Source organism: Choloepus didactylus, chromosome 18 (assembly GCF_015220235.1).
Source record: "Choloepus didactylus isolate mChoDid1 chromosome 18, mChoDid1.pri, whole genome shotgun sequence".
NCBI lineage: Eukaryota > Metazoa > Chordata > Mammalia > Pilosa > Megalonychidae > Choloepus > Choloepus didactylus.
This window is the reverse complement of record NC_051324.1, coordinates 68,541,201-68,595,216: the sequence shown is the minus strand read 5'-3', so window position 1 is coordinate 68,595,216 and position 54,016 is coordinate 68,541,201. Positions and strand designations below refer to the sequence as shown.

Here is a 54,016-nt window from a genome sequence, read left to right as displayed (position 1 = left end):
CAGGGGGAGGGACCCAAGAATGTGACCTTAAGTACTGCAGAGGTTTCCAGTTCTTGGAGAATAGGATGTTCAGCTTCTACTGCAGGAAATTTCAGGGATCAGAGTACGTGTGTGCATGTATGTGTGTGTGTGTGTGTGTGTATTGGGGGGGTTGTTGTAAAAGAAATAGCACAGTACCAAAAGGGGCTCTGTGGGGCAAAGCAGAAAGAGGCATCACCCTGACATGCTGTTCCAGCCCTGCTGGCCACAGCTATTTATGCCAAAGCTGGCAGCAGATGTCAACCCTGGACACACATTAGAATCACCCGGGAAACTTTTTAAACCCTCTGCCTGAGCCACCTCCTGCACCTCCCTCCCTCTTTTTCCTCCTCCTCCCCATCCCCCACCCCCCCACCCCCACTGCAAGACTCTGACACCACTGAGCTGGATGGAGCCCTGCACAGGCACCCACCCCAGAGGGAGAGGGAAGGTGGGGGGATGCTGCAAGGGAGAAAGAGGTTTCAAACCAACAGAGAAGAGAAAGCATAAGAAGGGGTCTATTTCAGGAAATTACTCTTGAACCCCTGATTCACCAAAACTCTCCTCAGAGAGGGAGGGAGTTCCTACAAGGAGGAACAGACGCAGCAACAAAGCCTGTTACCAGGGACCCGGAGGTCCTGGGCTCGACTCTTCTAGTGGATCAGGCCCACAAAGTTGGTTCTGAAATGAATGAATGAACAAATGAATGAATAAATGCTGAGAGTGATTAAGAGCTGGGACTCTGGGTCTCATGACCTGGATTTGGATCCCAGTCCTGCTGCTGAAGTGCTGTGTGGCCTTGGCTAGGTTATTAACCTCACTGAGCCTCAGCTCCTCCAACTGTGAATGGGGCAAAGAATTACACTACCAGATAGTGTCATCGTGAGCATTGAAAGAGTGTTAATGCAGGGCCTGGGACCCGGCAGGCTCTCCATCAGGGTTTGGTGCTGTCATTATCTCCCCACCACCCCACCGTGTTCAGGGGAAACCCACAGTGGGCCACGACTTGGGTCTCATCTTACACATCCAAGGCCAAACTGAACAGCTCAGCCTCCTACTTTTCAACTCTTTTCCCTCCTCTTCTTTCTACGTGCCCTGGGTGCCCCTGCATTATTCCAGAATAGCCACATCTTTCAAAAGGCCAGCCCACCCCTCCCTAACAGGCCATCCCACCCCCCATCCTCTGGGACATGTCCAGAACTGGAGTGTGGGGCCCCAGGTGAGCTGTTCCCAGCAAAAGCGAAACACTGTCGTGCTCTCTGACGCCACCAGGGGACAGTCTACGCCCAGGCACCGTTTGTTAGTTTAACTTGAATGGCCGCCCACCACGTGCCCGCCTGTGGACACGAAGATAAAAATACGACCTCTGGCACTTCCTCAAAAAGTTAAACATAGAATCACCGTATGACCTGGCAACCCCACTTCTAGGTATATAGCCAAAAGAATTGAAAGCAGGGACTCAAATGTATTTGTACACCAACACACATAGCCACATTATTCACAAGAGCCAAAAGGTTATTTCTACAACCCAAATGTCTATCAACAGATAAATGGAGAAACTAAATGTGGCAGATACAGACAATGGAATGCCATTCAGCCACAAAAAGGAATGACATTCTGATACATGCAACAACACGGGTGTCTCTTGAAGACATCATGTTAAGTGAAAAAGTCAGATGCAAAATGACAGAAATTGTATGACTTCACTTGTATGAAATAGCTGGAACATGCAAATTCTCAGAGACAAAAAGTAAATTACAGGTTGGCAGGGCAGTGGGGACTGTAGAAGCAATGCTCAATGGGTGTAGGGTTTCTGTTTGGGGAGATGGAAAAGTTTTGGTCGTGGATGGTAGTGAGGGTAGCATGACATTGTGAATATAACACCACTGAATTTAATACTTGAAGGGAGTTAATATGAGAATTGCTATGTTGTATATATGTTACAACAGAAATAAAGAAACAAACAACAAAAAGACCTCTTCTTCCCAGGTGTTTGGTTTCATAGGAAACAGGTAAACATGTAAGAACTGCTTAAAATGTAAGAACTGCCACTAAAGTCAAGGCAAAAAAACACCCAGTGGCCTGGATGAGGAAAGGACCGGGCCCCTCCCTTCTATCAGACCTGAGAATGTAGCCAAGGCCAGTGGTTCCTGGACCCCAGCCCTGTGCTCTCCTCAGACATACTTGATTTCTGTCCTCCTTGAGGAGTTTTGGAAGAAGGGTGATTAGGGACCTTGAAAATTCCAGAAGGTATCTGGCTTCTTCCCAAATGGGTCCCCAGTCATGGGGAGTGTCAGGGGACCACAGCCTTAGGTCTTTTGACTCTTCTCTCTTTTACTCCACAGACCCCTCCTCCATTGCGGTCTCAGAAAGGGTGAGAAGGTGACCATTTGAAATTTCCCCATTCACCAACCACCCAGCTCCTTCTCCAGGTCCCCTGGGCTGCTCTTATAGGACTGTGAGGTCAGGGTGGGGACAGTATATGACCAGGTCTTGCCTTAGCTGGGTGTCCCAAGCTCACCTGATTGTAGCAAACATGCAGGGTACTGCCAGGGAATGCAGATTCTGGGGCCCCCAAAGCTACTGAATCAGGATTCTCTGGGGCTGGGGGCCGTAATTATAACAAGCGTCCCTGCCCCATCCGATGATGCCTGCAATCAAACGCATTGAGGAAGCATCACCTTAGAGGATTATGGGAATGTCTGGCCCTTTACAGATGGCAGAAAAGATAGGATAGCACAGAACCTGGTAGAATAGGGCAGAGTTGTTGGCTCATGGTAGGAACTCAGAAGATAACTGTTGAATCAAACAAATTGGTGGGAGGAGGCTTCAATAGCTCTCTATTTCTGGAGTCTTCTCAGAGGAATGGAGATCACAGCTCTGCAAATTCCCTCCTGTCTCTGGGTGCCCCTCTGGTTCCCCAGGTCTGGGGCGTCTGGCGGGTGTCCCATCTAGAAGGAGGGGCCTTGGAGTCCCAGCTAAGAATTTAAATGCTGCATCTTCAAGGATGGGAAATGTTTGTTGGAGCATTGCATGAACAATGGTAAGATAGCTAATGGTTGTGAAGATCTAGATTCTTCCAAAGCAGCGTTAAGGGTAGACTAAAGGGGGGAGAGTGAGGAAGGCAGCAGGGAAGGCTGCTGCAGTCATTCCAGCCAGAGATGGCTCGGCCCACCTTTGGGACACTGGAGGCCAGCACATGCCCCATTTACAGACGGCAGAGCCCAGGAAACTGGGTCACCCAGGGGACTCACAGGATAGGGGCCAGCCCGTGTTCTGGTTGGGGGGGGGCGGTATGCTGGTTTGGATATATTATGTTCCCCAGAAAAGCCATATTCTTTAGTGCGATCTTGTGGGGGCACACTGATTAGTCTGTTGATTAGGGTGGAAATGTTTGATTAAATTATTTCCACGGAGATGTGGACCCCACTCACTCAGGAGTCCTATGAGAAAGCGCTCAGACCGAAGGAAAGCAGAGCAGCTGAGAGAGATTTTGGGGAGCTGATGCTTTGAGATGCTTGGAAACGTTTGGAGATGCAAGCCCAGAGTTTTCTCCAGAGAAGCTAAGAGATGACCATTGATACTTAGATGCACAGGAGCTGAAGAAGCTAAGAGAGACAAGCCCAGAGACATTTTGGAGAAAGCCATTTTGAAATGCAACCCAGGAGCAAAGACCAGGAGATGCCAGCCACGTGCCTTCCCAGCTGACAGAGGTGTTCCGGACACCATCAGCCACTCTTTAGTAAAGGTATCTTGTTGATGCCTTAGTTTGGATACTTTTATGGCCTTAGAACTATAAATTTGTAACCTAATAAATCCCCTTTATAAAAGCGAATCCGGGAGTGCAGCTGTGAGTGATGTTTTGAAGAAGAGCAAGCTTGCTAGAGAGGAATGTCCTGGGAGAAAGCCATTTTGAAACCAGAACTTTGGAGCAGACGCCAGCCACATGCCTCCCCAGCTAACAGAGGTTTTCCGGACGCAATCGGCCATCCTCCAGTGAAGTTACTCCTCCAGGAAAGTAGGTAGAAAGCCAGGAACTGCATGGACTGGACACCACAGAGCAATCTGACTTTGGGCATACTTCATACAACACTCATGAAAACGTGGAACTGCTGAGATCAGCGAAATCTGTAAGTTTTTGCGGCCAGGGGACCCGCGCCCCTCCCTGCCAGGCTCAGTCCCGTGGGAGGAGGGGCTGTCAGCTCTGGGAAGGAGAAGGGAGAACTGCAGTGGCAGCCCTTATCGGAAACTCATTCTACTGATCCAAACTCCAACCATAGATAGACTGAGACCAGACACCAGAGAATCTGAGAGCAGCCAGCCCAGCAGAGAGGAGACAGGCATAGAGAAAAAAAACAACACGAAAAACTCCAAAATAAAAACGGAGGATTTTTGGAGTTCCGGTGAACATAGAAAGGGGAAGGGCAGAGCTCAGGCCTGAGCTCAGGCCCTGAGGCGCATATGCAAATCCCGAAGAAAAGCTGATCTCTCTGCCCTGTGGACCTTTCTTCCTTAATGGCCCTGGTTGCTTTGTCTATTAGCATTTCAATAACCCATTAGATCTCTGAGGAGGGCCCTTTTTTTCTTTTCTTTTTTTTTTTTTAATCCTTTTTTCTTTTTCTAAAACAATTACTCTAAGAAGCCCAATACAGAAAGCTTCAAAGACTTGCAATTTGGGCAGGTCAAGTCAAGAGCAGAACTAAGAGAGCTCTGAGACAAAAGGCAATAATCCACTGGCTGAAAAAATTCACTAAACACCACAACTTCCCAAGAAAAGGGGGGTGTCCGCTCACAGCCATCATCCTGGTGGACAGGAAACACTCCTGCCCATCGCCAGCCCCATAGCCCAGAGCTGCCCCAGTCAACCCAGTGTGATGGAAGTGCTTCAAATAACAGGCACACACCACAAAACTGGGCGTGGACATTAGCCTTCCCTGCAACCTCAGCTGATTGTCCCAGAGTTGGGAAGGTGGAGCAGTGTGAATTAACAAAGCCCCATTCAGCCAGCATTTCAGCAGACTGGGAGCCTCCCTACACAGCCCAGCAGCCCAGAACCGCCCTGGGGGGATGGCACTCACCTGTGACATAGCACAGTCATTCCTCAACAGAGGACCCAGGGTGCACAGCCTGGAAGAGGGTCCCACTTGCAAGTCTCAGGAGCCATACGCCAATACCAAGGACTTGTGGGTCAGTGGCAGAGACAAACTGTGGCAGGACTGAACTGAAGGATAAGACTATTGCAGCAGCTTTAAAACTCTAGGATCACCAGGGAGATTTGATTGTTAGGGCCACCCCCCCTCCCTGACTGCCCAGAAACACGCCCCACATACAGGGCGGGCAACACCAACTACACACGCAAGCTTGGTACACCAATTGGACCCCACAAGACTCACTCCCTCACTCACCAAAAAGGCTAAGCAGGGGAGAACTGGCTTGTGGAGAACAGGTGGCTCGTGGACGCCACCTGCTGGTTAGTTAGAGAAAGTGTACTCCACGAAGCTGTAGATCTGATAAATTAGAGATAAGGACTTCAATTGGTCTACAAATCCTAAAAGAACCCTATCAAGTTCAGCAAATGCCACGAGGCCAAAACAACAGAAAATTATAAAGCATATGAAAAAAAACAGACGATATGGATAACCCAAGCCCAAGCACCCAAATCAAAAGACCAGAAGAGACACAGCACCTAGAGCAGCTACTCAAAGAACTAAAGATGAACAATGAGACCCTAGTACGGGATACAAAGGAAATCAAGAAGACCCTAGAAGAGCATAAAGAAGACATTGCAAGACTAAATAAAAAAATGGATGATCTTATGGAAATTAAAGAAACTGTTGACCAAATTAAAAAGATTCTGGACACTCATAGTACAAGACTAGAGGAAGTTGAACAACGAATCAGTGACCTGGAAGATGACAGAATGGAAAATGAAAGCATAAAAGAAAGAATGGGAAAAAAAATTGAAAAAATCGAAATGGACCTCAGGGATATGATAGATAATATGAAACATCCGAATATAAGACTCATTGGTGTCCCAGAAGGGGAAGAAAAGGGTAAAGGTCTAGGAAGAGTATTCAAAGAAATTGTTGGGGAAAACTTCCCAAATCTTCTAAACAACATAAATACACAAATCATAAATGCTCAGCGAACTCCAAATAGAATAAATCCAAATAAACCCACTCCGAGACATATACTGATCACACTGTCAAACACAGAAGAGAAGGAGCAAGTTCTGAAAGCAGCAAGAGAAAAGCAATTCACCACATAAAAAGGAAACAGCATAAGATTAAGTAGTGACTACTCAGCAGCCACCATGGAGGCAAGAAGGCAGTGGCATGATATATTTAAAATTCTGAGTGAGAAAAATTTCCAGCCAAGAATACTTTATCCAGCAAAGCTCTCCTTCAAATTTGAGGGAGAGCTTAAATTTTTCACAGACAAACAAATGCTGAGAGAATTTGCTAACAAGAGACCTGCCCTACTGGAGATACTAAAGGGAGCCCTACAGACAGAGAAACAAAGACAGGACAGAGAGACTTGGAGAAAGGTTCAGTACTAAAGAGATTCGGTATGGGTACAATAAAGGATATTAATAGACAGAGGGGAAAAATATGACAAACATAAACCAAAGGATAAGATGGCTGATTCAAGAAATGCCTTCACGGTTATAACGTTGAATGTAAACGGATTAAACTCCCCAATTAAAAGATACAGATTCGCAGAATGGATCAAAAAAAATGAACCATCAATATGTTGCATACAAGAGACTCATCTTAGACACAGGGACACAAAGAAACTGAAAGTGAAAGGATGGAAAAAAATATTTCATGTAAGCTACAGCCAAAAGAAAGCAGGTGTAGCAATATTAATCTCAGATAAAATAGACTTCAAATGCAGGGATGTTTTGAGAGACAAAGAAGGCCACTACATACTAATAAAAGGGGCAATTCAACAAGAAGAAATAACAATCGTAAATGTCTATGCACCCAATCAAGGTGCCACAAAATACATGAGAGAAACACTGGCAAAACTAAAGGAAGCAATTGATGTTTCCACAATAATTGTGGGAGAATTCAACACATCACTCTCTCCTATAGATAGATCAACCAGACAGAAGACCAATAAGGAAATTGAAAACCTAAACAATCTGATAAATGAATTAGATTTAACAGACATATACAGGACATTACATCCCAAATCACCAGGATACACATACTTTTCTAGTGCTCACGGAACTTTCTCCAGAATAGATCATATGCTGGGACATAAAACAAGCCTCAATAAATTTAAAAAGATTGAAATTATTCAAAGCACATTCTCTGACCACAATGGAATACAATTAGAAGTCAATAACCATCAGAGACTTAGAAAATTCACAAATACCTGGAGGTTAAAAAACACACTCCTAAACAATCAGTGGGTTAAAGAAGAAATAGCAAGAGAAATTGCTAAATATATAGAGACGAATGAAAATGAGAACACAACATACCAAAACCTATGGGATGCAGCAAAAGCAGTGCTAAGGGGGAAATTTATAGCACTAAACGCATATATTAAAAAGGAAGAAAGAGCCAAAATCAAAGAACTAATGGATCAACTGAAGAAGCTAGAAAATGAACAGCAAACCAATCCTAAACCAAGTAGAAGAAAAGAAATAACAAGGATTAAAGCAGAAATAAATGACATAGAGAACAAAAAAACAATAGAGAGGATAAATATCACCAAAAGTTGGTTCTTTGAGAAGATCAACAAGATTGACAAGCCCCTAGCTAGACTGACAAAATCAAAAAGAGAGAAGACCCTTATAAACAAAATAATGAATGAAAAAGGTGACATAACTGCAGATCCTGAAGAAATTAAAAAAATTATAAGAGGATACTATGAACAACTGTATGGCAACAAACTGGATAATGTAGAAGAAATGGACAATTTCCTGGAAACATATGAACAACCTAGACTGACCAGAGAAGAAATACAAGACCTCAACCAATCCATCACAAGCAAAGAGATCCAATCAGTCATCAAAAATCTTCCCACAAATAAATGCCCAGGGCCAGATGGCTTCACAGGGGAATTCTTCCAAACTTTCCAGAAAGAACTGACACCAATCTTACTCAAACTCTTTCAAAACATTGAAGAAAATGGAACACTACCTAACTCATTTTATGAAGCTAACATCAATCTAATACCAAAACCAGGCAAAGATGCTACAAAAAAGGAAAACTACCGGCCAATCTCCCTAATGAATATAGATGCAAAAATCCTCAACAAAATACTTGCAAATCGAATCCAAAGACACATTAAAAAAATCATACACCATGACCAAGTGGGGTTCATTCCAGGCATGCAAGGATGGTTCAACATAAGAAAATCAATCAATGTATTACAACACATTAACAAGTCAAAAGGGAAAAATCAATTGATCATCTCAATAGATGCTGAAAAAGCATTTGACAAAATCCAACATCCCTTTTTGATAAAAACACTTCAAAATGTAGGAATTGAAGGAAACTTCCTCAACATGATAAAGAGCATATATGAGAAACCCACAGCCAGCATAGTACTCAATGGTGAGAGACTGAAAGCCTTCCCTCTAAGATCAGGAACAAGACAAGGATGCCCGCTCTCACCACTGTTATTCAACATTGTGCTGGAAGTGCTAGCCAGGGCAATCCGGCAAGACAAAGAAATAAAAGGCATCCAAATTGGAAAAGAAGAAGTAAAACTGTCATTGTTTGCAGATGATATGATCTTATATCTAGAAAACCCTGAGAAATCGACGATACAGCTACTAGAGCTAATAAACAAATTTAGCAAAGTAGCGGGATACAAGATTAATGCACATAAGTCAGTAATGTTTCTATATGCTAGAAATGAACAAACTGAAGAGACACTCAAGAAAAAGATACCATTTTCAATAGCAACTAAAAAAATCAAGTACCTAGGAATAAACTTAACCAAAGATGTAAAAGACCTATACAAAGAAAACTACATAACTCTACTAAAAGAAATAGAAGGGGACCTTAAAAGATGGAAAAATATTCCATGTTCATGGATAGGAAGGCTAAATGTCATTAAGATGTCAATTCTACCCAAACTCATCTACAGATTCAATGCAATCCCAATCAAAATTCCAACAACCTACTTTGCAGACTTGGAAAAGCTAGTTATCAAATTTATTTGGAAAGGGAAGATGCCTCGAATTGCTAAAGACACTCTAAAAAAGAAAAACGAAGTGGGAGGACTTACACTCCCTGACTTTGAAGCTTATTATAAAGCCACAGTTGCCAAAACAGCATGGTACTGGCACAAAGATAGACATATAGATCAATGGAATCGAATTGAGAATTCAGAGATAGACCCTCAGATCTATGGCCGACTGATCTTTGATAAGGCCCCCAAAGTCACTGAACTGAGTCATAATGGTCTTTTCAACAAATGGGGCTGGGAGAGTTGGATATCCATATCCAAAAGAATGAAAGAGGACCCCTACCTCACCCCCTACACAAAAATTAACTCAAAATGGACCAAAGATCTCAATATAAAAGAGAAAGTACCATAAAACTCCTAGAAGATAATGTAGGAAAACATCTTCAAGACCTTGTATTAGGCGGCCACTTCCTAGACTTTACACCCAAAGCACAAGCAACAAAAGAGAAAATAGATAAATGGGAACTCCTCAAGCTTTAGAAGTTTCTGCACCTCAAAGGAATTTCTCAAAAAGGTAAAGAGGCAGCCAACTCAATGGGAAAAAATTTTTGGAAACCATGTATCTGACAAAAGACTGATATCTTGCATATATAAAGAAATCCTACAACTCAATGACAATAGTACAGACAGCCAAATTATAAAATGGGCAAAAGATATGAAAAGACAGTTCTCTGAAGAGGGAATACAAATGGCCAAGAAACACATGAAAAAATGTTCAGCTTCACTAGCTATTAGAGAGATGCAAATTAAGACCACAATGAGATACCATCTAACACCGGTTAGAATGGCTGCCATTAAACAAACAGGAAACTACAAATGCTGGAGGGGATGTGGAGAAATTGGAACTCTTATTCATTGTTGGTGGGACTGTATAATGGTTCAGCCACTCTGGAAGTCAGTCTGGCAGTTTCTTAGAAAACTAGATATAGAGTTACCATTCGATCCAGCGATTGCACTTCTCGGTATATACCCGGAAGGTCGGAAAGCAGTGACACGAACAGATATCTGCATGCCAATGTTCATAGCAGCATTATTCACAATTGCCAAGAGATGGAAACAACCCAAATGTCCTTCAACAGATGAGTGGATAAATAAAATGTGGTATATACACACGATGGAATACTACGCGGCAGTAAGAAGGAACGATCTCGTGAAACATATGACAACATGGATGAACCTTGAAGACATAATGCTGAGCGAAATAAGCCAGGCACAAAAAGAGAAATATTATATGCTACCACTAATGTGAACTTTGAAAAATGTAAAACAAATGGTTTATAATGTAGAATGTAGGGGAACTAGCAATAGAGAGCAATTAAGGAAGGGGGAACAATAATCCAAGAAGAACAGATAAGCTATTTAACGTTCTGGGCATGCCCAGGAATGACTATGGTCTGTTAATTTCTGATGGATATAGTAGGAACAAGTTCACAGAAATGTTGCTATATTATGTAACTTTCTTGGGGTAAAGTAGGAACATGTTGGAAGTTAAGCAGTTATCTTAGGTTAGTTGTCTTTTTCTTACTCCCTTGTTATGGTCTCTTTGAAATGTTCTTTTATTGTATGTTTGTTTTCTTTTTAACTATTTTTTCATACAGTTGATTTAAAAAAGAAGGGAAAGTTAAAAAAAAAAAAGAAAAAAAGGAAAAAAAAAAGATGTAGTGCCCCCTTGAGGAGCCTGTGGAGAATGCAGGGGTATTCGCCTACCCCACCTCCATGGTTGCTAACATGACCACAGACATAGGGGAATGGTGGTTTGATGGGTTGAGCCCTCTACCATAAGTTTTACCCTTGGGAAGACGGTTGCTGCAAAGGAGAGGCTAGGCCTCCCTATGGTTGTGCCTAAGAGCCTCCTCCCGAATGCCTCTTTGTTGCTCAGATGTGGCCCTCTCTCTCTGGCTAAGCCAACTTGAAAGGTGAAATCACTGCCCTCCCCTCTACGTGGGATCAGACACCCAGGGGAGTGAATCTCCCTGGCAATGTGGAATATGACTCCCGGGGAGGAATGTAGACTCGGCATCGTGGGACGGAGAACATCTTCTTGACCAAAAGGGGGATGTGAAAGGAAATGAAATAAGCTTCAGTGGCAGAGAGATTCCAAAAGGAGCCGAGAGGTCACTCTGGTGGGCACTCTTACGCACACTTTAGACAACCCTTTTTAGGTTCCAAAGAACTGGGGTAGCTGGTGGTGGATACCTGAAACTATCAAACTACAACCCAGAACCCATGAATCTCGAAGACAATTGTATAAAAATGTAGCTTATGAGGGGTGACACTGGGATTGGGAAAGCCATAAGGACCACACTCCACTTTGTCTAGTTTATGGATGGATGAGTAGAAAAATAGGGGAAGGAAACAAACAGACAAAGGTACCCAGTGTTCTTTTTTACTTCAATTGCTCTTCTTCACTCTAATTATTATTCTTGTTATTTTTGTGTGTGTGCTAATGAAGGTGTCAGGGATTGATTTAGGTGATGAATGTACAACTATGTAATGGTACTGTGAACAATCGAATGTACGATTTGTTTTGTACGACTGCGTGGTATGTGAATATATCTCAATAAAATGAAGATAAAAAAAAAGAAAAAAAAAAGCGAATCCATTTCTGGCATTTTGCATAACAGCAGCTCTAGCAAACTGGAACACAGGGGCAGGAAGATCAGTGAGCTTGGAAATCAGAGCTCCCAATGCGGAGGAAAGTAAGTCCAGTGAGAGAGAGAGGGTACGGAAAGAGGATATGTCCAGAGCAAAGGATTTCAGGATTGGAAATTTAGAAGAGGAAGTTGCCCATAAACTCAAAAGCCTTATGAAGAAAAAACCCAGAACTTCTAAGGATTGAACTCAAACGCAATCCCTCAGGCAGGAAGGGCAGTTCTGCAAGAAGACCTGAGTCTGGCTCCAGAGGTCCCCCTTTCCTGCTGGCCCTGGGGACCCCTGCTCCTCCTTCGACTCTTATGTCCAAGATGCCCAGAAAACCTTCCCCTGGTCCCTTGTTAGGACATGGCAGGCAGCACGGCCCTTTCCAAAGGCATTTTCCTCAGTGTCCTGTGCCTGGGGGCTTCCAGAATTGGGGCTCTCTCTCCTGCCCCAGCAAGATCCAGTCAAAGGGGCTCACTCCCCTTTATGCCCTCCAGCAGGAATGCAGAACTGCATTCAGATATTACCTGCAGGCTCCTGGCCCTTGTCAAAGACGGGATGCTCCGAACGGCCGACAGCCTTGGGCTCAGGCCGGCGCTGCTCCTTCCTGGGGAATTTCTGCCACTTCCATGAAGCCTCTACAGTCCGAGGTGGGGAGATGCCCCACGGCTCTTCTAGCTTTTCTAGGCTGCAATCGTGAGCTCACCGTGCCATCCAATCTCGGCTCTGTCACCTCCTTCAGGATGCGGAGGGCACAGTTTCTTTTCTATTCTTTTATTGCTACATGAGAGATAAGGAAGGTTGGTTTCTAAACAGAGGGACTTTACATTGCACGTGCTGTGCCCTCCCTCCCCATGGGTCTGTAGCCCAGATCTGCCCAGATCTGCTGAGGGGCCCACAGATCTCAGTGTCCTTGGCTTATGGACAACAGATAATTGTCTCCATTTATTAGTCCCATCTGCTTCCCTGGAGAAGGAAAAATCTCAACCCAGAGGTACCAGGGAGCCTCCGCCTCCAGAAGGGGGCATTCCCCCTTGCCAGAGAGAACCACAAGGAAAACGCACAGGGGGCAGAGACGTAAGGATGGCCACTTACTAGGGCCTGCCCCTGCCTCAAGCCGGCTTGGTGATGGGTGGCCATCACCCATGGGGCCTGCTCCCGGTCAACCTTATCCACTTCTCCATGCCTGCGATCTGGACTCACTGGTCTCCAAGGAGACCGAAGCTTCCTCTGACTCAGAACCTCCCCCTCTTGACCTGGAAGGTTCCAACCAATGGAGAGGCTCCCCCTTCGCTCCCCAGGCTCTCCCCTCTGCACCACTCTCCACTCTGAGTCACAGCCTCCTCTCCTCCTCATCAGGTGAGCGCTCACCAGCCCACCCAGGAGCGTCCACACAGGCTCACCTATGGGGGGACCACCCTTGCACCCCTGAGAGTCTACCAGCACGTTATTGACACAAAAGTAGTGGCAGAATTCACACGCTCAGTAAGACGGGGGTGGCCCTCCCGGAGCCATCTCCAAGAGCTGGAGCGTCCTGGGGAGATGGAATTCGCAGATTCCAGGAGGTAAAAGAATTGAGTTGGATGTCTAGGGGAGAGCACAGACTGGGAATTGATGTCAATTAGAATGACGGCAAGGAACAGGCTTTAATAAATATTGATGCAGAGCTGATGAATGAATGAATTAATGAGCCACATGTTATTCCCGGGTCTGCCGTTGTCTGCCCGAGGGGAGGCAGCCCGTTTTGTAATGATAAGCCGTCCGCGGAGAAGCAGCGAGCGGCGCCAGGGCACCAGCGGAAGCAAACCGAATTCAGCCTTCTCGGGATTGCAAGTAGTTAGAAAAGTGGGGGTGGGGATGGGGGTGGGGTGAAGTGGGGGTCCCGGGCCACACACATGCAAGGCGCCCGTCCTCGGGTTGCTCAGAAGTGCCCCCAAGGGGAGAAGGGCTTGAAAGACTCCTGGCCCGTCTGTTTTCTTGGAGGGAGAGAGGAGGGGCCCGAGCTGCGGCGGAGGACGACGCGCCACTGCTGCGGGCCGGGTCGGCGCCACCAGCGGCCGCAGCGGGGCGGCACCGCCGTGCGGTTAGCTGGCTCTGGCGCTCCTGTTTCTTTTAGACCAAATTTTTTAATATATATATAGTTTATTTTCATGGGCCCTCGGCTGGCCGGGATGCTCCCTGTCCTTTAGCCCTGACCTTTGGCTGTGACCTTTGGCCCTGACCGCCCCTGGGCTCAGCTGGTGGCCTCGGCCCACCACTCCTCCTCCCCCCCGAGCCCCTCTCTATACCCGCCCCCCGAGGCTGCCCCAGGGAGGCTCCGAGGGACACAGCCAGACCGAACCCGCCAGTGCCAGGAAAGCGGGTCGCCCTCTCTCTCTTCCCGTGTCCCCGGGGTCTCGCTCAGCACCCACATCAGGACGGGAGCCAGGTGTTTGCACAGTGCGAGGAGCCGGCAGGGCACGTGCTCACCTGCTGTCCTCCCGGGATCCCCCCAGCCACCCACCCCCATCCCCACCCAGGGGCCCGCAACACCAGCCCGGAGTCCTGGCCTGTGTGTGCGCTGGCTCGAACCCCAGGGGACACTGTCAACATTTGGAGATATTTTCGGTTGTCAAAACTGGGGGTGAGGGACGGGGTGGGATGGGGTGTGTGCTACTGGCATTTGGTGGGCAGAGGCCAGAGAAGCTGCTAAATACCCTACAATGCACGGGGCAGTCCCCACACAATGATCCCCCCCAAAGTGTCACTGGAGCCACACCAAAGGGATGCGGGGGGATGGGGGTCGCTTCCTTTGCACCCAGCTCTCCGTTACACCCGCCCGTGGGAATTTAGTGAGCCCGGGGCCCGCTGGAGGGCTGCTTCCCTAGAACCCAGCTTTGCGCTGGCAGAGATCCAGGGATGAATGGGGTAGGTAGCCGTCGGGTCTGGGGCCCCGGCCTGGAAGAAGGCGGAAAAGCTCACAAACAATTGCAATTGCAATCCCGGCGGGGGGTGCGGTAAGCGGAAGGAGCGGGGCTAGGCCGGGCCTGGGCCAGCGGGTGGGGCGGGGACACCGCAGCGGGGCGACCTCCCAGGGCCCGGTCAGCAGACCTCGGCGGGGGGCCGGGCAGCGCGGAATCCAGTTCCGTGGGGGGCGGGGAGCGGGAGGCGGCCTCGGGTTGGCTGGTGGCTGGGGTGGGCGGGGCCTCGCTGGAGTGATGTCAGAGCTCCAGATGCTCGCCACGCCCTTCGCCTCCTCCAGCGCCAGCCGCGACGCGAGTGGGTGTCTCAGCGGGTGCAGCCCAAGGGATTCCGGAGCCCGGAGCCCTCTCCTCGCCCGCTCAGGGCAGGGCCACCGGTGAAATCTTGGTTAGGAGCCCAGAATAAAACCCCTGTCCCCGGCCGCCGCTGGCCCTTTTGTGCCGTCGATGGTTAAGCCAGCAGCTGTCGCCTTTGTGCCGGTTAGAAAAGGGCGCCCTTCCAACGTGGCCCAGCGCCTTCCTTCAGGGCCAAGTGCGTGCCCACCCCCCTTTGCCTCCAGTTCTGCTGGACCTGGGCCCTCAACTGAGTGGAAACCTCTCAAAGGGTCAAGCTTCAGCACAGCCCGGAGGCTTGGGATCCCCTCTCACCTGCTGGGGACCCCAATACAGAGTGTAGGCAGAACTTGAAGCTCGGGAAGGGGGTACCTGCAGAAGCATGTGGAGGGAGCCTACCTGCAGGGGTTCAGAGATGCAACCCGCCATCACCACTCCCACCTCAGCCCTTGGATCTGGCCCCACAGAGGGGCTGTGCTCTGAGCCCCTCCAGCAGCAACCAGGTCTTGGGCTTCTCTATATCCACCAGAACAGGTACTCAGTTAATGTTTGTTGACCGACTGTTTGATCCCAGCTCTTCAACTTGCACTTCTTGGGCTTTGTGTGCCCCTCTGAATGCCTTAACCATTGACCCATCTCACCTGCCAATTAGGGGACTGCCAAGGTTCTGCCCCTCTTTCTTAGCATTCCCTCTAATCCCAGGAGTCAACATCCCACCCACTCTGGGGACCAGTGTGAGAGGGATGTTGAAATCTGGCCCAGAGACCAGTTTGTCTGGGCAGGAAACAGGACAGCTGATCCTGGAGGCTCTGCCTTGGCTGTGACCATCATGGGGTGAACTCAAGGGAGCTAGAACCCCAAATAGGGAGAGGGTACTACTTCCATTTACTGATGAGAAAACTGAGGGAGGTCTAGGGGGCTAAGATCTCAGAGCTGGGAAAGGCCAGTATCCGGACCCACGGCTGTCCAAATCCAGTTGGGTCTTTGGCACCCTCCCTGAGGATACTTGTGCCCTCTCAATCACCTGCACCCCGTAGAAGGACCCGCCACCCCAGCCCCGGCCCAGCAGAGCTTTTCAAGGAGAACGAGGTTAGAGCCGCGCCCTGAGCTCGAGGAGGATGAGGTCAGAGTATTACAGGGCTGGTGTAGACGCTAAATAATTCATGCGGCTGCAATGAGCAGGGGCTGCAGCTTCCGGGCAGGCCCAGAATGGAGACAGCAGACAGGAAACAGACACTGGCCACCAGCACCTGTGTCTGACCTTGGCACGTCCTCCCGATGTTAGAGAAAGTGCTAGTCTTGGCGAGAACGGATTGGACAGCTGGCACTGACCCTTACTAGCTGTGCAGCTACAGGCAACCCACGTAACCTCTATCGGTTTGTGACTCTATGAGTGGGGCAGAGAACCACGGGTAAACTGGGGGCTGTGCGGGGCTCTTGGGGGTCTTACTGGGCATCCCTTGGCCCAAGTTCACTTTCTGCAAAAGGGCAGGAGATAGTGACCGGGGTCGTCCCTCTCCCAATCCTTCCCCCACCAGCGTCTCTGGACTTTGTTCCATGTGCTGTACTGGTCTCTGGGCCTTGCTGACTGGACATTAAACATTCTTTGGGGGTCTGGTTGTCCCCCTTAGAATAAACCCCCAACCAAGAAAAAAGTTAGTTGGAATCACAAACAGCCTTTGTCAGCCTGGAAGGCAAGGGATCTGGGTTAAAAATATCTTATCATTAATAAGTGCCCCTCCCCCTAAATTAATTCACATGGATTTAGTAGCAGAAATTCCTCCCAAATAGAGGATAAAGCTGTTTAATTCTGAGCAGTTATGGTGCATTCCAAATTATTCTGCTGTGCGCTACATGGTTTGATAGACGTGGACGTGAATTTTACCAACGTGTTGTCTGCTGCCACCTGTAACAGGTTCTGATCTACTATAAATTCGTCTTCCACTTAAGGCTTATTAGTGATATGACTGGACCATCACACAGAAGGCACCTCTTTGCTCCTAAAAACATCTGTCTTCTCCACTTGGCCAAGGACCTTTGGCAAACAGGGCCACAGGGTCTCCTGAATCCAGGACACGCCTGCGTCTTTTGGGAGCCCGTTCCTCCCCGAGCCTCACACACAGACATCCTCAGAAGGCTCAGGCTAGAAACAAGCCCACGCTCACCGCAGGCTGCATCCCTTCGGCCCTGCCAGGGACTCACGTGAGATTATCACCCAGAAGAGACGGTGCCCTTACTCATTGTAAGTCATCTTGGGGCCACTAAACTAGATCAAGAGAAGTTTGAGTGCCCAGGGCTCTCCCCTTCCCTTCTGTTAGGGGGAAATAATACTTGGGTTTCTCTTCCTGGAATTGAGCAGGAATGAGGGGAGATGTCTGTCCCAGCTCTCCGCAGGACCCGGTTCACCAACCTGAGCTCTGGAAAAATATTCATGACAAAGGCACGGGCTGCCAGGGACAGGAGAGTCGTGGGGCTGGCTACGGGGTGAGCTTGGGCATAGCCTCACCCAATTCACCTCCCTGGGGAGCTGTTCTTGTCCTCACATCCATCTCAGCACCCAAAGGTGATGCTGGGCTGGGGACTGAGCTCCAAGGGCACAGGAGCCAGGACAGAGGAAGAGGATGCTACAGGGACCTCCTTCCCAGAGTCTGGAGCTGTGCATGGCTCTATCCTTGGTGGCCAGTATCACACAGGCTCTCCCTGGGGGGCTGTGGGACTCTAGAGCATGTCCTGAGGCCAAGGACATGAGTCTTCTCCAATGAGAGACAATCAAGGTACCCCGTAATTACCAGCTGCCCTAGGCAAGGAAGAAATGTACACACCTCCCCATCCAGAAACAGCACAATCTTGAGTCCTAGAACGTTCTTGTCTATGGGGCCTCCCCAAGTCCCACAAGCCTAAGTCCCAGAGAGGTCTAGATCTGCCCCCACATCTGGTCCAGGACTCTCAGCTGGCCCGAGACTCCAGCCCCGAGACGTCACTCATTTAGCCACTGCAGGCCCCACTGCCCTTCCTGAAGACGTTAGATCCAGGTAGCACCAGGGCTCTAACATCTGCCCCTGCCCCAGGAGCCACTTTCCCAACTGGCTGGAAAGTCCAAGGAGGAGGAGAGCACAGGGAGAACGTGATGGGCATCTGCAGGTGCCCAGAGCCCCAGATGCCACTGAGGTCTGCAAACGCCACAGATTCCTTTGTGGGGTTCCCCGTAAGGAAATGCTGGACAAAGAGCTTCTCTGGCTGGAAGCAGTGTGGCGGACCCCACCCCAGATGGGGAGGGGCAGGCAGGGTTGGCCCTGGCTGTTGGTGGAGCCTGGTTCATCAGAGGCAGCAGGACCGGGCACAAAGGGGCACATGGGTGAAGCTCCAAAAGGGCTCAGATCTGGGACCCACAGGCCACGAAGAGAAGCTGTCTGTCCAGGTCTCGGCCGAGCTCTGCTCCCAGCTCAGTGTCCTTCCACGGTCCAGGGGAGGAGGGCCAGGGCAACTCTCCACCATGGCTTAGCTCCGAAAACTCACAGAGATCCACCACGGTGCAGTGGGAGAAGCTGATGCCGGAAACACCAAAAGATGGCCAGGCCAGGACGGTCCATCAGGGGTCCTTGGGGTCAAGAAAGGGGCATCTGAGGCACATCGTTTGCAGTAAGGAGGACAGACGGCCATCTGGAGAACCACAGCCTGGGGATGCCCCCGCCATCTCAAGGAGCAGCCAGCAGGAGCTGTGATTTAGGGGCGTGCCCAGTAGGGAGGGGGTGGAAGCAGGAGTCCTGCAGCCTCAGTTGCTTTGGGACCAGGAGATCAGGGGCTGGGCAGGAAGGAGGGTGAGCCCCACGAGCCCCCGTCCCAGGCCTCCAGACTTCCAGCCCCCCACCCTGTCCACTGCTTCTGATCGGTGGCCTCTGTCCCCTCCCAGTTCCAGTGACCAGGGCGGGAAAGGGGCTGGGCCCTGCCCCACCTGGGCACAGAGCCATGAGGACATCGGGACGACGTGCAGTCCAGGGAAGGAGGACGTCTACCATCTTGTTTTATTTTGTGGGGACTGAGCCTAAAGTAACCAGAAAGAACAAGTGTCACAGGGGAACCCTGCCTCAGTTTGGGGCCTGAGGACCGTTTTATTAAAAAAAAATTTTGGTCCCCAGGGAGCTGGTGCAGTATGAACATAGAAGGAAAGGTTTGGGAGAAGTTTTCTTTCTCTTCCGGCAACCTGGCAACCCTTCTCTCCCTTACCAGCAATATTTTTTTTTCCTACAACCAGTGACAGAAAATAGCTTCTGGCTGGTTGAGGAGAAACATTCCCCAGCCTGGGAGGGGCCTCGCCCAGCCTTGGGCCAACGTCCAGGGGTCAGGGTGATGCTGGCGTGTCCATGAAGCTGGACATCTTAGCATGGGCGGAGCCCAGGCCATGGGGACCCACAGGCAGCCCCAGAGTGGACCGGGAAAAGACCACTGGGCTTTGGTGTCTCAAGAAAACCTGGCCAGTCTTGGTCTGAGCACTTCTAGAGGCTGTGACCATAAGGAAGCTGGGGGGGTGGCAGGACACCTACAGCCCCATGTAAGTCGAGAGAGAATACTGGTCCTGCCTACCACCCAGGGCAGCCACGGGGTCAGGCAGCCAGTGAGGAAAGGCTCCATTTACTGTCAAGAACCAAGCAATGGACACTGGCAACGGCTGCCTGGGAATGACACTAACCAGGAACTAGCCCTAACTTCTGCCACCTTTGTAAACCCACCTTTGCAAACAAGCCCTGGTCCCCTCCCAGCCATTCCCGGCAGCAAATGACACATGGTGAACAGCACGGAGCTGAATTCTCCACTGCGTCCCTGAAAGCATCTTAACCATCACTTCCCCAGGCAGAGCGGAAGCAAGTCAATTTTCCTTCCACATTCCCGACCCAGAACCACCTTCTCCTGGGCCCACCTTCCCTGCCCCGTCCCCAGGTACAGCAGTGGAGGGCATCCGGAGGAAAGCTGCACAGACGGCTTCTCAGCCAAGCCCAGAGGCCGGGCTGGATCCCATGCATCAGCTGGGCCCAGATCACACTGACCACACAGAACGCGGGGGTTCTACTACAGAACTCCCCTCTGCTGGAGGGGCCGGCTACATGACTGCCGAGAAGGAACAGGCAGCACCAGATGTAAACTGAGAAAGAGGACACGGGTGGGTTGAGGAATCACTCACAGACCATGGTGGGCGAGTTTCATTGGACACCAAGAGCCCAGGTTGGAAACGACATTCCCAGAGGAAGGGTTAATAAAGCAGAAACACGTTTATTTGGCACCCTCGTTCCTCCCAGAGGAAATCCCTCCAGGTTGCTGGGGTCTCTCCAAGGGCCCCGAGAACTGTGGGCGCTGACCGGCCGCCCCCCAGGAGAACACTGTCTGGCTGGAGCACAGACCCGGAGGTGACCCCAGCCTCAAGCTGGGCTTGGCCGCCAGACTCCACGAACACTGAGGCGGGGGTGCCCAAGGCACCCAGCCAAACGTCGGCACACAGGGGGGGCTGCACAGCTCTGGGCCAGTGAGGGGGTGGAGGGAGCGTGGGGTTCCTGGGGTCCCCCCATCCCCCACGAGGCCTGCTGGCCGCCTCCTGCTGCCAACTGATTCAGTCCCACGCGTAGGGGTTTCTAAAGACCTGTGAGCTCTTGCCGTCTTGGGTTGGGGTGGCCGTGGGGTGGCTCTGGGCAGCATACATGTCCTCGGCCCGCAGGGTGGAGTTGGCACTGCCCATCACCTGGCTGTTGGCGGTGGCCCGCGGGAGGATGACATCGTAAGCGCCTTCAGACTGGAAGAAGAACAGACGGCCTCGCGGTCAGGGGTTGGGAGCCAGGTTCCGCTGAGGCAGAAACACACACGCGCGCCTTCCTGCAGGGCCGTGGCTGCCAGCGCCCCCGCCTCCCCTGGCCTAAGCCGGGCCCCAGCTGCTGAGGGGCCTGAGACGGACGCTGGCTCTGCCTCCCGCAACCAGGGGCTGACTGTGAGCCCCTTAGCTCACCCCGGTCAGGGGGCTTCCCAGAGGGGCTGCTTCTCGGCAGGAGGGTCCTCTCCTCAAGCCCCTCCTGCTCCCAATTCCTTAGGGAAACCAGTAGGGGGCCCACGGAGGGCAGACCAGGTGGAGTTGCAAATGTCAAGGTGGTAACGGGCCCAGCTCCTCTCTCCAAGACCCCTACCCTCATTCGCCCAAATACCACTATCACCCCCAGCAGCCTCCCAGTCGCCGCCCGCCTGGCCAAGGACACCCACACAGGCCTCGTCTTGGGGTCTGGGCTGGCCACTCTGATTTTGAGACTTAATACCTACCTGAATTCTCTTTTTGCTCCCGTGTGGGTCACAGCTGAGGGCTGTGGGGTGCAGAAGGGAGCCCGCCTGCCTTATCCCCTGGAAAAGGGCTGCGGCCACACACTGTAGCTCCAGGGCCCCAGACCCTCCTTCAGCCTTATCAGACCTATGGGGTCCTCCCTCCTGCTTCCAATCTCCAGTCCCTTGCAGTTTCCGGAACATTCAGATGGGGGTGGAGCACACACAAAGCCCTGATTTAGTGTTTGTAGGTTTCCCTGGGGTGATTACTCTCATCACGGCAGATGCCAAGCTACCCCCAGGACATCACTGACAAAATGCCAATAACTGGCTCCAGCACCCCACTGGCCCCACCCCAGAGTTTCAGATTCAGCCAGTCTCAGGCAGGGGCGGTCAGAGCGTTTTTTAGCAAGTTCCCTTCTGATACTGAACGCTGTGGCCTGGGGACCACATTTTGAGAACCCCTGGGCTAGATAAAATATCCCTGTTTATTTGGGCATTCTCCCTTCCCCTTCACTCTGCACCCCCACATGCACCTAAAGCTAGAATCAACACACACAGGGGGTTGAGGGGGCAGCCACAGAAGAGGGAGGACACTAAGGAAAAGGGTACATCCAGGCAAAAGGGGGGCCAGTGGCCTCTGCTCCCCGTCCTCTGCCAGCAGGTTCAGGCTCAGGGAGAGGAAAGAAGCTGGGTCTAGAAGTTACAGATAAACCGGCTTCACCCTTCCCCTGGCTCACCGAGGGGAGGGGGACAGGAACGCCACGCTGCTGACCTCCCTTGCTTCCTGTTCCCAGAGTCCCGCCAAGGCCCCCCTGACCTCTCCCCTCGGCGACTGCCAGCCGGTGGGGAGGAACATATATGGAGAGAACGAGACTCCAACCCGCCGTCTTCCTGTTCCCACCCCCCTCCCTTGGCTAATGGAGCATCTGGTTTCCAGAACCCAGGGGAGATATAAGGTCAAGAGCTGCTGCCTGTTGGCAGGGGGAGGGGAGTCAAGGCTCTCTTGGGACAGCTGAGGTTGAGGAGTAAATATTTATCCCGGTCCTGCTGCATGTGGCCCCCTGCCCCTTGGGGGGGCACCAAGAATGACACCTAGCCTAGCCGAGACCATCCTTCGTTCCTCCCCATGCTCCTCGGGGTGAAGCTGGCAGCTCCCGCCAGCTCAGTGAGAGTTTGTTCCTGCCCCAGTCTGTGTGTGCCCCAAAGACAAAGGGCAGGTTGCTCTGCAGGGTCACCAAAGCAGTGGACACATCGACTCCATGGAAAGGGCATGAAGAATTGGGGCTCCCGGTTCCCCGTGGCAGATGTGCCAGATAGGAGAAGCCCTGCCTTCTCCCCGCCACCACCTCCACACCCCAACCCTGCACTGGCCATGCAGCCCTCCCCCGAGGCTGGGAACCCACTCACCGGGACCTTGTGCATCAGGGCCATCTCGGTGGGCTGGTACACACTCGTCAGCAGCTGCCCATTGTACCCACTGTATGGAGACACCGGTCGCTTCGCTGGGAGGAAAAATGGGAGCGGTTTGAGGGCACCTACACACTCAGCTTCCTTTCCACCTCCTACAGCCCAAGCAAGGCTCCCAGGGGCAGGGAAAGGGGAAGGATGAGCCGGGCCAGCCCTGGTATAGCATCTGACCCAGGGAGGAAGCCGTGGCCAAGGGTGGCCACGGGTGGACAGTGGGGGGAAGGTTATGGGCGTGTGGGCTCCTGTCCCAAAGCCCGACAAGGCTTGGCTCCCCCTTGGCTTCCCCTGCAGCTGGGGAACCCCCCACAACCCCACAGCTCAGGAATGCTCCGTCAGCAGCCTTCCCATCCCCATCCGCCCTCCTGGGGCCAGAGGCCAACCAGGGCACATGGGCCTTTGGCCGCCTTCCAAGATGGCTGGCCTCCAGCTCTGGCCTCCACGGCTGGGGGCGGCTGCCAGGCCCAGGGGTACACATAGCCAAGGCCCCTCAGCCCGAGGTCCCCACCCAGCCTTGCCAAGGGGACCGAATTCACTTCCCGTCCTGAGGCCCCTTGGCAAGTTTCCAGAACTATTTTCAGCTCCAGGAACACTTGCCCTGCCTTCGGGTGTTGATCTCCTGATCTGTTCCACCCTGCTGGACACTCAGGGGGTGTCTGGGGAAGGCTGCTGACCAGCCCCCTGGGCCCAGCAGCAAGCCGGCCGGACGCCCGTCTCCTGCAGGCTGATGAGCCGGCGACTGGGAGGGCACAGCTGAGAGAAGGCTTCCTAAGTGCTGGGCTCGCACTATTGATTTTTCCATTTGAGGAAAAAAAAAAACCTCAGGGCCCCAGGAGTGTTTGCTTTGGGACAAAGGCTGGGAACCATCAGGCCCTGACAAACAGGCACAAGAGTGAGAGTGGAGGTGGGGGTGGGCGGCCGGCCTCCCCATCCCTTCTTCAATTGCCCCCACCCCCACCACTCAACCAGCCCAGAGGATGAGGGGGAGGGAGGGGAGCACACAGCTCAGGTGCACACATCAGAGATCAGGTGCCTGGTGGGACAAGGGCCATTCCATTCCCCAAAGCAGGGCACTCACAGCGTCAAGAGGCAGACTGCACTCTGCTTCTGGAACTTCCATCACCTCTGACCCTGACCTCCCAGCAGAGGCCTGAGGCCAGGGCTTAATAACTGGGCAGTTAAAGAAAGTCTTAAGCCCCTAAACATCTGGATCAGCACAGAGAGTCTGGGGTCTGGGTCAGGCTTTGGGATGGCACCTCCCAGCTTTCTGGGTCATGTCGGATGAAGGGGCTGTAGCCAGCGGGCTGAGAAGGCACGTGAGACCCTTGGCACAGTGGCTGGCACACAGTAGGTGCTCAATTAATGTTAACGGTCGTTACGGTTAACAAATGGCAGATTCATGAGCCAGAGAAATACTCCTTCCTTCAGGGCCGGGCTAGTCTCCAGGGAGATGGCCATCGTCCTCTCCTGCCGCCCGAGCCGCTCCCCAGAGGGGATGCTTGACACTGGCTGGACAAGCTTCGCTGCCCCCCGCCCCCCACCCCACCTCTCCCGGCTCTTGGGCAACCTCAGCTGAGACCACCGAGGCACTGGAGCTTGCTGGCATCCCCAGTGCTGGACTGGGACAGGAAAACCCCATCCCACTGAAACAGAGCTGGGGCAGGAGACCTCAGGACGAGTCAGTTGGACGTGGGCTGCTTAGATCAACTCAGGGCAGCACAAGTGTTTTTGTTAAAACAAAAACAAACAAAAAAAAAATCAGGACTTTTTAAAAGGAAAACTAAAATGACTATGAAAACGTACATAACCAAAAAACAAGTTCTAGAAGAATATAATATCCTTCATGCATAATAGTATTAGAAGCAGCTAATAGTTAACACATTTCTTAACTTAATCCTCAAAGGAACCCTATGAAATAGTTACCATTCTTACCTCCATTTATAAATGAGGAATCTGAGGCACCAGAGGTGAAATACCAACAGTTAACAGAGGTTAGATCTGGGGACGGAATGGGATAAAGTAGAAATGGAGAGGCAGATGGGCAAAATTATGCTTTATCTGTAATGTCTGAATTTTTACATAAATATTGAAAAAAATTTTAGTGGAACTTTAGAGACTGTACAGAGCCTACAGAACCTTCTGTTGTGCTCAAGAAACCAGCTCCCCGACTGGCAGTGAAAGAAATGGGATGGAGAGTGTCCCGTACCCACCTGAGCCTGGCTCGTCCATGGAAAAAGCCTTGTTCTCCACAAACATGCTCTGGCCCTTCTGCTCTTTCAGGATCGTCTCGTAGCCCACGCCCCGGGTGGGGTACATGTCCCCCTGGTAGCTCTGCTCCGGGCTGGGCTTGGTCACGTGGGAGATCTCGGGGATGACGTAGAAGAGGACGAAGGCCCAGGCGTTGGCGGCGAGGGCGATGGCCAGCGTGGGGTCGTCCCAGGTGGGGCTGTGGTGCTGCTGGTTGCCGTAGGTATACATGACAATCCACACCACCCAGATGGCGATGGAGGTGGCCGTGGTGAGCAGCACGAAGACCCCGTGCTTACGCCAGCGCTTGAAGCGGCCGCACAGGGCAGGCCAGGCCCCGGTGAAGGCCGCCAGCAGCAGCAGCATGACGTAGATGAGCGCCATGACAAAGTCCACATTGGTGATGGCACAGGCAGAGGCCGCCACCCAGCTGGCACTGCCATTGCCCCGGGGCCCCGCCTCGCCGCCTCCGCGGACCAGCGTGATGATCAGCCATTCGATGTTGATGATCACCTCCACCAGGCTCAGCAGCAAGGCCACGGTGAAGGTCACCCAGCCCCGGGGCCCTTGGTTCTTCCGGGCCAGGAAGTTGAGGGCAAAGACGTGGGCCACCAGGCAGGAGAAGCAGATGGCAAAGAGGACCCCGAAGAGGAAGCGTCGGGAGGCACAGGTGGAGAAGTCGGGCTTCACCACACAGGCAAACACCAGGCAGAAGAGGCCCAGGGTCCCCAGCAGGAAGAAGACCTGGGTCCCCAGCAGGCTCCGCTTCTTGGTGTCCTGCACAAAGGGGAGGCTGGCCACAAGGATGATGGTGAGGACAAAAGTGGTGACGATGCCTGCCCCAGCCACTGCCTCCATGACGATGCCCCAGGCCCCGTTGCGGTCACACAGGTTGTAGTAGAGGGGGTTGAGGTCTTGACTGCAGCCAGGCGGGGCACTGTCCTGGGCCTGGGCACCGGGGAGTAGGAAGACGGGCAGTCCCAGGCACATCAGCAAGGCTTTGGGGGTGGCCATCCTGGCTCCCAGGCCGGGCTCCCTCTAGGTCCCTGGAGAAAGGAGAAGAGGCCAGATCAGTCCTCCAAGGCCAGATGCTGACACAGGGGTGTTGCTTTCCCCATCCCGAGGCAGGGCTGACAATGCTGATTAATAATGAGACTCTGTCCCTCTGGGCTTCAGAACCCTTCTTAACACAGAACTCCTGGGAGCCACATCAGCCAGCCAGAGAGGCAAACAAGGTGAAGCCCATTTTCATTCCTATTCCTGACCATGAAAAAGGAGGACATATCACGGAATTAAAGATAACCCCCCATCCACCCAACAACAACAATAAGCCAAGTCCAAAGAGTCCCTGAGGATGACTCCCGCAGAGGAGTCTAGACCCGGTATCGTGGGATGGAGAACATCTTCTTGACCAAAAGGAAATGAAATAAGCTTCAGTGGCAGAAAGATTCCAAAAGGAGCTGAGAGGTCACTCTGGTGGGCACTCTTATGCACGATATAGACAACCATATTTAGGTTCTAACGAATTGGAATAGCTAGCAGTAAATACCTGAAACTATCAAACTACAACCCATAACCCTTGAATCTTGAAGACGATTGTATAAAAATGTAGCTTATGAGGGGTGACAATGTGATTGGGAAAGCCATATGGACCACACTCCCCTTTGTCCAGTGTATGGATGGATGGGTAGAAATATGGAGGCAAAAAAAAGGGCACCCAGTGTTCTTTTTTACTTTAATTGTTCTTTTTCACTTTAATTTTTATTCTTATTATTTTTGTGTGTGTGGTAATGAAACTGATCAAAAATTAATTTTGGTGATGAACACACAATTATATAATGGTACTGTAAACAACTAAATGTTATGCTTTGTATGACTGCATGGTATGTGAATATATCTCAATAAAAATGAATTTAAAAAAAAGCTGGGAGGGCAGGGGGCGGATGGGGGGGGAGGGCACTTGTGAACACACCAAAATCAAAATCAAGAAGCCCATACATTCAGCACTTCTCTACCCTGGGCTTCCAGGGTTCAATAGACCTGGATACTATGCCCCTAAACTCTTGTCGCTGTGATGCCCAAGCCCAGTCCGTGCTTAGTCATCCATTCATTCACTCATTCAATCATTCATTCAACAAGCGACAGTTGAAAAGTTTCATCAGCCCTTCCTACCCCATCCCTTCCACCACGACAGCCCCATACGCCCTTCATTTTCCCACTCTGGTGCCTCTCTCCACTTCAGAATCCAAAGCTCTTTGTGGAGCTCAGTTGCTGGAGTCAAAGATAAAATAAACTAATCCTTCCCCCCAAGGAATCAATGACTTAATGCAAAAATTCTCCTGGGGGCATTTACATTTTAAAAGCAAAAACCAGGCAAGGGCAATACAAAACCCAAAGGAATTTCACTTTAATGCAAGACTTTAGGGCACTGTAGCAGAAGGCAAGAAAGATATCTTTAATTCACACCAGAAAAGTAACTTATTACTCCATCTACTCATTTGACCAAGTCCCCACAGGGAACTACAAGTGCTGGAGATAAGCACCCAGGAAGAAAACCAAATCCCCTGCTCTCAACACCAATTATCTGGATTTTTCCCTGTGTGAAGTGGAGGTAAAGGTTGTGACATGTTAAAAAAAAAAAATTAAAGACAAAATCAGTCGGTTTTCCAGCCAAAGGCCTTAAATTTACAGTTTACATCAAAAAATTATTAAGATGCCCTCAAAAGCATGCTATAAATTCCAAAATTCTCTGAAATGCAGATACTCCACGTTACGATCATCCCATACTTTCAGATAATTAGCCGTAACCCTATCTGTTCCTCCTCACCTCTGAGAGACAGCACTCTCCCGGGACAGCAACCAAGCTTTCCTGGGCTGACAGCGACCACTAGAGGCTATCAGGGGAATAGCATTACTTAACTTTTCCCTACCCTCTTTCCTCCTTCTTCAGGGTCAGGGACATTGTGGGCCCTCTTGGTGTCCCACCAGGTTTTCACCATTCCTAGTTATTTAATCCCATTTTGCACAAAATAGGCAAACAAAGGTCCTAAAACTCAGTCCATAGAAATTGGACTCTATTTTCACTATATCTCTATAACTTATCTCTATAACTGGTAAATGCAAGAACACTGCTACTAAAGAAGTAGCAGTGACAAATGAAACTCAAAAAATTAAGTGAAATTGGCATAAAGATGTTCTCCAAAGCCCTACATGACCCTGGAAAGATTTTTAGGTTCCTTAGCCTTCTCAGTTACTTCCTTCATTTTCCAGTTAAGCTTCTTTTCCCTCAAACACCACCTACCATTAACTCTTCCATAATTAACATTCTTATGTAAATTTACTACTGTTTTATTAAATAACTGACTGGCCTTGTAACTGAGCTTGTTTCTCTTCACTTCTAATGCAATAGTTTCCCTCACATTGTGTTTTAAATAAGCTTTTGCAGGACTCCCTGTAATTGTAAATCAATAAAGCACAAACTCTATTTACAAGCTTCTGTAAAGACAAAAGAGGAACCAGGGATGATGGTGAGTAAGAAGTCACACTGAAACACTCAGGAGATAATTTACGGATAACAACATAAACATCCCATCCCATCTTGACTGTCCTGGCCCACAGCAAACCAGCCGGAACTTGGAGCAAAGTTAGAGCTGAGGAACTGACCGCTGGGAATGGACACCCAGACAGCCTCCGGGCATCCACATCCACGTCCCATCCAGGGCCTCCCACCTCCCTTGGCTGGGACCCAGCGTTAAGAACAGGCCGTCATTCCAAATCAGCAAATATTTACTCCAGCTAGGGCGTGGAGAAGGCCCTGGTGTTCTCAGAGCTATGGAAAATACACAGACGAACAAATACAATCCCTTGACTTGATGGTATTTGGAATCTAATAGAGAGAGAAGGTAGGTATACGACAAACTACACAAGGAAGGATGCAATGGGTGCCATATGACAGAACTGACCTCTGGGAGAAAGAATGGTGCTGTGGGACCACGGGAGGAAAAGTCACTTCCTGCTGTGGGGGCCAGAAAAGACAGAATGGGAAGAAACCAGCCAACAGCATTTTATTAGTATTTTAGCAACCACCTACCATGACCCTAAACACAGCCCAAAGACAGGGGCCCAAAGGAGCTAAGCCTCGAAGCACAGGAGATAGGGATTGACCAGGAGAAGGGGACAGGGAGGAGAGGAAGTGGAAAGAATGGGCAGAAAAGATACCATAAATAGCCCTGAGATGACCAAGTTCAGAGCAAGAAAAAAATCACGTTCGCCACATACAGACTGTGTAAAGGGTAGGTTGCAGCTGGATGGTGACAGGTTAGAAACGCTACATGGGAAGAATTTGGGGCATTATTCTAAAGACCACGGGAGCCAGTGGAGGCTGTTCTTAGCACGTGGGAGAATAACCAGGGTTGTGCTTTAAGAGAGGAGTCTGGCAAAAGGCACAATCAATGTAGTGGGGGCAGGTTTATCCCAGTTTAAAGGTAGAGGCCCAAGGTAAGGGCATGATGGCTAGATCTGAGATCCTTTCCAAAACAAAATCTAAGGACTGGCTAGTAGTCCGGGAAAGGATGCTAAAGCCACAAGTTCAATTCTGCTAACAACCAGGTCTCCTGTGAGCTGTCTGTCTCTCATTCTTCCGGATCCATCTGGCCCTAGAAAAGACCCATCCCCAGCCTTCCCCAGGCACTTGAGCCAGGGCCAGAGAAGCTTCTTGGCTCTCACTCCTATTTCCTCCTGCCTTTGCTGCTGGTCCACCACCATCTTCCTGGCCCTGGCCTTCAAGGCTCACCCGTGCCCATCACTTCCAAGGAAGGAATCAGGAACCTGCGCTCGCCCGTCTCCCCCATCCAGGTACCACTGCTGCCAGGCTGCCCTGAAACTTCCTAGCCCCTCAGTGCCCAGGGTGGGCAAGGAGGGGATGGGGGGAGCTCCTGGACCTTCAGCCTGGATCCCCCTGCTGAGGGTGGGCATGGGGGGAAAATGCCCTGAGTCTTCTGAGATTTGGAGGTCCTTAATGCAATGGTCTTCTCTGGAATTCCCACCCTGATATGTCTCATTTCTCTGGAACCCTGAAAATGGAGGGATGGGTGGGGAAGCAGAAGACTGCACTCAGGTGGGGAAACTGAGCCAGGTGGGCCTGGCTGTTTTCCGCAGCCAGGGATAGGGGTCCTCAGAGGCGAGCAGGAGGGTTAAAGAAAGGGACCTCAGCTCCAGCCCTTCGCCATTCAGCCAGTCAGCTCATGCTACCTTCAAGATGGTGTGTAAAGGGATAAGGACTGGCACAAGAGGGACCCCAGAAGCATCCTGTCCCTCCTCCCAATCCCTGACCCTGCACTTCTCAGGCTGGGCCTGCTGAGCCTTGGACAATAGTCATGCATGTACCCTCTCCCCTACCAGGCTGCGAGGTCTGCAAGGGTTGGGAACAAGCCTTGACTACCTTAGTGTCCTCTGCAACACCCAGCACTGTGCCTTGAACACAGCAGACATTTGAAAATTATCTGCTAAACTGATTCAACACCTGTTTCTCCTGGCCTATCCTGCCTCCTTCATTTTGGAGTCACATCCTCTGCTCCAAGGTTCTAAATGGATCCAAGGAAGAAAGTGGGAGGGCAACCTCCTTCTGCCCCGTGAGTCTCCCCCAACCCTAGCCCCAGCCTCAGATTATTTTCTGGACAAAAGGGCCCTTTTGCTTCACCTCCCTGGAATCAGGCGTACAAGTATTTTTAATCACCTCTGAAATCAGCCTTTCCCAGGCTCAGCCACCCAGCCCCCAGCTCTGGTATGAGTCAGTCCAGTCCAGTTCCTGGATCCCCTTCCTCCCTCTTTACCTCTCCAGGGGGAGCAGAGCGGCCTTGGCAGGGCTGGGGGGCTCCAGAGGCCCATCCAGCCCTGACCGGCTTCACCTTGATGGCAGCAAGGACAGTGGCACGAGGCAGCCAGGGCCCCCTCATCCTTCTTGAGCAGCACCCCCTTCCCTACCCCATCATCGAACCCCGAGAACCCCTAGGGTACGGGATGCCATCCTGGAAAGAGCTCCCTAGGGTTCACAGGCACCCTGACCTGTCTCCCAAGCATGGGTTTCAGGGTAAGTCACAGTGGTTTCCTTCAAGGATGCAGGGACCATTTAAAGCCCCTGCTCAGAGGTGCCTAAGCTGGTCCAGGGGTGCCTGGAGCATCCCCTCCTCCCCTGCCTGCCAGCGCTCCGCAGATGAGATAGGTCGACAGTCTGTGGACATACCGGGAGGCCTTCCCCTTCCTCACGTCCTCCCATCCATCTCCTTTCTCTCCCTGTTTTTGTTTAGGTCCCGTCACCTTCCTCCTCCGCCCAGCAAGAATTATTAAGAATGGGCGCTCAAGATGCCTGAGCCTGGAGGGAGGCCTCTCAGTGCCCACGCTGGGTGAGGAGGGGGTGGGGACAGCTCCCAGAACTTCAGCCTGGATCCCCCTGCCGAGGGTAGGCATGGGGGGCAAAATGCCCTGAGCCTTCTCAGATTTGGAAGTCCTCGGATCAACGGTCTGCTCTGGAATGTCACTCTGGAATGCACCCCACCCCCAAAGGCACCCCTCTCCCAGGCACACCTGAAGGCACACGGGGGACACTCCAGAAGCACAGCAGCCTCTTTGAACGTACTCTACTTCCTGTGCTTTAGGATAAAGCTTACCAAGTTTTTAAGTGATTGGGTTTTCCCAGGTGCAAAATGGCAGGGCCTGGCGGTGGAGAGGTGCTACTCGGCCACCGTGGCCTGAAAGGGTGCGGCCAAAGCAAAGGGAGGGGGGCCCGCAGGGGCTTGAGGCTGCGCAGCCAGGAGTACAGGCGCTTTCATAGTCTGAGATTCCAAGCTTCCCCGCGGGAAGATTCCGAGCCGCCCCTCCCCACCCGTCGCCCCCTTCTGGGATCTACACCCTGCGTCCCTGGACATCGGAAGAGAAAGCGCAGGGGAGTGGCCACTCTTTTTCCCCATTTCCTAGGGCCACCGAAACCTGCCCTTCCTACCCTCGGCAGCGGGCAGTGGAGGGACGCCAGCCCACAAGTCACTATTGACCCTGGCACTCGCGCAGAGGCCAGAGGCGCAGCACCCGGCTCCTCCCGCCCCCAGTCGGGTTTGGAAACTTTTTGCGACAGGAGTTGGCGCACGATCCCCCGGCTGCCCGATTTCCACCCCGGGCCTCTGTCCTCGCCCCCTCCCAGCCTGTCCGACCCGACTCTTCCGGGCGGCGGAGGGGAGGGCGGAGCGGGAAGGCAGCAGCCCTTACCTGGGACGCGCCGCCCGATCGGCTCCGGCGCGGCGTTTGGGGCCAACTCCAGCCCCAGGCGGGGCGCGGGCGGGGAGGAAGGGACTCTGTGCAGGGCGCGGGTCCGGGGCCCAGCCGTGGCCTGGCGTGGCGGGGCCCGGGGGTTCGGGCGCAGGGCCTGCCAGCTCCCCAGGACCGGGGCTTGAGCTGGCCGCGCTCCCTCGCTCACTCTGGCGGCCGAGCTCTCCCCCCGCGCTCCGCGGCTGTTTTCTCAGTGCCGAGGGTGGGCGGGCGTCTGCATCACCGTGACATCACCTCCATTCAGGGCGCTTATCGGGCACCCGCAGGGCTCCAGGTATGTGCAATCCGTCTACCCGGTAACAAAGGCCGCCCGGCCCTGCCCCTCGGACTCACCTCCAGGCTCAGCCGAGTCGCACTTTCCGGCGCTTGAGGGAGTTTCTGGCAAAGCTTGTTTGTGGATTGCTGATGTTTACTGCCACGCCCCCGCACGCAGGCGCGCGCACACTCACGCGCACTCACTTTTTGGACTCTGCTTTCTCTCCGGAAAGCAGTTTGGGGTGCAGCCCAGCACACACCGCGGGCGGGCTCCCCCCTTCTTGCATCTCCGCAAAGCACACAGGATTACACCCGGGGGCTATCTTGGCGCCTCTCTCCGTGGCGGACGCCCAGCCTTTGTCACCTTCGTCCTGGCTCTCGGGTGAAAGACACGCACCCGGCACAGTTCGCTGCTCCGGGGGGGAGGGGGGTGCACACTCAGGCACAAAGTCATTCTTTGTCACTCCTTCTGCGTCCCCCTCCCCTCCCCGAGCTTGCATACGTGGACAAACCACATACCCCAAGTGTCAGCCTCCTGCGCGCACGGTCCTTCCCCAACACCAGTCACCACGTGTACGCGAGAACCCCACCGTGCGCGCTCCTAACGCCGTGGACCAAGCCCAGAACTACCCGGGACCGTGGGCAAGCGTCGCCCAGGGCGCTACTACCCCGCGCCCGTGTTTCCTGCGACCGCCCAGAGACTGTCCCACTCGGCGCGCGTGCTCCCCTCCCCGCGTCCCGGTTCTCTGTTCCGACTTGTCCTAATTAGTCTTCACGGTTCTGTTCCCGGAGGTACAGTGTCTAACCCGGCCCCCGCGGTCTCTGCACTACCGGACTCCGAATCCTCCCCCTCCCGCGGCCGGCGGACTTTTCCACGAGTTCAGATTCCTTGCCTCCGCGCTGCGCACCCCACCCCCACCCTTTCCCCTCAGGTCCTAGTAATCAGCAGGAATGGAACCGCAGAAACAGGGAAGCGAATTCAGGCAGGGACCGCTCCCGCACAGTAAACAAACAAGAGGAGATTTTTCCTGCCGCCTTCCCCCAGGGCTGCGGTCTCCGCGGGGGGTGGGCTCGCGCAGCCGGGGGGCCCGGAGGAGCCCTAGTTAGCAGGCGCTGGAGGCCCGGAGGGGCCGAGGCGCACTGAGAAGGGAGAGCTTGTTGGGCCTGGCCGGGGCCCTGGGGACGCGAGGGAGGGCAGCGCGCCGGGTCTCTGGGGTTCCGGGCCTTGTGACGCCGGGTTGCCTGGGGGATCGCCAGCAGCGCGCGGTCAGAGCCAGTTCGTGGCGCGGCGGGCGACGGGCGTGTTTGCTCACCCCTACGCGCCCGCGGGGGTGGGGGGGGGGATGGGCTGGGGGAGAGGAAGCCGCGGGTCACGGACAAGGGGCTAGCCCGGGGGGAAAGGGGAGGAGCACCCCTCGGGCTATTTGTTGGCGTGCCTCGATCTATTGCAATCTGGAGACCAAATTCACTGTTCAGTGAATCACAAGAGTAGCCGGAGCCGCAAATCTCCGGCTGGCTCCTCCCCCTTGTACACTCGGGAGGGAGCGAATGTGCCTAGCGGCCTGAGCTGGCGCTGGGAACCTGGTTTTCTAGGACCCTGTACCCCTCCCTGGCGTCCTGGGAATTGTTTCAGTTCCTTGAAATATTTAAAAGAAGAGTGCATATCTGCTGCAAAGCTGCGCCTCACTCCTTTTCTACCTACCTCCCCTAACCCCACCTTCCACCCCAAGACTTGGGACCCCAGGTGAGGCTCAGGCAGGTGGGTGCCCCGTCTTCCCCTCGGCAAAGGCCAGCGGCCTATCGGACCTACGTGAGACCGGAAGTCACTCCGGCCTCTGTTTTCTAGTTTCCATTAGAACTAATGCTGAAATCAGTTTGCTGGGAAGGCTCTTTCATTAGCATATGGGAAAAGCCAACAGAAACCTGGGAAAGGTGTAAGGGAAATGTCCTGGGAGGATGTGACTTGTGTGACCCCAAGGATACTAGAGTGAACTGTGGGTCCAGCAGAACGTTCTCAATCTGCATTCAAGCTTGGGAAACCTTTCTCCCCAATACACTCCTTTCCAAGGGGGCAACTAATCTCCCCTCACTCTTGGCCCAAGCAGGGGAAGGTTGGGGTGTCTGGTGCCTGGCCACCCACTGGGAATCGTTTGGAAATCGGCCTGGGCACCCAGGTGGCTGAGATGGCAGTGGAAATGTAGGGCAGCTTTCTGAGAACTGTTTCATCTTTCCCTTGTCACCCCATTTCACTTCTGGAACAGGATCCGCCTTCCAAACAAAGCAAGTCCCTCCGGGCGGATGAGCCGGCCACTGCCACTGGGTCTCCAGGAGCCCTGCTGCCCTCTGCCACAGTCCCCAGGCCGGCCGCTGTGCCATCGACTGGGGTGTTGGCGGTTGGGTCAGTGCGGTGGCCGGCAAGGAGGCTCCCTGGGTGGGGTCGATACTGTTCAAGATTCTGACCACAGATTTATCCATGCCCCCGATGTAATAACCCTATAGGCATATAATCACCCTTTATGAACCCTCATTTTCTAACACTTTGAGAAGTGGTCCCTTAAGGCTCCATCCATCCACTGTTCAAAGAGATCCTGGACTTCCTGGACTGCCAGCCTCAGTGGAGAAGGAGCCCTGCCTGCCTTCTTCCCACTGTATGGTACTTGCTGAGTTTACATTGCAACAGCCTTTATTTGTTGGAATACTTTCTCCTTTGAGCTGCAAGAGTGCCCCACATCCCAGAGTCACCTGCATCCCAGAGCCCCAGGATCCCGCCGCAGAGTCTGAGACATTGACGAGGCCCAGGGCTCAAGGGAGCAGCTCTGCCACCTGCTAGCTGTGTGCTGGGACACCTCACTTCATCTCTCTGCACTCCACTTTACTCTACTGAAAAATGGGATGACAGCACCACCTTCACATCTTGCCACAAGGTCCAAATGAAGCCACACCTAGAATGTTCCTCCCCCAGGCTTGGTGCTTATGGATGCTCAATGGTCAGCTTTACCTTTCCCGGTGTGACTGAGCCTTAGTCCTTTAGGTAAAGAGGTCCAACAGTTTTTCACCCAAACACATGTAAACACATGTAGATACTGCTTCTCCGGCCTTCTTTTGATTCTGTTTCCCCTTGATCAGAGTAAACTTGCATGTCATGCTCTGGCCCTTGGCTTGTGCTATTCCTTTTACCTCCAAAATCCTGTCCCTCCCACCCCTTCTTCTCTATCTGACCAAAACTTTTAAAAATCTGCCCTATCTCAAAGCTCAGCTCCAAGGTCACTTCCTCTGCAAAGCTTCCTTCACCTCCCCCCAAGTCTTCTTCCCCTGCCCCAGAAAGAACCATGGTGAGCTGCCCTATTTACCCAAAGCCTATTATGCATTCATTTATTTATCATTTTCCCTGTTGTGTCATAATTAACCTCAATTATTTTCTCCCCAATTAGACTGTGACCTTTGCAAGAGCAGGGATGTGTCTCCCTCATCTTGTCCATGGCATCTGGCACGTGGTAGATGTTTGCAGTAAATGTGTGTGGAATCCGTAGTATTCTATGTCCAAGACAATAGCAGTGAGTGGCTGAGATACAGCCCCTGGCAGGCACCCACTGTTGACCTCTCCCTTCCACCAGGGGCCATGCTCACCTGCCCAGCTGCACCACACCTTCCTGGGGAGCAGGCAAACCCCAAGCATCCCAGAGAAAGCCACCACCCCAGGGCCAGCCAAGCACCACATTTGGAGCCCAGGGTAGGGGACCCTGGCAACCAGGCTTGGGCTATTGGAGGAACCCATCTTGGAAGTGCTTCCAGATGGTTATGCTCCCTCGAGGGACTTCCTGATCATCTGGGTAGATGGAGTCCTGGATTGCAGTTTCGGCTTGCAGAAGCTCTCACAGGTGCCATTTCCTGCTCTGCGGAGGGGGAGGCCTGCCCCCTTCTTTGGGGTTCAAGTGCCTCTAGGCTTGCGTCTGTCTCTGAATCCAGTGGAGCGAGAAGAGTCCCTCACTGAGTGGGGGTGGGGTTCTTGGCTCCCTGACAGGTAGGTGCTGGACTCCTGTGCTAGGTGGCCCGGCTGCCTCCCAAAGGCTGGTAAACAGATTTTGCATTTGACCTTTCTTTGCTCCTGGGCTCTGTTTTAACTGATTTCTGTCCGGGCTGCAGTGTCGGCCTTAATCTCCTTTTCTCTTAGCTCATAGGACTCCCTGCAGGTTCCACTAGGCTTTTCCTGAAGACTCAGGTGCCAGGATAGCCCTTGGCCCCTTAAGAAGCAGGAAGCCAGGAGCCACAGACCAGGCGAGTTAAACGCTCATTCCTCTCAACCGGCTGCTCAGGATGATCCCTTTGGAAACAGACCCGGAAGTGGGCCCTCAAGCAGAGCCTGCTGGAATGTCACCTGATGCTGAGTCCTTCCGCGGCAGCCACAAAATCTCCTCCTTTATCCCTCCTCCCTGCCCGCTGCTCCCTGGCTGCCAACCAACTCCCCATGGAAGGAGAGAACTGGATTTTCTGAGCTGCTGGGGTCTGGATGGCCTCCATCAACTACTGAGTGAATCCTAGGAGTCAGGCCTCAAAGCCAAGGGCCCCACAATTCAGCCACTCAAGAAACCCCCTTCTGCAAACAAAGAAATGTGTCAACAGTGCAGCAGTTCTTTGCCCCCTTACTTTCAGAAGTCTCAACCCAGACCCAGAACATTCCAGAGGTATACCCTCCACCTCACCCAGGGATTACACTGGCTCCCAAACGGAGTTACCCACTGTTTCCCACCCCACCCCACCTCCGCCAGTCCTCTCACCCTCTGCTCTCTTGCCTCCCTCCCTACCTCGTAAGCTCTGCGGGGAATGGACAGCAGAATTCTTTATACATACAGTAAAAATGGCAATAAATATCGGTGGATTGATTGGCCAGGAGCTGAGAGAGGCTCTCAGCCTTTCTAGGGGGAGACGGGGCTGCCAGTTGCTACCGGGTGTCGGGGCTGCCAGTTGCTACCGGGTGTCGTCTAGCGTGAACCCGGCGCTGAGATCCCTGTCTTCCTCTGGCCCCCTCCCTCTAGATTCCCAGGCCGAGAAGTTCAGAGCACGCTGGCTAGTTTGATAACAAGATCCCGTCATGGCCCACCTCTGCACAGCCCAGTACAAGTTACAAAGTGTATTTTATTTACATTTGACCCTCAATAACCCTATGAGTTTGGTGAGGCAGATATTATTCTCTCCATTCTACAGACTTAAAAACTAAGGTTCATAGAGGTTAAATGATTAGCAGTGGGTTAGAACTTTTGCTTTAACTCCTTTGGGCTTCCACATGGCTCTGCTCATCCCGGAAGCACTTTCCGCACCTCTTATACAGCCCTTATGTGTACTTGTGTCGTATCTCAACCAGGTGCGAGCTCTCTGAGGGCAAGCTGGGTGCCTGATTCATCTTTGTGTCCCCCTTGGTGCCTGGCCCATAGTAGGGACTCAGTCTATCATTGTGAGTTGAAGAAACAGATGAAGGATGAATGAATCTGCCCGGGTCTGCAGAGAAAGATCACACCTGTTGTCAACTACCCTCCCTTCCCCCAACAGTCCCTTGACCCTCAGAAGCAGCCTCAAGACAGAGCCGTGCTGGGAGTTGCCAGGTGTTGGCAGGACCTGTGTGCATCTCCATCTCGGCCCCTTCTTCATTCCCCAACCCTGTCCTTCTACTGGTGGTCACTGGCCCCCAAGGGTCACCCACTCTGTACATCGTCCAACCCGCCCTGTCTTCACCAACTTCTTGGTAAGCTCCAGCCACCAACATAGTTCACTTAACAAAGCATTCCAAAGACCCAGCCCCTACCACTAATGTGAACATTGAAAAATGTAAAACAAACGGTTTATAATATACAATGTAGGGGAACTAGTGATAGAGAGCAATTAAGGAAGGGGTAATGACAACTCAATAAGAACAGATAAGCTATCCTGAGTAAATTTAACGTTCTGGGAATGCCCAAGAATGACTATGGTCTGTTAATTTCTGATGGGTATAGTAGGAACAAGTTCACAGAAATGTTGCTATATTAGGTTACTTTCTTGGGGTAAAGTAGGAACATGTTGGAAGTAGTTATCTTAGGTTTTTTGTCTTTTTCTTACTCCCTTGTTATGGTTTGTTTGAAATTTTTTTACTGTATGTTTTTAAATTCTTTTTTTTTATATCGTTGATTTAAAAAAAAAAAAAGACCCAGCCCCCACCCTCATCCCCTCACCTGGGATTTGATGGCCCCCCTCTTCCCGGGCTCTCCACCCCAGCCAGGACACCGAGGTGATGGGGGGAGAGCCGGGGTGCCACAGGGGAGCCAGACCTGCCCACACTTAGCAGGGACAGCACCTCGGGGAAGGGCAGGGCGAGCCAGCTGGCTTCTGGGCGGGGTCCAATCCCAGCTGTTCCCAGCACAGCTCGGGGCTTGCGATGGGGGCTGCGGGGCGGCTCTCTCGCGGGAAGCCTAGCTGCAGTGTGGCCGGAGGCTGCCGGGAACCAGCCGCGCTATTCTGGGAGCGCGCTGGAGCTCCGGGAGGCCTGGCAGCAGCTGAAATTTCAGCCCCTTTGGTTTCCTCGCTGTCCTCCTCCCTTCTGATGATAAGGCAGAGTTCAGTCATTATGCAGAGTTCAGAACCGCTGATGGCATATGTGAGGGTCTTAATAGCAGCTGTGGTTCTGCTAAAGTGGGACCTGGCCACAGCCGGTCTACCCTGCAGCCCTCTGATGCAACAGTCTTCACTCCTGCTGTCTCTCACGCAGCCCACAGCCATTTTCTTTTAGATCTGCAACTTGTCTTCAGGCCCACCCTGTTGCATTAACCCATTCACACATGTTCTGGAACAATCCCTCCCAGGTAAAACAAATGAAGGACTTCCTCTGGGAGCTTTTTTTTTTTTTTTGGATTGACACTGGATGATTCTGCCATGTATACAAAAATGCATGAAGACTGAGTTAGGGTGGCTAAAGGTTAGAGTTGCAACCCACTGCAATTTACAGAGCCAACACTCCCCAGTTAAAGTTGCCAGATAAAGAGAATAAATCACCTGTCTGGAGATGAGCCTTTGCTTTTCTTCCTGAACCCTCACTGAGGACCCCTGCAGTGGGTGGAACAGACTTAATTATTCTCCTGAAACTGGAGGCCAGGACGGAAGGGTGCCTACTGAAGGTCACAAGGAGATGGAGACAAAGCTTAAGCCTGGCAGCATTTGGACGTCCTGCTGTGGAGTCATAAGTTGTTAGAGCTGGAAGGGGTAGCAGAGGAGACCAAGAGTGCAGAACTTGTTTATCTGTAAAATGGGGGAAATCATCCCTGCCTTGCAAAATTGTTGCAGAGATGGGCTGGAAGCACGGACGCCCAGGCCTCTGGCTCCGCCCTCGGTGATTTGAGACCAGCTCGGCCAGGGCTTACCCCCTCCACCAAGTGTTTCCGAGTTGGGGGGAAGCAGCTTGTAAAATGGGCAATGAAGCTGCTTTTAAATGTTCTCAGACTCCAGTGCACAGCTTCAAATCAGTTGCATCGTCTGTTTCAAAAGCAGATTTCTGTACCCCATTCCAGACTATGGAATCTGAATTTCTCGCCATGGAGCCTGTGCCAGTTTGAATGTGTTATATCACCCAAAACGCCTTTATCTTTGATGCAGTCTTGTGTGGGCAGATGTATTAGAGTTGATTAGATTGTAATTCTTTAATTGAGTGTTTCCATGGAGATGTGACCCACCCAACTGTAGGTGATAACTCTGATTGGATGATTTCCATGGAGGTGTGGCCCTGCCCATTCAGCATGGGCCTTCATTAGTTTACTGGAGCACTATATAAGCTCAGACAGAAGGAGCGAGCTTGCTACAGCCAAGAGGGACACTTTGAAGAATGCACAGGAGCTGAGAGAGTAGCTGCAGCTGAGAGACACATTTTGAAGATGGCCATTGGAAGCTGACACTGACATTTTGGAGAATGCCATTTTGAAATGCAACCTGAGAGCGAGCAGAAGCCAGCCACATGACTTCTGAGCTAACAGAGGTTTTCCAGACACCAATGGCCATCTGTCAGTGAAGGTACTCTATTGATGCCTTACTTGGACATTTTATGGCCTTGTAACCAAATAAACCCCCTTTATAAAAGCCAGTTCACCTCTGGTGATTTGCATTCCGGCAGCATTAGCAAACCGGAACAGAGCCTATGAGTCCATTTTACACAGACACCCCCAAATGTCATTAATGATGCACCCTGTCTTGGGAACCACGAGGCACAGTTAAACCAGGAACTGTTGAAGTCAGCCATGGGGACAGGAAGGAGAAATAGAGGCAAGAGAGAGATGGCCCCATGTAGGAGTCTATACTGTCAGGAACAGGGGGGCCAGTCCCCTGCTTCTGGGAGGGGGAGTAGGAGGCGGAGTCAGGGTGGGGAAGCCCAGAGGGCATCCACAGTGGCAGTGTTCCAGGAAACGAGAGCCTGGCCTTTGTCCCTCCTCTCTTCCTCCCCAGTGCCCCCAGTGCCCACCCTCTGTTGCAGGGCTGATTAGGGAACAGGAAATTACTATTGGGCTTCTCCTCCTTTCCCTCACCCTTCTGCCCCCTTCCCAAAATATCTTCCAACCCTGTCTGAAGTCATCCCAACTAGAGTGTGGTTCCTTGGAGTTCAAGGCCACCTCCACCGCCCCTGCCTGGGAGCTTATTAAGACCACAGATTTCTGGCCCCACTGAGACCTACTATATCAGAATCTGTGTTTTAACAAGTGTTTCGGATGATCCAATAAAACTTAAGAACCACTGACATGCGCATCTGAATTTTGAATACAAGAAAATGCTTTCCAGGAGGGTTAAAGTGGTGAGTGGGGGGTGGGACTGAGGGGCTGCAGTGGAGAGTGAATGGCGTGTGGTGGGAGAGCAATCTCCTGGGAACGGGAGGCTTGGTGGATAGAGTAAATTAGAACACGGAATCCTTGGGCGTTGTAGGAAGAAGCTTCGATCAGCCTCACATGATCTGAGGTCCCCGGATTCCTGCCTGTTTGTAGCTCAGAATCCTGGAAGGTAGGAAAGGGGCAGAGCTCAAGAAGAAAATGCGAGGCGGCCCCAAAGGCAGACCAGGTAACTTTTTTCCCTTTGCAGCTTTCTTCTTCCTAGAGGTGAAGGGCAGTTAGCAGTGAATTGTTTTCTACTTATGTCTGGTCTTGCTCCTTCATGCCCAACTTCCTTTTTCTAGAGAAGATAAGGCTCCAGAGAAAAGCAAGTCCACTGAAGTGACCTGGGGGCCACAGGCTGGCCATTTGCAGCCTAATGATGTTGGTAGGGGTCACTTTAGGTCATGTGGCCATTTAGGAAAAATTAGGCCCAACAGCTTCCTACACCAAAGGGCTATCTACACCTGGGGGTACTTTGCATCCAATTTTCATGGGTGACGCTGTTCATGCAAAGGTGATTTTCAAATGCCACTGCCTTTTCTTGTTTCTCCTCTTTTTTCCTTTGCCTCATCACTCTGACTATTCACTGTTTAGGTATGTGGGGTGGGGAGCACAGGCTTAGAGAACAAAGAGGAGAGGGCACTTCTAGGGAGCCAGTGGGCCTCTGCTTGCCCAAGGTCATTTTGTTCTACTTAAACCAAGGCAGCCTGTGCAACAGAGAACTTTCCTGCTGACAATCCTTTTGCTGTAATTCTGTATTGCATGTCAAAACAGTTGTCCTGCTCTCCTAGCCACTTCCTAACCAGGACAGAAAACAGCAGCTTGTCACCTGAAAGGTGACCCAGGAAAGCCCACCTCCAAGGAAGCAGTGCCCCACCTGCCATCTCCTGCTCTCATACACCTTCATAGCACCCCCTCCTCCAGCGTCTGCCAGTGGCACCACTGGGACCCGGTATTGCTGACAGGGCGATGCAGGAATGAGACACAGACACAAAGCTAAGAATTAAGGGAGCAGGAGGCCCACTTGCATCTCATGCTAAGTGGACAACAATGCAGCCTTGCTCCAGCTATTTATTTCAGATCAGGTGTATATGCTAAAGGTGCTCAGGTGGGGGAGAGCCCACCAGATACTTATGTTTACATCAGATGTATTTACTTCAGGTGCATACAATCTAGGTTTAAGACAATGGTAGTCACAAGACACACATCTTTACAGGGTAGGCCTGCATGGCATTCTATGCAGGCCTGCGGCTCAGCGTTCTAAGCCACCACCCTAGATATGCCTCAGGCAACATGGAAGACTCAGTTTCCCACAACCCGGCACCTGCCTGCCCCCACCCCAGCACAGTGCACACTGCCAGCAGTTTACAGAGCACCCGCCACAGGGGAATGGAATCTCAGGTATAGAAGATAGAAGTTACGGCTCACAGTGTCTGGCTCTTCCAGCCATTCTAGTTCTTTCTAGCTCTGTCCTGGGAGTCAGGAGACCTGGGGTCAAGACAGCCTGACTACTGGGTTGCTAGTTATATGGACTTGGAGAAATTTATCATCTCCCTTCAGCTGTTTCCCCTCCATATAGTAACAATAACTAACATTTCCTAAGTGCCGGGGACTGTTGTATGTTATTTATTAACTTATTTAATCTTCCCAACAGCTATATAAGGAAGATACGGTGACAATTCCTGTTCGTAGATAAGGCTACTGTAACTCATTGAGGGTCAATGGTGAGTGAGTGATGTTGACCCCAGCTGACTGGTGCTCTTCGCTGCTATGGGGCTACCCCTGTGGGGACAGGGGCCTAACAAATCACCATGAAGAGCAACACACATTCATTAAGACACAGTTTCTGTGGGTCTGCGTGGTAGATTAAATCACTGGCCCAACAGCAAACCTGCTCTGAATCTTAATCTGCCTTCCCATGGGTGTGAGCCCATTTGTAAATAGGACCCTTTGGGGATGTATTGTCAGCTAAGGTGTGGATTCATTTGTGAATAGGACCCTCTAATACCCTCTAATACCCCAAACTCAATCAGGGTGGGCCTTAGTCATGTGACTGGAGGACTTGCGAGTTGCATTTAATAGGGAGTTCGTGAATTTCCAGTGTGCCAGGCACAGGTATGAGGGAAACTGAGTCACGGTCCCTGTCCTCAAGACCTCATAATCCAATCAGTGAGGCAGAAATGCCAAGCAGCCACTGAGCTACGGGGTGATGAGAGTTTCGGTAAAAACCTCCAAGTGCTGTGGGAGCAAAGCCAAGGGAGGAGGGTCTCCACAGGAAGCCAGGGATAGGATGGGGAATCCAGGAGAGAATCGGAAAGGAGGGGAGGTTTGGGCTGGGCCTGGAACAGTGATTAGGAATTCAGCGGCCGGAGGAGCAGCACCTCTAGGCAGAGGGAATGGCATGAAAGATGATGTGGGGGCTGCAAGGTCTTGGTGGGTTCAGAAAGCAATGAGAACGCCCATGCAGCTTGAGAACGGCACCAGGGAGGGAGAGAGGAGGGTTGGGGGCTGCCAGTGACCTGACCTGACTGACCCTGACCTGGCCCCTGAAGGGGTCGCCTCGCAGGATCCTGGGTTGGTGGCTCCGATGAAGGAGGAGGGTTGAAGTATGACAGGATGAGGGTGGAGGGGGGATGTCAGAGGCAAGACCTCTCAGGAGGCAGAGTCGGAATCTCGGGAATGGTGGCTGAAGCACAGGGAAGGTGTGAGGAAAGATGGGCAAGGTATCTGAGATGGGCTAAATGGTCACAAATAATGGATGCCACAAATGGCTCTCGAACCCAGTCCCGACTGCACACAAGTTTTGTTTTATCCACATGTTTTAAATCTGAATTAAGGGCTGGAAGTTACATACCCACCTGGATATCCAGCTTCTCTTGGAAAACTGGAAGATGTGGCAGCCCTAGACTCACGTTCCTACACAGCAACCATCCGTTACAGCCCTTCAGTTTGCCCCACTCCCCACCACTCCCTATTGCCTCACACCCCCAGCCCTCTGCCTTCACGTGTGCTGCCTACCTGGCCCTGGTCCACCCTGGGTTTTGCATCCCCCATTCCAAGACTTGTTCTAACTGCAGATGTCCCTGCTTCTGTGAAGAATTGTACTTTAGCTGTACCAGTTCCAGCCGATTGTGGATTTAATCCTCAAATCCACACAAGATTCTGGGGGTGAGGGTTTTTGGCCACATGCCACCAAAAGGTTGAATTCAGGGAATTGGAGGGAGGTAATCCCAACTCTAGGACCAAAAAACTGAGACCCCTGGTAGGTCATTCCTACTTTTGTTTATTTTTGCTTTATGTGAAGTTTTCTGTTAGAGACCATAGGAAACAAAGTTTTCCGGACAGCATGCTGCTCCACTCAGCTCCTAGCCTGGAGGCTCCTGTCCTCCCTGGGCCTCGCTCTAGCTGTGGCAAGCAGGCCTCATTCGTCATCCTAGGAGTCCTGTCACAGACCTTCTGTTCTCTCGTTCCCGAAGCAGCACCTCTGTTGGTCAGCCCCATAGCCGATTTAGGAGCTGTCAACTCTGGGCACTGCCGTGATGACAGCAGGCCCTGGGCACCCCATAGCTCCTCAACCATCTCTGTTCCAGATGTCGATTTTACATGCAACAAATAACCCCGAAATATAGTGGCCTCAAACAGCAGCAATCATTTCATTATCTCTTGTGGTCTCTGGGGGCCAGGAACTTGGGAAGGGTGTAGTGGGCAGCTCTGGCTCACAGTCTCTCCTGCTGGACACAGTGGATGTAGCTGGAAGGACACGGGGCTGAGGCAGCTGGGGGCTGTCCGGGCATCCCTCCCTCTTTGTGGAGTCTCGGGGCCCCTCGAGGTGGCCTCCCCTCATGGTCTGGTCCAGGCTTCCTCACAGCAAGGTGCCTCTGGTAATCCAGATGCTTCATGGAGGGCGAGGCTGAAGAGCGTGCATTTTGGAGATCTCCCTTCCAAAGTCCCAGGGGTCATGCCCACTGTGCTCTGTTGGTAAATGCAGTCACAAAAGCTCCCCTATCCCTCACCCTCCAACCTCCAAGGTACACAACAACTCTGCAGTAGTGCCTCTCCATTTACAGATAGAGAAACTGAGGCTCAGCAAGCTTAAGTAACTGCCTGAGTTATTATAAGGACAGAGCCATGCCAGAGCCCAACATGCTACTGTCTGTATTTCATTTCATTTCCCCTCTTCTCTGTTCCTCCAACCTGGGAAAAGTGGGCCTGATGGAGCCCAAAACTGCTGTCCAGGGTTGTCTGGGGATAACAGAGACACCGAGCAAAGGAGCTGAGCAGACAGGAGTGCTGGGAGAGGCAGTGTGATATCAATGGCTAAGAGTATGTGCGCTACAATTATTCCCTCCTGGAGACCTGGAAAGAGTGTGGGGTCTGGAAATCAGTCTCTCAAGTTTAAATCTTAGGCCCCATCACTTAAGAACTGCATGACCAATGGCAAGTTGCTTTATCTCTCAGACCTCAGCTTTCCCCCTGCAAAATGCTTGTGAGATTTCGATGTGTTAATGTGAGCTAGTTCTCCAGCAGGGCCTGGCACGCAGTAAGGAGGGAAGGGGGGCAGATCTCTTCCAGAGCTGAACCCCAGGCTCCCCCAGCTTCCAGGGAGAGACTCCTGAAGGGGCTCAGCCACAATGTGGCAACAGAAGAGTTACCCCCTGTTCCAGTTTGCTAATGCTGCCATTATGCAAAATACCAGAAGCAGATTGACTTTTATAAAAGGGGTTTATTTGGTTACAAATTTACAGCCTGAAGGCCATGAAAATGCCCAAATTAAGGCATCAACATGAGTATACCTGCACTGAAGGAAGGCCAATGGCATCCGGAAAACCTCCGTTAGCTGGGAAGGCACATGGCTGGTGTCTGCTGATCCCAGGTTGTGTTCCAGCTCCTGTCTCAGCTCCGGTGCTTTCTTCAAAATGTTGCTCTTGGGGCATTTTGTCTTCTCTTAGCTTCCCCAGAACAAACTCTGGGCTAGCAGCTCCAAAGTGTCAGCTAAAGTCTGTTTCAGCGGCCGTCTCCAAAATGTCTCTCTCAGCTGCTCTCAAAAATGTCACTCTTGGTTGCTCTGAAGTCCTTCTGTTTCTAAGCTCTTTTATAGGACTCTAGTGATTAACTCAAGACCCAGGCTGAATGGGTTGGTCACGTCTCCACGGAAACATTGAATCAAGAGGTCACACCCTAATCAAAAAGATTAATCAATCTGCCCCCCACAAGATTGCTTCAAAGACTATGGCTTTTTCTGGGGAACATAATATATGCAAACTGGCACACCCCCCCAGAGCCTGCAGAGGACTGGGGATTGGGCTGGGGAAGAAGTGCCAGTTGGCCGTTCTTGGTGGGAACCGTTGAGACTGCAGTTTGAGCGGAGCTTTTCCGAAGCCTTACTGACACATTCTGCCCTCTCTATCCAGAGCAGTTTCCAGTTGTCCGTCATTCACGGCACCTCCTGACTTCTGTTAACCTTCTAAACTGCTATTTTAAATCTTTTTGAATTTCTAAGCTTGGTCTCCACATTCCATCTCACATATTAGCTTTTTGGAAGGAAAGAGAGCCATGTGTTGATGCGAAGGCCCTTTGGACAGGTTGCCAGCTGACCTGGCTTCCAGCCCTGGCTCTGCCGTTCCTACCTGTGCCGCCTGGATGTCATTTCCTGCTCTGGAACAAAAGAGCGGTGCCTGCCCTGCAGGCTTCCATGGCTGTCCTGGGTGAAATGAGGTTCGATTGCTAAGAGTGCTTGGTAAGCCATTGACGGTGCTTCAAATAGAAGGTATTGTGTGTCTTTGAGTGCCTCAGAGTGTCACAAATATCCTACTTGCTTTACAAATGTCTGTTGGTTTAATTTAAAGGCTTCCTACCTGTCCCAGAAGGGGGGGTCTAGTCCAGGCTTCCTCGTAGCAAAGCCTCCTCTGATAATCCAGATGCTTCACGAAGAGCGAGGCCAAAGAGCATGCATTTTGGGGGCCTCCCTTCCAAAGTCCCAGGGGTCACGCCCACTGTACTCCGTCGGTGGAGGCAGTCACAAAAGCTCCCCCATCCCTCACTCTCCAGCCCCTGAGGTTCACAAGAACTCTGCAGTAGTGCATCTCCATTTACAGATAGAGAAACTGAGGCCTAGTCACCAGGGAGAATACTGGGGTCTCCATTTGAATCTTCGGCGAGGGACTCTGGACTTTGGAGCTTGGAGCCCTTATTGCCTCCAGGAGCCAGCAAATAAGGATGGGGAGAGGGGTGGATCCTTCAGAGTGTCCCTTAGGGGCTTAAAACAACAATCTATTTTTCTCTCTATTGTCCTGTGAGCTGGCCGGGCTTACCGGTGGTTCTTTTTTGGGGGTGGGGGGGTGGGGTTCTCATGCAGTTGCAATTAGATAGTGGCTGGGACTGGAATCATCTAAAACCTCCACTGGGCCGGACAACCACAATGGTGGCTCAGGTCCTCCACGTGGCCTCTCTCCTGCAGCAGAGCCCAGGGGAAGCTCAGGACTCCAAGAGCAGAGAGAAACCACAGTCCCCTTGCAGGGTAGGTGCAGAGCTGGCCCAGTATCCCTTCTGCCATATGCTGTTGGTCAAAACAGTTCACAAGTCAGCCCAGATTCAAGGGGGTGGAAGGAAGGACTCTACCTCCATGGGACAGTGGCCCAGAGGTATAGGAGGGAAGGGATGGAGATAATCTGAGCAAGGGACAATCCCACTCCCAGGGCTCCTGAGCTGCCCAGCAAGAGGGGCTGCTGCTGTTACAAGCTGGAGGGCCTGGCTTTGGCTGGAGGCTGTAGGGACAGACAAACCTCTCCACAGAACAGCCACAGGGCAGCCTTGACTCCCCCCACCAGTCATCCACATGCTGCTGGTTGCCCTGGGGCACCAAGGTCAGGGCCGAGATACAGAGGCCTGTCCCTGGCCCCCCTCCAGCCTGGTCTCACCCCCCTGCCCTGACCACAGCTCTGAGGGAGCCCTGAGATGGCTGTGGTGGGGTGGGGGTGGAGGGTCTGGCTCTCCCCTGGACAGCTGTGCAGATACCAGCACAGGGAGAGCGGGAAGCTGACCAAACAATCTCTCTTTAATGCAGAACTTGTCACCAGCATGTTATTTGCCGTTCCCAGGCGCAGGGGAGATGGAGCCCAGCTGGGCCAGCCTCCTTCTCCTGTTTCCTGACCCCCTGACCCCTCACCAACTTGCATTGTACCCCCTGCTTTCCATACCAGCCCTCCCCCCGACTGCCAGCTGATTTCTCCCTTCCTTTGTTCCATTCCCTCATCCTACAAGCATTCCTGGGTACCATGGCATCAGGGAAACCAGGAAGTACCCTAAAAAACTCACACCTGTGCATTAGTCTCCCAGGGCTGCCATAACAAATGACTACACACTGGGGAGCTTAAAACAACAGAATCTGTTCCCTGACAACGCAGGAGGCCAGAAGTTGGAGACTAAGGTGTCAACAGGGTTGGTTCCTTCTGGACATTCAGGGGAGCCTCCCTTTGTGCCTCTCTCCTGGCTTCTGGGGGCTCCCAGCGATCCTCGGCATCCTTGGCTTGTGGACACATCACTCCAATCTCTGCCTGTCTTCACATCACCCTCTCCTCTGCTTCTCTCTCTTTTCTACTTCTGTCCATTATAAGGACACTTGTGTTTGGTTTAGGGCCAACCCTAATCCAGAAGGATCTTGTCTTGATCTTTACCTTCATAGCATCTGCAAAGACCCTGTTAATAAGTGAAGTCACATTCTGAGGTTCCCTGTTGACATGCATTTTGGGGGGATGCTATTCAACCTCCCACATGTGGCCCCTGGAACTTTCATCCCACCAATCCCCAAAGTCTTCCCACCAGGGCAGCCAGCTTCCTGGGAAAGACAGGGAGGTGTCCAAGAGACAAGCCCCCAACCGAACTCACAGTGGCTCAGATGGCAACTGCCTGCCCTCTTTTCCAAATAATGACAACATGCAGGTTGTTCCAAAGCCCTGGCCACCTACCTGCCCCGGTCTACAGAGACTCCCCAAGCTCCTCACCAGCTCCCATCATTTTCTCCTTGTAGATTCGCTGGCACATGTCTGTGTTCGCTTCTCTGAGCTTTAGTTTCCTCACCTGTAAAAGGGGGACCATGAGTTCTACCTGCCAGGGTAGTGGAGAGGATTAAATAAGTTCTGACCTGGTCTGAGACATGGGAGGGACCCAGGGCATCACCTCACAGTCGGAGCCCAGGTTTGGCCCTGCCCTGTGCCAGGGAATGTGTTAAATGCTCCACCAGGATTATCTGATCGGAACCTCAGTGCTCCAGGGGCCAACTACTATTTTTATCTCCATTTTCTAAAACAAGGAAGTGAAAGCTGGGAGAGATTAACCAACTTCCCCAAGGTCATCTGGTTCGTAAATGGCAGCAAATGTGGGACTTGAACCTGGTTCTGGGTTCTTCTATCCATAGCCTGATCCAAAACCCTGGGCTACCTGACTAAGAATAAAACTCTCTGCTTCTGGGCCCTGATTCAGGGATACCATGGCCCTCCCCGGCTTCCAGCCTATTCTCCTTTAGACTCCCATCTGCCTGGGAGTGTGGGGGGAAGGCCATGCTTTGTTCATCCTATAAAGCTCACGCTGCCCACCACAGCACCTGTCGGGGGCCACGGCCTGCGTTCACTCAGGAGGTAACTGTTGGAGCTAAATTAAAGTGGGCAAACACGAGACGGTTTACTAGGGAAGCAAACACGTTCAGCAAACACCCACTTCCCCTCCCCACCGTAAACACCTGCTAGGCTCCGCTGTCCTCTGCAGCAGGGGACACCCAGGCTCTTGGGGAACCTGTAATAGCTACTGCAGGTCCCAAGGGGTTTAGGGAGATGGCTGATCCTAAAGGGTGTTGAGACCTACCAGTCCAGGAGGGTCTGAGGAATTAGAGCAGGGGGTCAGCAAACTACAGCTCATCACCTGTTTTTATAAATACAATTTTATTGGGACACAGCCACGCCCTTTCGTTCATGCAGCCTCTGTGTCCTGAGGCTGCTTTTGTGCTACAGCGGCGGCGTTGGGACCACGTGGTGTGCAAAGCCCCAAACACTTGCTATCTGGACCTTTACAGAAAAAGTTTGCCCACCCCTGAATTGGAGAAGTCGATGGGCTCTGCATGAGACCACTTCTGTGTGGGCTGAGAGAAGAGGGTCGCGATTTGCGGCTGGAATAAGAGTTGGAGGGGGTATTGGTGTCTGTCTGGGGCCTGGGTGGAGGGGCTGGACTTGTTTGGGGCAGAGCGGGCTGGGGTCTGCAGGGCTGACTCTTGAGCCTGCCCTGCAGCCCCTCGAGGCAGCCACCAGCAGACGAGGGGCTCCCTTCCCCTTCAGGCCTGGGGCCGCCTGCCAAGGAGGAACTGGTTTCCAGCACGCTGGGGAACGCCCCTCGCCATGCCCAGAGCCTAGCTGGGGGTGGGGTGAGGCCGAGGGACGGAGGATTCTAGTGAATTCTTGTCCCAGGGCAGAGCCTCTGCCAGTGAGTGCAGCTGTTGACGCGGCCACATTTCTGTGGCCAGCCGGAGGGGCCCTGGAGTTGGGGTCCCTCAGGGCCCGCTGCCATCCCTGCACTGCCCCCCTCCCCCGCTCCAGGAGGAGGTCCCGGGGCCTGCTCCCCTGTCATTGGTCAGACTGACAGTTGGTGGGGTTCATCCCTAGTAGGTACAACAGTTGGTTCCCTACATGTGGTCCCTCTGGCTCCTTAGGGAATCCTGGGTTCTCTGTGGGCTGCGATCGCAGCCCCTTTCCCAGATCTGGGATCAGAGCCCCCAAGCTCAGGTGCAGAGGGGCTTCAAAACAGCAAATAGACGAGTACAAATGCACAGGGTACATTCCCCTCCCACATGCCCAGGAGCCCCAGCGGGCTCACTTCTTGGGAGGATGGCCCCTGCACCCAGCTCTGGGGCCCCTTGCTAATCGCCAAAGGAATTCATGCTTCTGAAATGTTTCAAAACAAGGTGAGAATCGCTTGAAGAAGAAAGTAAAAATCCCCCTTCCCACTTGCTCCCCCATTCCATTCCCCAGAGGCACCTCTCTGAACAGTTGGGTTGATGGTTTGAGTTTCCCACGGGGCCCTGAGCTAGGAGGTCAGCTGTCACCTTCCCAGTTTACAGATGAGCTAATCAGGGTCAAGGAAGCCCAGCTCTTGCCCCAGGTCAAGCAGCAAGCCAGTGGCCGAGTGAGAAAGGACACTTGTGTCACCCTGTTGTCTTGACCAGAGCTCTCTCCCCTGGGGTTGGCTGTCCTGACAGGGGCCCAGGAATTTTTTTCTCCAGGCAGATAACCTGGTTGCACAAGCAGCAGGCTCAGAGGCCCCGTTTCAGGTGGTAAACAAGCGCGAGTAACTGTTAAGTGGCCTTGGCCTTGGGAGGGGCCTGGCTCACCCATCTTCCCCAGGCGACAGGGAGGGCCCAGCATGAGGAGGCCCTGAGGGTGTGGAGCCAAGGGGCTTAAGGACAGCAGGGTCTCCAGTCCCAGGAAGAGAGGGTGCCCCCAACTCCCGGTGCTGGTAGAACCAGCAGAACCCACTCCCACTTCAGCTCTGCTCACCGGTTGTTCCAGAAACCAGAGCAGTGGAGGGCGAGATAGCCCTGACAATCACTGGACCAGACAAGAACTCAGAAAGAGTGTATATGCAGTTTCTGGTGAGTTACTTGACCTGATGAAAAACGTGTTTCAAAAGACAAGTTAATATCTTGCAGGACAAGTAAGAAGTGTTGTTGCCGTTTTGCTGTCAAAAAGTCAGGGTTACTGGTCTTGCAGACTAGTGGAGAGCACTTATTACACTGTGAATCTTTTTATAAACACTTAACCAATGCTGTAGTGTGTAAAAGAAAGCAAATTTGCATTCGTCATAGTCCTCAGGCAAAATACATTCTGTTCTGCCAGGAAGCAGGTGAATGACTGTTTATGAGTTTCCGATAAAAACAGCACCTATCCCCAAATCTGATCTGTGTGTCAAAGTTCTATGAGAACAAAGAAAGAAAATTGGGCGTTGAAGTATCTTACAATTCAATCCCGACACCGGCTACAATGCAATTCTGACTCCAACACCTGGAGTTTACTGGATGGCCCTTCAGACACCAGCTGCAAGCTTGGGGGTCCCCAGGGCCGCCCTCACCTCTGACCAGCCAGTTACAAATTTGGGGGTTCCCACCACCCCTCAGTTTCGATAATTCACTAGAATGATTCACAGAACTCAGGAAAGCATTATACTTAGGATTATAGTCTTATAGCAAGAAGGAAAAAAATCGGAAGAAACACACAGGGTGAGGTCTGGGAGGGTCTCAGGCCCTGGGTGTCTTCTCCACGTGATGTTCAGAAAGCATTGCCCACCCAGCACACGAAGCTCACCCAACTTCTGAGTCCAGCACTTTTATTGGAATTTCAACGCTAGGCTTGAGTGACGGGATCAGTGCTAACGCAGTCGAACTTCATCTCTGCCACCCTTCCCCAGAGGTAGGGCTGATGTGATGTGTAACCACCGTCTCAAAGCCCCCAACCTTCTCATCACCTGGTTGGTTTTTGAGATGTGAGCAGCCCCCACCCTAAAACAACCATCTGGCTGGCCCCACCCATCTCCTTAGTGTAAACTCTCAAGGGTGGTCCAGGACCCTCCCTGAATAATAAAAGACACTCCAACCATGGGAAATTCCAAAGATTTAGAGGTAATCCCCCAGGAGCCAGGACAAAGACCACAAAGTTCTCTATAATACTACAGTGAGGCTACACCTTGTGAAAACAAGGAAGGTTGCAAATAGAGACAAGATGGTTCTAAAGTTTGCATGGAAGGGCAGAGCATTGGAATAGCCGAAACAATTTTGAAAAAGAATAATAAAATGGGAGAACGTGCTCTACCTGACTTGAAGACTTATTATAAGACCAGGGTAGTCAAGACAATATGATATGGGTGAAGGGATAGACCCCATAGATCAGTAGGACAGAATAGAGAACCTGGAAAGGGACAGACACAAATAAGCCCAATAATTTTTGACATAGTTAAAAGCAATTCAAAGGAGGAAGGATAGTCATTTTGACAAATGATGTTGGAATAATTGGACAACCATGTTGAAAAAGAAACCTAAACCTCACCACATCTTAATGCAAAGGTTTATTCAAATGAGTTGTAGATCTAAGTGTAAAACATAAAACTATAAAGCTTTAGAAGGAAACAGAAAGTGTTCACCGTCTGGAGTTAGGCAAGCAGTTCTTAGACATGGTACCAAAAGCTCAATCCATAAAGGAAAAAATTGATAAATTGGGCTTCATTAAAATTTAAAACTTTTGCTCTGTGAAAGACACTTATGAGAATGAAAAGACAAGGTACAGATTGGGAGAAAATACAAGTCACGTATTTGATAAAAGACTTGTGTCCATGATATATAAAGATAGATGAATGGATAAACAAAATGTGGTCTAT

General features: G+C 51.8%; 1 protein-coding gene across 5 annotated transcripts; it reads right to left on the bottom strand.

Annotated features, from left to right (window-relative positions):
* Positions 1–16,921: 16,921 nt before the first annotated feature.
* On the bottom strand, positions 16,922–33,343 carry GPRC5C (G protein-coupled receptor class C group 5 member C). 5 transcript variants are annotated; one of them, XR_005212752.1, is made up of 6 exons: positions 32,421–32,807; positions 25,127–26,209; positions 22,860–22,954; positions 20,788–20,937; positions 19,111–19,200; positions 16,922–18,756 (listed from the first exon to the last, which is right to left on the bottom strand). XR_005212752.1 is itself a non-coding variant. In XM_037809670.1 (5 exons), exons 2-5 carry the CDS (start codon positions 26,175–26,177, stop codon positions 18,748–18,750), a joined length of 1,305 nt encoding a protein of 434 aa, XP_037665598.1. In that variant the 5' UTR covers positions 26,178–26,209; positions 32,421–32,807; the 3' UTR covers positions 16,922–18,747. The 5 variants fall into 5 exon arrangements, 4 of the variants coding, with proteins under 4 accessions (XP_037665598.1, XP_037665596.1, XP_037665595.1 ...); XM_037809670.1 differs by lacking the exon at positions 19,111–19,200; XM_037809668.1 differs by lacking the exons at positions 16,922–18,756; positions 32,421–32,807 and adding an exon at positions 32,814–33,343 and having other exon boundaries at positions 18,763–19,200.
* Positions 33,344–54,016: the final 20,673 nt, after the last annotated feature.

Coding starts and splice junctions, on each gene's coding strand:
- GPRC5C (XM_037809668.1), bottom strand. CDS start 26,177: ATGGCCACCCCCAAAGCCTTGCTGATGTGCCTGGGACTGCCCGTCTTC. Junction 22,955..25,126: donor CATGGACGAGCCAGGCTCAG/GTGGGTACGGGA, acceptor TTTTCCTCCCAG/CGAAGCGACCGGTGTCTCCA. Junction 19,201..20,787: donor AAGACGGCAAGAGCTCACAG/GTCTTTAGAAAC, acceptor TGGTTACTTTAG/GCTCAGTCCCCACAAAATAA.